This window comes from Hemitrygon akajei, unplaced genomic scaffold (genome assembly GCF_048418815.1).
Source record: "Hemitrygon akajei unplaced genomic scaffold, sHemAka1.3 Scf000037, whole genome shotgun sequence".
NCBI lineage: Eukaryota > Metazoa > Chordata > Chondrichthyes > Myliobatiformes > Dasyatidae > Hemitrygon > Hemitrygon akajei.
Genome location: NW_027331923.1, coordinates 1,407,980 through 1,479,858, shown reverse-complemented (window position 1 = coordinate 1,479,858; position 71,879 = coordinate 1,407,980). Strand labels below are relative to the sequence as shown.

Here is a 71,879-nt window from a genome sequence, read left to right as displayed (position 1 = left end):
TACATCATGTGAAGCTATAGTAGTCCTTCTCGGAACATCTGGAAACAAATCCTTATACTTAAAAATCAATTCCTTCATCTGTTGTTTCTGCTCTAGCTGTAAATGTACTAATTTCTCATCCATATTTTCCAGAATGGTCGAATTAGGTAACCTAACAGAAACAATGTTGGATTTAGAATGAAAGTCAGATGAATCATCTATCATGTTCCCAGTTAAATCAAACTCATTCTCACTAACCACAACAGTCACAGTATCAGATTGTTTCCCAAAATATGGTTTAATCATATTTATGTGGCAAAGTTGTGTTGACCTTCTACGATCTGGAGTTTTTATTACATAATCCACATCATTGATTCTAGACACAATTTCATAAGGACCATGAAATCTAGCTTGTAAAGGATTTGTCTGCACTGGGAAAAGAACCAACACCTTATCTCCAGGCTTAAACATCCTCATCCTAGCTTCTTTATCATACCAAGTTTTCATTTTCTCCTGAGCCAACTTTAAATTTTCCTTGGCTAAACTACAAGCTTTATGTAACCTGTCCTTAAATTTCAAAACATAGACCAACAAATTAGTATGCACTTCCTTACTAATCCATTGTTCTTTCAATAAAGCTAAAGGTCCTCTAACTCTATGTTCAAACACAAGTTCAAATGGACTAAAACCTAAAGATTCCTGTACCGATTCCCTTACTGCAAATAAAAGTAAGTTTATACTCTCATCCCAGTCACTTTCATTTTCCACACAATATGTCCTAATCATATTCTTGAGGGTAGAATGAAACCTCTCCAAGGCACCTTGCGATTCTGGATGGTATGCAGCCGAAGTGACTTGCTTAGCTCCCAATTTATAAACTATCTGTTGAAACAATCCAGACATAAAATTACTGCCTTGATCAGTTTGTATTTCCTTAGGCAATCCAAAATAAGTAAAGAATTTTATAAGAGCCTTCGTCACAGTTTTAGCTTTTATATTCCTAAGAGGTACTGCCTCTGGAAACCTAGACGAAGTACACATGATAGTCAACAAATACTGATAACCAGTTTTTGTCTTTAGTAATGGACCAACACAATCTACAATAACTTTAGAAAACGGTTCACCGAATGCTGGAATAAGTTGTAATGGAGCTACTGGTGTAACCTGATTTGATTTCCCCACAATTTGACAAGTATGGCACGTCTTACAAAACATCGCCACATCTTTTCTCAGACCAGGCCAGTAAAAATGTTTTAAAATCTTGTCCACAGTTTTCCTTACCCCTTGATGTCCACCTAAAGGCACACTATGAGCTAAAGTCAAAATCTCATTCCGATAAACTTTAGGAACAACTACCTGATAAACAACATTCCATTCCTCACTTGCAGGAATTGTAGGCGACCTCCACTTCCTCATCAACACTCCTTTTTCCAAGTAATATCCTACTGACACCTTCTCAATTTCACTACCTAGTAAAACTTGTTCCCTTAATTTTATAATCTCAGGATCTCTATTCTGCTCTGCTATCATCTCCTTCCGAGACAGAGATAAATCTTCATAGTCAGACTTACTCCCTGAACCTTGTTCAAACAACGAAGGTAAGAAAGTCTCTGACACATCCTCAAACCTCGAATCCTGGGTTGAACAGTCATGAGTAACAACCTCATTCTGCACATCAATCTTTTTAACCATGGCTCTAGTCACAACACAGGAAGAATCTGTGTTAGAATGTATCTCTGGTTCCTCTGACTCCATTGTCAAATGCACTTCAGGAAAAACTTGTCCACCTGCCAAGTCATTACCTAACAATAAAGAAATACCCTTCACAGGTAAGCTATGCTGTAATCCTACTTTAACAAATCCTGTAACTAACCCTGATTTTAAATTTACTTTATGTAAATGTACAGGCATAAAATCACTTCCAACACCTCTTATGTAATTTACCTCACCAGTATCACTCTCTTCATTAAACTTCAACACACTGTCTAACATCAGCATTAAGAAGAGGGACGCCTCACGTATTAATAAGCTGGTAAGGAAGGCGGGCTCTGTCGTGGGCAAAGGACTGGAGAGTTTAACATCGGTAGCTGAGCGAAGGGCGCTGAGTAGGCTACGGTCAATTATGGATAACTCTGAACATCCTCTACATAGCACCATCCAGAGACAGAGAAGCAGTTTCAGTGACAGGTTACTATCAATGCAATGCTCCTCAGACAGGATGAAGAGGTCAATACTCCCCAATGCCATTAGGCTTTACAATTCTACCTCCAGGACTTAAGAACTTTTTAAAAGCTATTGATGCTTTTTGAGACGGTGATTTAGATGCATATCATATTTTTTACTGAGTTAAGTATTGTATGTAATTAGTTTTGCTACAGCAAGTGTATGGGACATTGGAAAAAAGTTGAATTTCCCCATGGGGATGAATAAAGTATCTATCTATCTATCTATCTATCTATCTATCTATCTATCTATCTATCTATCTATCTATCTATCTATCTATCTAACATCAGTGATTGAGAAGCTCCAGTATCCCTAAGGATTTTTATTGGCACCAGAGTAGATCCTTCTTTCAAGGATACAAACCCTTCAGTTATAAAATGATCATATCCCTTTCTAACTTGGTCAGACTCTAACAAATCCTCATTTGTGTTTACCAAACCCTGTAACTTTACAGGTGCTTCAGTATGTTGCACACAAGCATCTGGAAGTGCTTCCTTCTCTTTCTTTTTCAATTTGAAACAGTTAGCTATTACATGGCCAGGCTTCTTACAATAGTTACAAATAAGACCAAACTGTCTTACCTTCACAGGTTTTCCTTCCTCCTTACCTTTCTCATTAACCTCTGATTTAATTTCTGATTTACCTTGAGTCTCCATATTATTTTTCCTCTTAAAAATTCTACCCTGAGGAAATTTATTCTTATGGATTAAAACATACTCATCAGCTAATCTAGCACAGTCCTGCAATTTATCAGTATCCCTCTCATTTAAGTAGGTCCTTGCTTCAACAGGAATGCTTCTTTTAAATTCCTCCATTAAAATCAGCTCTTTCAATGTATCATAGTCCTCATTTACATTTTTAGAAGAAACCCATCTCTCAAAACACATAGCTTTATCATAGGCAAGTTCCACATAAGTCTTTTCCACAGACTTTTTCAAACTCCTGAATCTTTCCCTATAAGCTTCTGGGACTAATTCATACGCTTTGAGAATATTCATTTTCACAATATCATAATCTAAAGCTTGCGCAGCAGTTACAGCTGTGTAAACTTGCTGTGCTTTGTCTTTAATTACACTCTGTAACAACACTGACCATTTATCTTTCGGCCAGTCTGACATCCGAGCAATAGTTTCAAAATGTTGAAAATATCGTTCCACTTCTGTTTCACTAAATGGAGGGACCAATTTAATTTCTTGGCTAGCAACAAACGGATTTTTAGAATCAGAAGACTGATACCCAGACCTTAAATTCGCCATTGCATATTCAAAATCTCTCTGCTTCTGTTCAGCTTCCAATTTATAACGCTCCAATTCTGCTTTACTTTGATCCAACTTCATTTGTTCAATTTGCAACTGTATCTCCATATTACTTATTGGAAACGATTCTAAAATCGATTCATCACAATCACCCGAAGCCACAAAGTGTGATGCGATTTTTCACTGTATTACAGCCTTTGATGTAGTCTTCAAAATACCTTTATGTTGCAATCTATTAGCAATCTCAGATACATCAGTTTTTTTCGCCTTCGCTAACAAATCCGCGCCTGGCGAATCCAGAAACTCATCAATATTCATCGTTGCCGAATACCACTCACAAGCCAATCAAACAAAAAGAATCGAGCAATCCCCGTTACCAAAACACCGACTCAAAAGTTAACAAGCATTTAAACTCAAACGATCCAATTCCGGACGTTGCCCCCATAATTATGTTACGTATTCAGGCAACAATAAATATATGTGAGTTAGGCAAGGGTTTTCATAACAATTAACACATTTATTAAACACTGAAAACAAACCCCCCCAAAAGTAAACAAACATTAGCTTAACCGGAATTCAGCTGCTGTGCGGCAGATTCACAGTTCTTAATAGCGTTGCAGTTCAAACAGTTCTTAAAGCGTATTGAAAAAAAAACAGTTCTTTAAAGCGGTATGCCGAAAGTTCAAAAGCTCACAGTCCGTTTAAAGGAGAGACTTTTTAAAACGATTTAAATTCTCTTCCACGTCGTTGTCCTTCGATCCCCGGCGTCGAACTTTCCCACGTCGAATTTTTATGAAACGTAATGGTTTAATGGCACTAACCTCTTCTTCCACACTCTATCCTCAATTTCCCGCTATCCCAGCGGAGATTAACACGAGAACAGTCAACGAAATCCTTCCGAATGAGGATCACACAAGGTCGAAACCAATCCACCGTCGAAAATCGATTCTCCTCGATTTTTATCTTCCAAATTCTTATCTTCACTCTCCACCAGCAAAGAAACCGCTGGCAATGACCTTTTAAACTTTAGGCATTATATAAAACTTCGTTTTTCAACTAAACTGCGTCATCACATTAAATCACGCAGTGACATGAAGTCAGCTTGGCAAATCTAGCCACGAACTGCCCCATCTGACAGGGTGGGTCTTCCTTTTATAACCTGTAAAAAAAAACTGTCACATGACCTCTACTGGCGGGTAAATGACATCACCCCACCTCAAGTCCAGTATAACGTTAACCCCAGTCACGTGACAAGGGTACCACTGTCACGTGTCACGAGTACGTAACAATCCTGACTGGCTGAATCACTGCCTGGTATGGGAACTGTACTTCCCTTAATCGCAGGATTCTGCAGAGAGTGGTGCAGACAGACTAGCGCATCTGTAGATGTGAACGTCCCATAATTCAGGAAACTTACAAAGACAGCTGTGTAAAAAGGGTCCGCAGGATCATTGGGCATCTGAGACACCCCAACCACAACCTATTCCAGCTGCTCCCATCCGGGCAACGCTACCGCAGCATAAAAGCCAGGACCAACAGGCTCCGGGACAGCTTCTTCCACTAGGCCATCAGACTGCTTAACTCACGCTGATTTGAGTGTAATTCTCTGTTACATTGACTGCTCTGTTTATTATAAATTACTATGATTGCACACTGCACCTTTAGACAGAGGCATAACGTAAACATTTTGTGAAGGATGTGATGAATATAGTCATTTAAATACATCTTTCTGCGACAGATCATAGTCTGTCTCTGCGATATTTCTTTATACATTATTATTGCTCATTGATACAGTATTATTGTGTATAAAATTTATTTTTAGTGAAGACTTCACACTGCTAAGTGTGATTTTAAATATTGCTGCTGTAACGAAAGAATTTCCCACGAGATCAATAAAGTATTTATTATTATTGTCTAGCCCTATATCTCTTTCACCAATCAGCTTCACAGCTCTTGACTTTACTCCTCCTCCTCTCCCGTTTTCACCTATCTGCTCGTCTCCCCCCACATTCAGAATCCCTCTCTTCCTTTCCAGTCCTGAAGAAGGGTCTCGGTCTGAAACGCCGACTGTTCACTCCTCTCCATAGTCGCCGCCTGCCCCCCTGAGTTCCACCAGCATTTTGTTTGTGTTGCTTTGGGTTTCTGTATCTGCAGATTCTCGCCTGTTAAACCAATGCGCAAACACGAGGAAATCTGCAGATGCTGGAAATTCAAACAACAACACACACAAAATGCTGGTAGAACACAGCAGGCCAGGCAGCATCTATAGGGAGAAGCGCTGTCGACGTTTCGGGCCTAGACCCTTCGTCGGGACTAACCGAAAGGAAAGATAGTAAGAGATTTGAAAGTAGTGGGGGGAGGGGGAAATGCGAAATGATAGGAGAAGACCGAAGGGGGTGGGATGAAGCTAAGAGCTGAAAAGGTGATTGGCGAAAGTGATACAGAGCTGGACGGGAGGCCTCAGGAGAAAGAAAGTGGGGGGGAGCACCAGGGGGAAATGGAGAACAGGCAAACAACTAAATATGTCAGGGATGGGGTGAGAAGGGGAGGAGGGGCATTAACGGAAGTTAGAGAAGTCAATGTTCATGCCATCAGGTGCATGCATGCGTGGTTGGTGCGGCCGATTCCCGAATTTCGCGAATGCGCTGAGTAGATGAGAGACGATGGGACGCAGGTAAGAGCAAACTCCGGGTGAACTTAATCACTGGCGTCTGAAACGCGACGGAAGGACAATTACTGTGATTTCCAGCAACACTGGTGCTGCACCCCACGACAGTCCTGGTCCTCTCCATCTGTCTGAGCCCCATGATCTGCACCCGGCCCCAGAGAGTTTTCGACTCGTGTACGACGCCGCCGCCAGTTTTGCGGCGCATGCGCATTCCTGGAACTTTCGATGGCGGACAGGGAGGTTTCTCTACGTGAGGGCTTCTGGGTAAAGAGGCAGCCATGGCCGTTAGTACCAGCGTTGCCCTGTACAGTCGAAGGAAGTGCGAGCGGATGTATCTCCCAAGCACTATCGAGCTCGAACTAAGTCAATCCGAGGATTATGAACTCTGAACAAAAATATAGTTACCAGTTTATCTCAGTTGAAGAGTTTATCTTCCATTTAGATTCAGATTCAGTTTGTTGTCATTTAAAAACCACCAATGCAATGCAGTTAAAAAATGAGACACCGTTTTGTGAGATATCACAAAAGCACATGACAAAACAGACTACACCAGAAAATCCACTTAACGTTTGGCAATCCCCAATCCAGAGTCCGGAGAGGCTGCTGCTTATTAATATCGCACTACGATTTTAACGAGTACCCCAGAAAGGAGCCCCAAAGCCACCAGACAAAACAAGACCAAAAACTAAAGCTTCAAGACCTGCAGAAAACCATATAATTACAACATATTACAACAGAGCAAACATTAGCATAATTGATTAAAAAAAAAGACCATGGGCACAGCAAAAATAGTCCAAAGATGTTAAAAAACGATAAGATCGAAAAGAAACCACCACACAGTTTCCACAAGCCCTCAGGGTCCCGATAGACTTGTCATCCCAGGCAGGCGGCAGATGGACGTCCACGGCACCGCCGGACCCAGCCTCGCAGTCACAGCACACAATGAAAGCGCCCCGACCGCTGCGGACTCCGAGTCCGTCGAACTAGTGAAAATGTCAATTCGTGCTGTATGGAATTAAAACCTTCCGTCAGATTTAGTTCTCTCTGGGTCAATAACGATATGAAACACCTTTGCCTCGATGACGTGACTTCTGGCTTTCAGATCACAAAGGTGCCGCACTCCAATGAGAATAACCACTGCCCTCCATTATATATTCATTGGCATTGCCATCGATGGGTTCATCACTGTCAATCAGCAGATGGGGGGGGGGGCGATCCAAGTAATTAGTAAATCTCCAGGATCGTACATGCAGTAACAAGTGATCTTTGTAGTATTGTGGAACATGACCAGAACTTGAAATAATGTCAAAGGACAGAGACAAATTGAGCCAAGTCATAGATTGATTGAAGTCAGAAACAGCCCATTCACACACAGACAGGAATACAGTCAGAGGATTTGATGGTCAGTCAGAGTGTCTGTTCCGTGCCTTGTTAGAAGATGAGTGCATATAGAAGCATAGAAATCTGCAATATATTATAGGCCCTTCGGCCCACAGTGTTGGGTCGTCCATGTAACCTGTTCTAGAAACTGCCTCGGATTTCCCAACCACATTACACTCAGTTTTTCTAAGCTCCATGTACATATCGAAGAGACTCTATGGTATCTGCCTCTACCATCATCACTGGCAGTGCATTCCATGCACCTACTACCCTCCGTGTGAAAAACATACCTTTGACATTCCTATTGACTCTACTTCCAAGCACCTTAAAACTATGCCTCTCATGTAAACATGTAAAATTTTGAAAGGATTAGATAAGATAAAGGCAGGAAAGTTGTTTCCAATGGTAGATGAGACTAGAACTAGAGGACGTTGCCTCAAGATTCGGGGGATGTGGGATGGAGATGAGTAGTAACTGTTTTTCCCAGAGGGTGCTGAATCTGTGGATCTGTCCACTCCCAATGAAGGAGTGGAGGTTACCTCAGTAAATATATTTCAGACAAGGTTGGGTTGATTTTGGTATAGTAGGGGAATTAAGGGTTATGGGGAAAAGGCAGGGAAGAGGAGATGAGTCCATTGCCAGATCAGCCATGATCTTATTAAATGGCGGAGCAGGCTCGATGGACCAGATAGCCTACTCCTGCTCCTAATTCTTATGTTCTCACCACAGACTAAAATCTCTCCTGAAATATTGTCCTTCACCCATTGATGTATTTTGCAAATATTTTTACAGGTTTGAAATGACAGAACACTTGTGCACGGGAATCTCAAACACAACAACACATCAGTTTTGCTGACTCTGTCTGGATATTTAAGGAGTGACCAAATATTTTCTTTGCAACACCAACACATCTGTTGTCATTCCATGGAGATGAAGAATTATCTCATACCATCTGGTAATGTGTTCTGTCTCTGAAATCAAGTTTTCTGTTTTAACTCTGTGAAATTCACTGGAACCGGGGTGCTGAGAACACATCAGCATTTGTTCACTGGAGATCAGTTTTCAACTGCATTCAAAACTTCAAAACTACAAGGGATTCAAAACGTCTGACTCTCTGAATTGCAGAGAATTGATCGCAGTGAGATATCATTCTCCTTCTCTCAGTGTGGGAAGGGATTCCCCTACCCACAGACACACCAGTGAGTTCACCGTGGGGAGATATCATTCTCCTTCTCTCAGTGTGGGAAGGGATTCACTCACAGCCTACCCACAGACAGGCCAGTGAGTTCACCGTGGGGAGAGGCCATTCACCTGCTCTGTGTGTGGAAGGGGAACTACTCAGTCATCCAGCATGAAGATACATTAGCAAGTTCACACCACAGTGAGATGCTCCACCTGTTCTGCAAGCGGTAAGCAATTCTGTTGTTGATGCTAAAAGTATATCAGCAAATTCACCAGTGAGAGGACATTGACCTGCTCGGTAAGTGGGAAGGCATTCATACACTCAACCTCACCACAGTGACACCAGAGAATTCACACTGCGGAGAAGCCATTCACCTGCTCTGAATGTGGGAAAGGATCCACTCAATCATCTCAACTGAATGAACACCAGTGAGTTCACACTGGGGAGAGGCCATTCACCTGCTCAGACTGTGGGAAGAGATTCACTCACTCGTCCACACTACATAGACACCAGCGAGTTCACACTGGGGAGAGGCCATTCTCCTGCTCACACTGTGCGAAGGGATTCATTCAGTCAAATCACCTGCTACAACATCAGCGAGTTCACACTGGGGCGAAGCCGTTCACCTGCTCAGACTGTGGGAAGGGATTCACTCACTCGTCCAACCTCCAGAGACACCAGCGAGTTCACACAGGGGAGAAACCATTCACAAGCTCAGACTGTAGGAAAGGATTCACCCAGTCATCTCAACTGAAGGAGCATCAGCGAGTCCACACTGGGAAGAAACCATTTACATGCTCTGAATGTCAACCTGCACAAGGACTTTCAAGTTCTTTGGCACCTCTGCATTTTGAATTCTCTCCCAATCTAAATAATCGTACGCCCGTTTATTTCTTTAAAAAATAAATGCATGACCATACACCTTCCAACATTGTATTTCATTAACTACTTCATTGCCCCTTCCCCAAAACTATCTAAACCGCTCTGCCGACTCTCTGTTTCCTCAGCACTACCCGCTCCTGCACCTATCTTTGTATTGTCAGCAAATTTAGTCACAAATCCATTAATTCAATATTCCAAGTCATTGACATACATCGGTAAAAGCAGTTGTCTAAACACCGACCACTGTGGAACTCCAGGGGTAACCGGCAGCCAGAATAGGATCCCTGTAATCCCACTCTGTTTTCTGTTGATCAGCCAATGCTCCACCCTTGCTAGTAACTTCCCTGTAATTCCATGGCGTTCATCTTGCTAAGCAGCCTATGCAGCACCTTCCAAAGGCCCACTGAAAATCCAAGTATACCACATCTACTGCATCTCCTTTGTCTACCCAGTTGTAATCTCCTCAAACAATTGCAGTAGGTTAGTCAGGCAGGATTTTCCTTTCAGGAAACCACACAGGCTTTGGCATATCTTGTCACGTGCCTCCTGGTACTCAGTAATCTCATCCATAACAATCGATTCCAGCAACTTCCCAACCACTGAAGTAAGGCTTTCAGGTCAATAGTTTTTTTTTTCCTGCTGCCTCCCACCCTTCTTAAATAGTGAAGAAACATTTGCAATTTCCAGTCATCTGGTACAATGCCGGAATCTATCGATTCTTGAAAGATCATTAGTAATGCCTCTGCAATCTCTCCAGCTATTTCCTTCAGAACCCGAAGCTGCATTCCATCAGGTCCGGGAGATTTATCCACCCTCAGATTTCCTGAGCACCTCCTCAGTTGTAGTTTTCACTGCACGTACTTCAATTCCCTGACACTCTTGAATGTCCGATATACTGCAGATTTCTTCCACCATAAAGAAAGATGGAAAATACACATTCAGTTCCTCTGCCATCTCTGTGTCTCCTATTACAATATCTCCCGCGTCATTTTCTATTGGTCCTATATCTATCCTTAACTCTCTTTTATCCTTTCTATATTTATGTAACTGTCACTTTGTCTCATGGCTTAATATAGGGGATGACCGTCTCTGGCCTGGCCAAAGTTCAGGAATCTCGTTTTGCAAACACACTCTCTTGTGGTCCAGTACTGGCCTGTTTTTCCAAATCCACTTTCCTGTTAAAATCAGCAGCGATTATCATGACATTGCCCTTCTGATAGGCCTTTTCTACCTCCTGCGGTAATTTGTAATCCACATCCCGACTGCTGTTTGGAGGCCTGTATACAACTGGAATTGGGTCCTTTCACCCTTGCCATTTCACACCTCCAACCATAGAGACGACACCTTCCGATCCTGTGTCATCCCTTTCTAATGATTTAAAGTTATTTCTTATCAGCAAGTTCACAGCACACCCTCTGCCTACTAACCTATCTTTCCAATACGCCGTATGCCCTTGATGTTCAGCTCCCAATGGCAGCCATCTGTCATGGCCCCTTCTGGCACCTGGCTGTCGTACTCAGGAATTGGGCCTTTAACACCTCGCTCAGTTCCCAGTCTATTCCCAGGTTCCAATAATTACCAACACCTGCATTCCATCAACCAGCGTAGTATAAGGGTCCTGTAACCACTACTAAAAGGTGCCGGTTCGTTGGTCGACTCGTGTACGAGTAACCTCACTCCATGGTGTTTAGGACTACCAGTTCTAAGTCTAGCCTTATTCCTGAAGTATCTACCAAGACCAAAACTCCAGGTAAACTCCCCCTTGGAACCCTTCCCACACTCACTACGACGGCAGTGTCTCCCTACTCGGCCTCCACGCCCATGTTCAGCACTGGGGTTCGTTCCACCGTGGCGGTGAGGAACACCATCCTTTTGCCAAGTTTCAGAGATGGCCACAATGTCATACTTGCGAATCTGTAGCTGAATTTCAAGATCATCCATTTTAATTCTTATGCTGCGTGCATTCAAATATATCACTTTCAGTTCAGTATTGAATGAACATCAGCAAGGGAACACTGGGGAGAAGGTGTTCATCTGTTCAGACTGGGAATGAATTGTCACTTTCATCTCACCTACCAACACACCAGACTGATTTCAGCAGTGAGAGGACGTTGACTGTGGGAAGGCATTCACACACTGATCCACACTGCAGAGACAGTGGTGGGTGTGGGTTCACACTGTGGGGAGGGTGGTCACCTGCTCAGACTGTGGGAAGGCATTCACACACTGATCCACACTGCAGAGACAGTGGTGGGTTCACACTGTGGGGAGGGTGGTCACCGGCTCTGACTGTGGGAAGGCATTCACACACTGATCCACACTGCAGAGACAGTGGTGGGTTCACACTGTGGGGAGGGTGGTCACCGGCTCTGACTGTGGGAAGGCATTCACACACTGATCCACACTGCAGAGACAGTGGTGGGTTCACACTGTGGGGAGGGTGGTCACCTGCTCAGACTGTGGGAAGGCATTCACACACTGATCCACACTGCAGAGACAGTGGTGGGTTCACACTGTGGGGAGGGTGGTCACCTGCTCAGACTGTGGGAAGGCATTCACACACTGATCCACACTGCCGAGACAGTGGTGGGTTCACACTGTGGTGAGGGTGGTCACCTGCTCAGACTGTGGGAAGGCATTCACACACTGATCCACACTGCAGAGACAGGGGAGGGTTCACACTGTGGTGAGGGTGGTCACCGGCTCAGACTGTGGGAAGGCATTCACACACTGATCCACACTGCAGAGACAGTGGTGGGTTCACACTGTGGGGAGGGTGGTCACCTGCTCAGACTGTGGGAAGGGATTCACACACTGATCCACACTGCAGAGACAGTGGTGGGTTCACACTGTGGGGAGGGTGGTCACCTGCTCTGACTGTGGGAAGGCATTCACACACTGATCCACACTGCAGAGACAGTGGTGGGTTCACACTGTGGGGAGAGTGGTCACCTGCTCAGACTGTGGGAAGGCATTCACACACTGATCCACACTGCAGAGACGGTGGTGGGTTCACACTGTGGTGAGGGTGGTCACCTGCTCAGACTGTGGGAAGGGATTCACACACTGATCCACACTGCAGAGACAGTGGTGGGTTCACACTGTGGGGAGGGTGGTCACCTGCTCAGTCTGTGGGAAGGGATTCACACACTGATCCACACTGCAGAGACAGTAGTGGGTTCACACTGTGGTGAGGGTGGTCACCTGCTCAGACTGTGGGAAGGGATTCACACACTGATCCACACTGCACAGACAGTGGTGGGTTCACACTGTGGGGAGGGTGGTCACCTGCTCAGACTGTGGGAAGGCATTCACACACTGATCCACACTGCAGAGATAGTGGTGGGTTCACACTGTGGGGAGCGTGGTCACCTGCTCAGACTGTGGGAGGGCATTCACACACTGATCCACACTGCAGAGACAGTGGTGGGTTCACACTGTGGGGAGGGTGGTCACCTGCTCAGACTGTGGGAAGGCATTCACACACTGATCCACACTGCAGAGACAGTGGTGGGTTCACACTGTGAGGAGGGTGGTCACCGGCTCAGACTGTGGGAAGGCATTCACACACTGATCCACACTGCAGAGACAGTGGTGGGTTCACACTGTGGGGAGGGTGGTCACCGGCTCAGACTGTGGGAAGGCATTCACACACTGATCCACACTGCAGAGACAGTGGTGGGTTCACACTGTGGGGAGGGTGGTCACCTGCTCAGACTGTGGGAAGGCATTCACACACTGATCCACACTGCAGAGACAGTGGTGGGTTCACACTGTGGGGAGGGTGGTCACCTGCTCAGACTGTGGGAAGGCATTCACACACTGATCCACACTGCAGAGACAGTGGTGGGTTCACACTGTGGGGAGGGTGGTCACCTGCTCAGACTGTGGGAAGGCATTCACACACTGATCCACACTGCAGAGACAGTGGTGGGTTCACACTGTGGGGAGGGTGGTCACCGGCTCAGACTGTGGGAAGGCATTCACACACTGATCCACACTGCAGAGACAGTGGTGGGTTCACACTGTGGGGAGGGTGGTCACCTGCTCAGACTGTGGGAAGGCATTCACACACTGATCCACACTGCAGAGACAGTGTTGGGTTCACACTGTGGGGAGGGTGGTCACCTGCTCAGACTGTGGGAAGGCATTCACACACTGATCCACACTGCAGAGACAGTGGTGGGTTCACACTGTGGGGAGGGTGGTCACCGGCTCAGACTGTGGGAAGGCATTCACACACTGATCCACACTGCAGAGACAGTGGTGGGTTCACACTGTGGGGAGGGTGGTCACCGGCTCAGACTGTGGGAAGGCATTCACACACTGATCCACACTGCAGAGACAGTGGTGGGTTCACACTGTGGGGAGGGTGGTCACCTGCTCAGACTGTGGGAAGGCATTCACACACTGATCCACACTGCAGAGACAGTGGTGGGTTCACACTGTGGGGAGCGTGGTCACCGGCTCAGACAGTGGGAAGGCATTCACACACTGATCCACACTGCAGAGACAGTGGTGGGTTCACACTGTGGGGAGGGTGGTCACCTGCTCAGACTGTGGGAAGGCATTCACACACTGATCCACACTGCAGAGACAGTGGTGGGTTCACACTGTGGGGAGGGTGGTCACCTGCTCTGACTGTGGGAATGCATTCACACACTGATCCACACTGCAGAGACGGTGGTGGGTTCAGACTGTGGTGAGGGTGGGCACCTGCTCAGACTGAGGGAAGGTATTCACACACTGATCCACGCTGCAGAGACAGTGGTGGGTTCACACTGTGGGGAGGGTGGTCACCTGCTCAGACTGTGGGATGGGTTTCAGTCAGTCATTCATCCTTGTGTCGCCCTACGGAGCTTTGACTCGTTGTTAATCAGAGAGATGAGAAGTTTGAGAGGACGTAATTCACTCAGGTTCACCAATCGAGTATTAAAGGCAATGGTTCAGGGCAGGTTATCTCTGAGCTTTCAGCAGTGGCCTATCAGCATTCAGGATTGATGATCTTTAAGTTGGTCAGGAGCAAGTGGAGCGGCCAGTGTCAGAGTGGGCAAAGTCAGAGCGGAGACTTTGAGGCTTTACCTCTTTGAGGTTTCAGTGAGGAGAGCATTCAGTTAGAGAAGGCAAAATCTTCATGGAGCTAGAACATTTTGAGAATTTTTTCTTCTTCACAACTGCAGTTAGAACAATGGAGATGTCAGGCAGGATAGTGGAAAGCTGCTTTGTGGGATGTGGGAAGGCAGGGGACCCTCCTGTGTCCCTGATAACTACACCTGTGAGAAGGGCTTCCAGCTTCAGCTCCGAACAATCCACATTACGGAGTTGGAGCTGGAACTGGATGAACTCCAGATCATTCGGGAGGCTGAAGGGGTGATAGGTAGGACATTTGAGAGGTAGTTGCAACCAAGTAGGACGGCACAGGAAACTGGGTGACAGTCAAGAAGGGGAAAAGGGGGAAACAGCGTGTGCAGTTTACCCCTGTGTCCATTCCCCTGAACAACACATACATCACTTTAGACACAGTTAGAGACGGTGGGATGACCGGGCAAAGGAAGGTTACAGAAATAGGGTCTCTGGCGCATAGTCTGGCTTGGAGATTCAAAACAGAAGCGTAGGGAAGAGCTGAGCTGTTGTCACAGGTGATTCGTTAGCTAAGGAAACTGACTGGATGTTCTGTGGGTGAGAATGAGATTCCAGGATGATATGTTGCCTCCTGTGTGCTCGGGTCTGAGACATCTCCGGTCGAGTGCTCAGCATTCCTCAGGAGGGTGGACAGTGAAGGTCGTGGTCCATGTGGGTACCAATGAGATGGGCCGGTAGAGTAAAGGGCAGCTCGTTCAGGGCTGTGATCTCAGGGCTGTCATCTGTGCCACGGGTCGGAATTGGAAGATAATACAGTTTCACAGGTGGTTAAGGAGTTGCTGCAGAAGGGAGGGCATAAAACTTTTGGATCATTTGAGCTCACAAGGATTGCTGTTTGCGAAGGAGTGTGAGTGCATTCGGGGAGGGGGGACATCGTTGATGGAGAGTGAAGTGGGCAGACAGGTCTCTCTTTCACACACACAGAAACACGTACACTGGAGTGTGAGAGAGGTGAGTGAGAAGGGAAAAGGGGAATGAGGAGGATGGAGTTAGGACTCCTTCACAAAGTCCCAGACTCACCCAACCTTCCCCATCTGAAATTGGTCCCATTCACTACTCCAGGCTGGGCGTGAGCAATGAGTTGCCTTGCCAAGAAGAAAATTAATTGTACAATAGCATCTGGTTAACACACTTTGATAATGAATTTACATTGAAGTTGCATTGTTTATAAAACATGTATTGATGAGAAGTCTCAGTGAAGGTCCGAGAGTGGAAATCGAACTGGTGTTCAGCCCCACTGCTCCGTGCCGGACAGGAACCCCTATCAGAGTCTGTCCCATCTGTCTGAGCTTGACACGTCTCACTCTAATATTTCCTCTTTCTGTCCTGTCCCAGTGTCTTTTATTTTCCTTCTCAACCCCATTCCCTGCCTTCTCCCCATGACCTTTGACGCCTTTACTAATCAAGCACCGATCAACCTCTGCTTTAAATAATGACTTGGCATCTGTGCCATCAGTGGCAATAAATTCCACAGGTCCCTCATGTCTCTAAATGCATGCTGTCTGGTATTAGCTATTATGACCCATAGATTTAAAATGGCAGCTATCTACTTTATCTAGGTCTCTGTTAATCTGATCAATCTCTCTCAGGTCACCCCGAGTCTCCTCCACTGCAGAGAAAACAGCCCAAGTTTGTCCGAACTCTCCTTACACAGTAGCTCAGACAACATCCCAGTGAACCTCTTCGTTGCTGCCCTGAACACCAGCGGCATAACGGGCTTTGAGTAGTACATGGTGGGTTGTTGATTAATAAAGGTGTCAAAGAGCACGGGGTGAAGGCAGCAGAATGGGGTTTAGAGGGATAATTCAATAGCCATGATCGAATGATGGAGAAGATTCAATGGACGGAATGAGTATTTCAGTTCATATGACTTGTGGTATAGTGGTGAGATGGCGAAGTGGTGGGGAGTAAGGTGCGGGCGCAGGTATCAGGTAGGAGTGGAGTCAAGCACCTTTTCACTGTCTTCTAACAAACGACAATTAACTCAGAGTGGATCGTTTATTTTTACTTGCAGCAAGGGAAGACTAGCACCGCCCAAGAGCTGGTAATAGCTTTGTCCAAAAAAAAACAGGCCGGTACAGTCACTCCTTCAGATAGAAGGTCAAGGACAGGGTGCATTCTGTTGTCTGCTTGATCAGCGTATTTGGTATTCCTCCAGTAACACAGCTGCGGGTCTGCAGTCAAGTGCTCAGGTACCATCAGCGTCATGTCGCATGAACATCATTGGCAAAGCTCTCTGATACAATACCGGTTCCATCTTGTTACAGCAGAAGTGCCATTTTGGTGCGACAAGTGAAGTACATTTCCCCAGTGGTGGAGAACCATTCCTGCACCCCTCGCCCCCTGTGAAAGCTCTTCCAACCCCTACACCACTTCCCATTTCTGTTCACACCTCCAGTCTAACCCTGCTCCCATCACCATTTTGTGAACCCGCATGGCCCCTACACAACTCGCCATTCCTGCAAAACCCTCCACAATCCACGTTGAGACATTCAGGTGACAGCTGACCCCAGAAAGACACCGACCATGGCAGGTGGCGGGGCTCACAAAACACATTCACAATTGCTGACATTTTTAAATGAACTGACCTTGACTAAGCCGCTTCCTAACTTCCCCTCCCCCACCCCCAGCTTTTTGCTTACCATAAGGACTCCATTCGTCCCTCCCCACCAATCTCCCTCCTGGAACATACCCTTGCAAGCGTCTCCTTTACTTCCTCCCTCAGCTCCATTCTGGACCACAAATGGCCCTTCCAGGTGGGGCAACACTTCACCTGCGAGTCTGTCAGGTTGATCTACTCTACCTGATGCTCCCAGTGCGGCCTTCTCTAATCAGTAGATCGGGAGTCCACTTTGTCAAGTACATTCGCTCTGTCTGCAACTAACGGAACTTAGTCCGCAACTGTCGAAAACAAGCGAAATCTGCAGATGCTGGAAATCCAAGCAACATACACAAAATCTTTCTTCAATGATTTCAAGTTCCCTGAGCCCGATCTTCTTATTTTCACTGTGGATACCCCGTCCATGTACGCCTCCAATTCCAACCAGGAGCGTTACAAAGATCGTGCCTAGATTGGAGAGCATGCCTAATGAGAATAGATTGAGTGAACTTGGCCTTTTCTTCTTGGAGTGACGGAGGACGAGAGGTGACCTGATAGAGGTGTATAAGATTATGAGGGGTTTTATCGTGTGGATAGCCAGAGGCTTTTCCCCAGCGTTGAAATGGCTAACACGAGGGGGCATTGTTTTAAGGTGCTTGGAAATAGGTACAAGGGGAGATGTCAGAGGTAAGTTTTTCACACAGAAGGGAGCATGGAACGCATTGCCAGTGAAGGTGGTAGAGGCGGATACAATATGGTCTGTTAAGAGACTCTTAGGTAGGTACATGGAGCTTAAAAATAGAGGGTTATACGGTAGGGAAGTTCTGGAGTAGGTTACATGGTCGACACAACTTTGTGGGCCGAAGGGCCTGTAATGTGCTGTAGATTTCTATGGTCACTCTCCGCTGCTATCAGATTCTTTCTTCTCCAGCCCTTGACCTTTCCCACCCACCTGGCTTCAATTATCACATTCTAGCCCCTCCGATTATACCCCACAGCTTTTAATACTCAAGTCACGTCGCTTTTTGTTGTCATTTGGAGCATAACTGCTGGCACAGTTCACAGAGAAAACGAGACAACGTTTTTCAGGACCATGGTGCTACATGAACAATACAAAAACTACACTGAACTCCGTAAACCAACACAAAAACTACACTAGACTACAGACCTAACCAGAACTGCACAGAACAGTGCAGGCATTACAATAAATAATAAACAACACAATAGGCACAGCAGAGGGCAGTGGGTTGGTAGTCCGATGGCTCGGGGGAAAACTGTTACCTAATATAAACAGCTGAATGGCGGCGTCCGGGTTTCCGTCCGTTTCTGTACTCCAACCGAGTATTTCGTTGCCATAGATGTAGTCCAATTTATTGTCCATTGGAGAGCTGAATAGACGGGACAGCCGGCCGGCTAGGGCTTGCTTTCTTCCTGGGACGGACACCTGCCCGCTCGCCTCGCACACCGCTTATGCTGTACTCACCTCCGTCCACCGACATCAGGCGACTCCGAGGGCTGCAGGCCCGATTCCCGCAGCAGGCAGACATTGGAGAGACACTGGCATTTCCCCCGTCCTTCCCAGTGCTGAAGAAGGGACTCGGCCCGAACCGCCGGCAGTTTATTCTTTCACATAGATGCTGTCTGATCTGCTGATTTCCTTCCGTGTTTTGAGTGAGTTGCTGTAGTTGGATTTCCAATATTCGCAGACTTTCTCGTGTTCCGTCCAGGATTCGCCGTGACCAGGAGATCACATACGCAAGTGCAAGGGTCGAAACTTTCCCGAAAATCACGCCTGCGCTCGGTAAACGAAAGACTAATTGACATGATAGTATGTGGGAGTGGCAGTACGGGCGGAGATTTCATTGCACTGTCGTCCGAACCGCGACCGAGGGACAATTACTGTGAGATGCCGACACACCATGGTTCCGCATCCCGGGACAGTCCGGGTCCTTCCCCTCTCTCTCGGCCCCGCGATCCGGATGAATGAATTCACTTTATTTCTAGCATCCTTCTCATACATGAGGAGTAAAATTATTTTCGTTAGGTCTCCATCTGAATCTGCAATCTACCTGATGCCGAGTCTCCGAGACCCGCAGTTTGACCAACTGCGGGACTGGCTCTGACCTTCACGCATGCGCATTTGATCGCCCGGTCACCAACGGCGATTTCCAGAACGAACACGAGGAGGTCTCCCGATGCTGGAAATCCAAAGCAACTCACACAAAACGCTGGAGGAGCTCGGCAGCTCAGGCAACGGCTATGGAAAAGAATAAACTGTCGGCGTTTTGGCCCGAGACCCATCTGCAGGGCTGAGAAGCAACGGGGAATCCGAATCGGAATCAGGTTTATTATCACCGGCATGAAATTTGTTAACTTAGCAGCAGCAGTTCAATGCAATATATAATATAGAAAATAATAATAAATGAAATAAAAATAATGGTATGAATATATAAACCAATTAGAGTATACGTATATTGAATAGATTTTAAACACGTGCAAAAAACAGAAATACATTATATTAAAAAAAGCGAGGTCGTGTCCAAGGGTACAATATCCATTCAGGAATCGGATGGCAAAAGGGACGAAGCTGTTCCTGAATTGCCTAGTGTGTGCCTTCAGGCTTCTGTACCACCTACCTGATAGTAACAGTAAGAAACGGACATGCCCTGGGTGCTGGATGTACCCAGAAAAAGCCAGAATAAAAAATGGGGAGGGGAAGGAGGCGAGCTGGAAGGTGACAGGAGGTCGGGAAAGGTCAAGTGTTGGGAGAAGAAATAATCTGATAGGGGAGGAGAGTGGATCAGAGGAGGAGGAGGGGACCCGGGTGAATTAATAGACAGATGACGTAAAAGGTCAGAGTGCGGAATAGAGGAAGGCGGGGGTGGGGCTCTGGATGGTCTATCGGAAGGTGAGGTCAATATTCATGCCATCACGGGGGTCTCATCGCAGCACAAGAGGAGGCCGTGGATCGACACATCATACGGGAATGCAAATCAGTATTGAAATGTTTGGCACTGGGAGGTTCTGCTTGGGACGGATGGTGCGAAGCTGCTCCACGAATTGTTCCCCTAATTGATGAGCTGATGCTCAGGAGGGAGGAGCAACTCCTTATATTCCTGGTTCCCTCCAACCTGATGAGCTGAACCACAGCACCAGTCTTGTCTGTTGAATCCAGAGCCCCAAGGGAAGCTGTCTCTCCATCTGAATGATGGTCTTTTTGACCTCCTGAAGACCTGTTTTTGAGTAACAGTAATGTTCCGCTGCTCTCCTATGCCCACTTCCCCAGCTGGTCTCCATCCCACTGTAACCTTAGACAACCCCCACTTCCCCCACACACCAGTTCTGGTGTCATCCACAATCTCACTAATTATTCGATCTGCATTCCCCTCCAAATCATTCACACACGTGACCAGCACCAGTTCACTGCAAGGTGACAGAAAGAAGTGACAGTAGAGCTCAGCTCAAACAAAGACAAGCGAAACAAAGAGCAGGAGGGTGGTGGTGGAGGGGAACTCGTTGGGTCTGGTGTCCAGAAGGAAACGGAGAGCTCTGTGACTTTCCTGGTGGGAGGGGGAGGTGTACATGAACGGGGTATCCACAGTGACAGTAAGATGATCGTGGCCAGGGAACATGAAATCGTTGAAAAAATTTCTCCTGTGTTGCTTGGATTTCCAGCATCTGCAGATTTTCGCCTGTTTGTGATCGGGAAATTCCGTTTGTTGTGGACAGAGCAAAGGTACTTGACAAAGTGGACTCCCGATCTACATTGGGCCTCACTGACGTAGCGGAGGCTGAACCAGCAGCATCGGGTAGAGTAGATCAACCTGACAGACTCACAGGTGAAGTGTTGCCTCACCTGGAAGGACGAATGGAGCTGAGGGGGAAAGAAAATGGGAGCGTGTAGAACTTCCCTCGCTTGCAAGGATATGTTCCAGGAGGGGGATTAGTGGGAAGAGACGAATGGAATCCTTGTGGAAAGCAGAAAGTGGAGGGGGAAAGTAAAGATGGGAAGGTAGGAAGAGGTTTAGTGAAGATCACCATGCAAATCGATAGGTTTACTAAATCAGCCAGTGTGAATGTGTTTTGTGAGCCCCGCCACCCGCCACAGTCGGTGTCTTTCTCGGGTCAGCTGTCACCTGAATGCGCCAGGGCGGATGGCGGAGGGTTTTACAGAAATGGCGAGTGGTGTAGGGTTCAGGTGGTTTCACAGAATGGTGATGAGTGTACGGTTAGAAAGGTTTTCACAGATGGTGAGGGCTGCAAGGATCGGAGGTGTTAACAGAAATGGGGAGTGGTGTCTGGGTTGGAATAGTTTTCACAGGGGGCAAGGGGTGTAGGAATGCTACTCCACCTCTGTGGAAAAGTACTTCAGTACCAAAATGGTATTTTTGTCTGTAACGAGCTGGAACCTGTATTGGATCAGATTGCTTTGCTAATAATCTTCGTGCAACATTTTGCAGATGTTTAATGCCAAACACACTAATTCCACAAACAACAGAGTGCACCCTGTCCTTGAACTTGTGTATGAAGGAATGACCGTACTGTCTGTGTACCTTTTGGTCAAAGCTACTACCAGTTGTTTTGCACTGCTAATCGTCCCTTCTGCAAGGGAAAATAACAACACTTATTATTGATCCACTCTGAGTTAATTGTTGTTGGTTGGAAGACGTAGTGAAAAGCTGCTTAACACCATCTCCTACCTGGACACTCACACTTACCTGCACCCGCAGCTTCCTCCGCATCGCTTCGCCATCTCACCACTACACCGCTCGTCGTAGGAACTGAAATACTCATTCCGTCCATTCACTTCTTCACCATTCGAATTTCCCTCTAAACTCCATACTGCTGCTTTCTCCACGTCAGCTTCGACACCCTTATTAATCAACAACCCACCATTTATTGACTTAAGAGTTCGGACAACCTTGGGCTGTTTTCTCTGGAGTGGAGGAGGATCAGGGTGACCGGAAAGAGTTTGATTAGATTACGAGAGGTATAGACAGAGTAGATAGCTGCCATTTTTAACCTTCTGCGTCACAATGTCTAATCCCGGACAGCATGCATTTGGAGAGATGAGGGAGCTGTGGAATTCATTGCCACGGATGGCTCAGAGGCCAAGTCATCGGGTTTATTTAAAACAGAGGCTGATCAGTGCTTCATCAGTAAAGGTGTCAAAGGTCATGGGGAGAAGGCAGGGAACGGGGTTGAGAAGGAAGATAAAAGACACTGGGACAGGGACAGAAAGAGGAAACTTTAGAGTGAGACGTGTCAAGCTCAGACAGATGGGACAGACTCCGATAGGGGTTCTTGTCTGGCATGGAGCAGTGGGGCCGAACACCGGTTCGTTTTCCACTCTCGGACCTTCACTGAGACCATTTCTCATCAGTACATGTTTTACAAACAATACAACTTCAACGTAAATTTATTAACGAAGTGTGTTAACCAGATGCTATCGAACAATTCTTTGTCTCTTGACAAGGCAACTCAACGCTCACCCCCAGCCTGGGGGAGGGAATGGGACCCATTCCAGAGGGGGAGGGTTGGGTGAGTCTGGGACTTTGTGAAGGAGCCCTAACTCCATCCTCCTCATTCCCGTTCCCCTTCTCACTCCCGTCCCTCCCATTCCACTGCATGTGTTTGTGTGTGTGAGAGAGATAGAAACCTGCGTGCCCAGTCACACTCCAACAACGCTCTCTCCCCCAACACACTCACACTCCTCTGTACGCAGCAATCCTCACCAGCTCAAATGATCCAAAAATCTTATCCCCTCCCTCCTGCACCAACTCCTTCGCCACGTGTTAAACTGTATAATCTTCCTAATACTGGCAATTGGCACAGATGACAGTCCTGAGATCGCAGCCCTGGATGAGCTGCCCTTTAAATTAGCACCTCACTCCCTGAACTCCCTTTACAGAACCTCGTTACTCTACCAGCCCATATCATTGTTACCCACATGGACCACGACCTTCACTGTCCACCCTCCTGAGGAATGCTGAGCACTCGACCTGAGATGACCCAGATGCCAGCATGCAGGAGGGAACACACCATCCTGGAATTTCATTCTCACCTACAGAACATCCTGTCAGTTCCCTGAGCTAACAAGCCACGTATCACCACAGCTCACCTCGTCTCCTCCCTTCCCTTCTCAGTCTCAGAGCCAGACTAAGTGCCAGAGACCCTGTTGCTGAATCACCTCTGACCACAGCTCACCTCGTCTCCTCCCTTCCCTTCTCAGTCTCAGAGCCAGACTAAGTGCCAGAGACCCTACTGCTGTGACTTTCCTTTGCCAGGTCATCCCACCATCCCGGACAGGGTCATCAGGGGAGCGTTGGGTTTGGACCCAAAAGCAAGACACAGACACTGAACTACCAGGAACAGAACTAGGCATGAGAAGGAAGCAAGGAAAACGGGGAAGAAAGGACACTGGACATGACATGGCCCTGGACGAGACAAGGATTCTGGGCCTGGGCTCGGACTTGACCAGGACATGGAACTGGGAACTAGAAGCCTGGGCTTGGACTCCGAGCCAGAGACTGGACAAGGACCCAGAACCTGGGTCTTGACTCGGGCTCGGACTCCAGAACCAGGCGAGGACAAGTCGAGGCTACAGGATGAGGAGAGGCACAGGATGGAACGAGAGACTCCTGGACGGGACAAGGAAACCTCAGCACAGGACGAGGGAATCCCAGCACCGGGCTGGACAAGGTATTCCTGTGCTGGGCGAGGCACAGGGACATGACGAGAACCCAGAGCCTTAGTCGTCGAGGGAGAGCCAACAGGACTGGACGTGAGACTCCTGAACGAGGGAACCCCAGCACAGGACGAGGGAATCCCAGCACCGGGCCGGACAAGGTACTCATGTACTGGGCAAGGCACATGGACATAACGAGAACCCAGAGCCTAAGTTGGGGAACGACAGAACGCAGAACACAGGGCCGGGACCCCTCATTGGGTACAGAATGTAGGGCCGGGACTCATAACACAGAACGCTGAACACGACGAGACAGCTCAGGCGAGGCACAGCTTCAGGCAGAGGCGAGGCAAGATTTCAGGCAGAGGTGAGTCGAGGCACTAGGCAGAGGCGAGGCAAGGCCCTAGGCAGAGACGAGGCGAGGCACTAGGCAGAGGTGAGGCAAGGCAAAGCTAGGCTAGGCTAGGTTCCAGGAGGAAGGTGAAGGGAAGGGATACAGACGGGGGTTTGGACAGGAACAATCCAGCAGCCAGAGGCTGAATCCTGAAGCTATTTATGAGACCAGCCAAACAAGAATCAGCTGCCTCAATAGAAACTGGGGAAACCCGGAAAACCTGGAATAAGGAGCATGGACCAGACTGTGATCCGGAATGCGGACTTAACGGACCAGACCATGACAGACAGTATCTGAAGTGATATATGTGTTGCTCAGGGAGATGAACACAGGGATAAACTGCACTCTCTATTTCCACCTTTCTCCTTCCTCACTGTCACCCAGTTTCCTGTGCCGTGCCCCTTGGGTGCAACGACCTCTCAAATGTCCTACCTATCACCCCTTCAGCCTCCCGAATGATCTGGAGTTCATCCAGTTCCAGCTCCAACTCCGTAATGTGGATTGTTCGGAGCTGAAGCTGGATGCCCTTCTCACAGGTGTAGTTATCAGGGCCACAGGAGGGTCCCCTGCCTTCCCACATCCCGCAAAGGAGCTTTCCACTATCCCGCCTGGCATTTCCACTGTTCCAACTGAGAAAATGTAAAGAAGGGGCAAAAAAAATTCTACCTCCATCAGGATTTGCCTTCTCTGACTGACTGCTCTCCCCACTGAAACCTCAAAGTCTCCGCTCCAACTCTGTCCACTCCAACAACGACCGCTCCACTTGTTCCTGCTAATGAAGGTTTTCTTGATAATCCATCCTGACTGTGGAGTGGCCACTGCTGAAAGCTCAAAAATAACCTGCCCTGAACCACTGCCTTTAATATTCCATTGGCGAACCTGAGTGAATTACGTCCTCTCAAGCTTCTGATCTCTCTGATTCACGATGGGTCAAAGCTCGGTAGGGGGACACAAGGATGAAGGACTGATTGAAACCCATCCCACATTCAGAGCAGGAGACTACCTTCCCCACAGTGTGAACCCACCACTGTCTCTGCAGTGTGGATCAGTGTGTGAATGACTTCCCACAGTCTGAGCAGCTGACCACCCTCACCACAGTGTGAACCCACCACTGTCTCTGCAGTGTGGATCAGTGTGTGAATGCCTTCCCACAGTCTGAGCAGGTCAACGTCCTCTCACTGCTGAAAACAGTCTGGTCTTTTGTTAGCCGAGATGAATGTATGCATTAATTCCCACAGTCAGAGCAGATGAACAGCTTCTATACAGTGTGAACTCGCTGATGTTCGCTCAGTAATGTCTGAGTGAATTCGTTCCCGTTTGAGCAGTTGATGTTCAGTCAGTTGAGATGTCTGAGTGAATTCATTCCCACAATCAGAACAGGTGACTGGCATCGCCCAGTGTGAACTCGCTGATGAACTTTCAAGCCTGATGACCGAGTGAATCCCTTTCCACAATCTGAGCAGGTGAACGGTTTCTCTCCAGTGTGAATTCGGCTGAGCCTCACCAGGTTGGATGACTGAGTGAATCCCTTCCCACATTCAGAGCATGTGAATGGCTTCTCCCCAGTGTGAATTCGGCTGTGCTTCACCAGGTTGGATGACGCAGTGAATCCCTTCCCACATTCAGAGCACGTGAATGGCTTCTCCCCAGTGTGAATTCGGCTGTGCTTCACAAGGTGGGATGAGTCAGTGAATCCCTTCCCACATTCAGAGCATGTGAATGGCTTCTCCCCAGTGTGAATTCGGCTGTGCTTCACAAGGGAGTATGAATCAGCGAATCCCTTCCCACATTCAGAGCAGCTGAACGGTTTCTCCCCAGTGTGAATTCGCTGATGTACATTCAGATGAGATGACTGAGTGAATCCCTTCCCACATTCACAGCATGTGAATGGCTTCTCCCCAGTGTGAATTCGGCTGTGCTTCACGAGGTGGGATGAGTCAGTGAATCCCTTCCCACATTCACAGCATGTGAATGGCTTCTCCCCAGTGTGAATTCGGCTGTGCTTCACAAGGGAGTATGAATCAGCGAATCCCTTCCCACATTCAGAGCAGCTGAACGGTTTCTCCCCAGTGTGAATTCGCTGATGTACATTCAGATGAGATGACTGAGTGAATCCCTTCCCACATTCACAGCATGTGAATGGCTTCTCCCCAGTGTGAATTCGGCTGTGCTTCACGAGGTGGGATGAGTCAGTGAATCCCTTCCCACATTCACAGCATGTGAATGGCTTCTTCCCAGTGTGAATTCGGCTGTGCTTCACAAGGGAGTATGAATCAGCGAATCCCTTCCCACATTCAGAGCAGCTGAACGGTTTCTCCCCAGTGTGAATTCGCTGATGTACTTTCAGATGAGATGACTGAGTGAACCCCTTGCCACATTGAAAGCAGCTGAACGGTTTCTCCCCACTGTGAACTCGCCGATGTTCAGTCAGTTGAGATGACCGAGCAAATCCTTTCCCACATTCAGAGCAAGTGAACGGCCTCTCCCCAGTGTGAACTCGGTAGTGCCTCACAAGTTTGGATGAGTCAGTGTATCCCTTCCCACATTCAGAGCAAGTGAATGGCCTCTCCCCAGTGTGGACTCGCTGGTGTCTCTGTAGTGTGGATGAACGAGTGAATCCCTTCCCACAGACTAAGCAGGTGAACGGCATCTTTTCAGTGTGAACTCACTGGTGTTCATTCAGTTGAGATGATTGAGTGAATCCTTTCCCACACAGAGCAGGTGATTGGCCTCTCCCCGGTGTGAACTTGCTGGTGTCACTGTGGCATGGTTAAGTGTGTGAATGCCTTCCCACCATGTAAACAGGTTACTGTCTTCTCACTGGGGAATTTTCAGATGTGTATTTAGCACCGACGACAGAATGAATTACTTCCCGCTGTCAGAACAGGTGGAACATCTCACTGTGGTGTGAACTTGCTGATGTATCTTCAGACTGGATGACTGAGTGGTTCCCCTCCCTCACACAGAGCAGGTGAATGGCCTCTCCCCACTGTGAACGCACTGGTGTGTCTGTGGGTAGCCTGTGAGTGAATCCCTTCCCACACTGAGAGAAGGAGAATGATATCTCACTGCAATCAATCATCTGGCAATTCAGAAAGTCAGATGTTTGAATCCCTTGTACAATCAATGCAGTTGAAGAATTGATCTCCAGTGAACAAATGCTGGTGTGTTCTCAGCACCCTGCTTCGAGTGGATAACACTGAGTTACAACAGAAAACTTCATTTCAGACACAAAACACATTTCCAGCTGGGATGAGATAAGTCTTCATCTCCAAGGATTGACAACAGATGCGTCGGTGTTGCAAAGAAAATATTTGGCCACTCCTTATATATCCGGAAAGAGACAGCCCATGCACAAGTGTTCTGGCATTTCAAACCTGTACAAATATTTGAAAGGACATCAATAGGTGAAGGACAGTTTTTCAGGTGAGATTTTAGTCTGTGATGAGAACATAAAAAAGAGGAGTAAGAGAACATCACCTGGCCCGTCTCCACCAACCTGCCTTTTCCCCATCGCCCTTCATTCCCCTACTTTGCAAACATCTATCCAACCTCGTCTCAAATGCATTTACTGAGGTAGCCTCCACTGCTTCATTGGGCAGAGAAATCTACAGATTCCCAACTCTCGGGGTAAAGCAGTTCTTCATCTCCATCCCAAATGCCCCGAATGTTAAAGTGATGTCCTCTACTTCTACTCTCACTTTCCTGCCTCTATCTTATCTATCTGAATCATAATTTTGCATGTTTCTATAAGATCTTCTGGCATCAGGCATCAGAATATCACCCAGTTCATCTCAAGTTGAGATATACCACAGGTGACTGTGGGAAGCAGATGGAGATCAACCTGGTGGTTCATTTCGGTAGGTCCAATTTGAAGACAGAGTACAATATTAATGATAGGACTCTTGGCAGTTTGGAGGATCAGTGAGATCTTGGGATCTGTGTCAATAGTTCATGCAGAGCTGCTACGCAGCTGGACAATGTTTTTAAGAAGGCCTTCATCAGCCATGGGACTGAGTTCAAAAGCGGTGAGGTACTATTACAGATATAAAAGGCCTTCGTTAGACCCTACTTTTAGCACTTGTTCAATTCTGATCAACTCACTACAGGAAAAAAATACTCTAAATAGGGTGCAGAGGAGATTGACAAGGATGTTGCTTGGATTGGACAGCATGCCTTACAAGAGTAGGTTGAGTAAACTTTGGAGCGATGGAAGATGAGAGGTGACCTGAGAGAGCTGTATAAGATGATGAGAGGCATTGATCATGTGGATAGGCAGAGGTTTTTTCCCAGGGCTGAACTAGCCAACATGAGGGGGCATAGTTTTAAGGTGCTTGGAAGTAGGTACAAGGGGGCTACCAGAGGTATGTTTTTCACACAGAGAGTGGCAGGTACTGCCAGCGATGGTGGTAGAGGTGGATACAATAAGGGTCTTTTCAGACACTGTTAGGTACGTACGTGGAGCTGGGAATAATAGAGGGCTATTTGGTAGTGAAACTCTAGGCAGATTCTAGAGTAGGTTATATGGTCGGCATGATGTTGTCCGAAGGGCCTGTAATGAATTGCAGACTTATGTTTCTGTGATTATATGTGAACTCCCCATCTTCTAACAAGGCACGGATCAGTCATCCTGACTGACCAACAAAATCTCTGACTGTATTCCTGTCTGTATGAGAATGGGCTATTTCGGCCTTCAATCAACCTGTGACTTGGCTCAATCTGTCTCTGTCCTTTGGTATATTTCAAGTTCAGGTCATGTTCCACAACACGACAAAGTGAACTTGTTACTACATGTCTGATCCTTGAGATTTTCTAATTACTGGGATTCCCTCCCCCCTCCCCCCCAGCTGATTGAGTGATGAACCCATCGATGGCAATGCCAATGACTATGAAGGGGTAGGCAGTAGTTATTCTCATTGGAGTGTGGCACTTTTGTGATGTGAAAGCTACAAGTCACCTGTCATCGAGGACAAAGGTGTTTCATATCGTTATTTACCCAGAAAACTAAAGCTGACCGGCAGATTTTTTTATGCTATACAGTACTAATTGACATTTTCACTGACTGGGAGGTAGACTTCATCCAAGAGTAACTGGACACTACATTTTTGTTCCGACGTACTGATCCTCGGATTTACATGGCTGGAGGTCGCTGCGTTAGGGACATTCTCTATGGGGACAACGCTGGCGCGTCAACCATGGCTGCCTCCTTACCCAGAAGACACCACGGAGGAGAAACCTATCTATCCGCCATCAAAGGAAACAGCGATGCGTATGCGCCGGAGAAATGGCGGCGCCGCAAACTCCCCGTGGCTCGGGTAAATCGTGGGGCTGAGAGAGACGGAAAGGACTGGGACTGTCCTGAGGTGCGGGAGCAGTGTGGACGGAGCTCATAGTAATTTTCCTTTAATCGCGGTTCAGACGCCGGTGATTAAGGTCCCACCCGCGGCCCCGCTCCTACCTGCGTCCGATCCCCGAGAGCCTCTCGTCTGCTGAGCGCATGCGCAATGTTCACGAGTGGCTGTGCCGCCCACGCATGCGCATTGGATAAAACAGGATAAAAAAATCTGCAGTCGCGGAAATCCAAAGCAACACCCACAAAATGCTGGAGGAACTCAGGGGGGCAGAAAGCAACAATGGAGAGGAGAGAACAGTCGGCGTTTCAGACCCACACCCTTCTTCAGGACTGGAAAGGAAGGGAGGGAGTAAGAATGTGGGGGGAGATGAGGTGATAGGGTAAACCGGGAGACGGGGAGAGTTAAGAGCTGAGAAGTTAATAAGTGAGAAAGATAAACGGCTGGAGAATAATAATATTTTATTGATCCTGAGTGGGAAATTCATTCCGTTACAGCAGCAACATTTAAAAACACACTTAGCAGTGTGCAGACTTTACTAAAAAGAAAGTAGACAATAATAATATATACAGTAATACTGTACCAATGTGGAATAATATTGAATAAAATAATAACGCAGGGATTATTGAACTAAGATGTGTGTTCACCTATCGCAGAAAGATTAACTCTTGCATTTGGTAAGAAACAATCTGTATAACTATGCTTGAGACGGCGGGGATGTTGGAAAGAGGGATGGGGACTCTGCTGCCTGTCGGTTAGGTCATGGAGAGGATATGACAGATTGTCCATAATCACTAACAGTTTGTTCAGTGACCCCCTCCCCACCACTAACTCGAAAGAGTCCGGTTCTGTCCAAGGATGGATCCATGTTTTCTGATGAGTTTATTTTGTCTTTTTGCACCGATGCTGCTCCCCCAACAGAAAGCAGCAAAGAAGACCGCACTCGCTACAACAGACTGGTAAACAATCTGCACCAACCCGCCTCACACATTCAAGCATCTCGGCTTCATAGAAGATAGAGTCTACTCATCCCCTTCTTGAAAACAACCTTTCTGTTGCTTTTCCAGTCATATCTATTGCCGAGGTGAACACCCAACTAATTGTACTCCTCCACCACAGTGATCTCTTCTCCCAGAATGTATACAGGACTCGTCAATGTCCTCTTCCTCCTAAAATCAATCACCATTTCCCTGGTTTCGGCCACATTCAGGAGCAAGTGATTACTCCCTCACTATTCCACAACCCTGCCCACCAGTCCTCTGTACCCCGACTCCTGCCCATCTCTGCAGAGTCATCAGAGAACTTCTGCAAGTGGCCAGACTCAGAGTTGTACTGAAAGTCTGAGATGTACAGTGTGAACAGAAACGGAGACAGGACAGTCCCTGGTGGGGCTCCAGTGACATTCACCTCCACCTCAGGCAGAGAACCACCCAGCGGTACAAACTGGGCTCTATCAGCCAGGAAGGCAGTGACCCAGGAGATAGTGGATTTGTCTACACCCATTCTTTGCAATTTCTTGCTCAGAAGACGCGGATGGATTGCACTGAAGGCACTAGAGCGATCTAAAATTATGATTCTCACAATGCCACCAGCATCATTCCGGTGGGAGTGAGCTCACTGCAACAGGTGGATGATAGAACACAGAAGCAAAGAAAATCTGCCATACAACACAGGCCCTCCGGCCCACAAAGCTGAGCCCCACATGTCCTTATCGTAGAACTGCCTCGGCTTGCCCACAGCTCCATGTACCTGTCCAGGAGTCTCTGAAAAGACCCTACCGTTCCCCGCTCCACCACGGTCGCCGGCAGCCCGTTCCACGCACTCACCACTCTCTGCGTAAAAAACACAGGCCCCTGACATCTCCTCTGTATCTACTTCCAAGCACCTGCAAAATATCTCCACTCGTGCTCGCCAGTTCAGCCCTGGGGAAAAGCCTCTGACTACCCACATGATCAATGCCTCTCATTATCTTGTACACCTCCATCAGGTCACCTCCCATCCTCCTCTGACTACCCACATGATCAATGCCTCTCATTATCTTGTACACCTCCATCAGGTCACCTCCCATCCTCCATCGTGAAAAGCCGTGTTCACTCAACCGATTCTCAGAAGGCATGCTCCCCCAATCCAGGCAGCATCCTTGTAAATCTCCTCTGCACCCTTTCTATGGTTTCCGCGTCCTTCCTGTAGTGAGGCGACCAGAAATGAGCAGAGTAATCAGAGTGTGGTCTGACCAGGGTCATATATAGCTGCAACATTACCTCTCAGCTCTTAAACTCATGCACCGCGGGCCTTCTGAACCACAAATTCAACCTGCGTAGCAGCTTTGAGTTTCCTATGGACAAAGACCCTAAGATCCCTCTGATCCTCCACACTGCCTAGAGTCTCACCATTAAAACTACGTTCTGCTATCATATTTGACCTACCAGATGAACTACCTCACACTTATCTGGGTTGAACTCCATCTGCCTCTTCTCAGCCCAGTTTTGCATCCGATCAATGTCCCGCTGTAACCTGTGACATTCCTGAGCTATTTCTACTCTCTTTCTTGAAAAAGGGAACAGAATCTGCATCCCTCCAATCCTCTGGAACCTCTCCCGTCCTCATTAATGATGCAAAGATCATCGCCAGAGGCTCAGCAATCTCCTCCCTCACTTCCCACAGAGTCCTGGGGTACATCCCATTGGGTGCCGGTGACTTATCCAACAGATGCTTTCAAAAAGCTCCAGCACATGGGATTGTCCACTCCTGACACACAGTGATACAGAATGACACACAGAACACAGAAAAAAACGGCAAAACGTAGGAGCTGCAGCAACAAGCTGTCACAAGCGCAGCGCCATCTTAGAGTGTGAGTAGCTGGGAGTGTCCCGTCTGACAGTGACCGCAGGTCAGGGCAGGAGACAGCCGGAGAGACTACATCTGCTGACCCGTCTGACAGTGACTGCAGGTCAGGGTAGGAGACAGCCGGAGAGACTACATCTGCTGTCCCGTCTGACAGTGACTGCAGGTCAGGGTAGGAGACAGCCGGAGAGACTACATCTGCTGACCCGTCTGACAGTGACTGCAGGTCAGGGTGGGAGACAGCCGGAGAGACTACATCTGCTGACCCGTCTGACAGTGACTGCAGGTCAGCGTAGGAGACAGCCGGAGAGACTACATCTGCTGACCGGTCTGACAGTGACTGGTCAGGGTAGGAGACAGCCGGAGAGACTACATCTGCTGACCCGTCTGACAGTGACTGCAGGTCAGCGTAGGAGACAGCCGGAGAGACTACATCTGCTGACCCGTCTGACAGTGACTGCAGGTCAGCGTAGGAGACAGCCGGAGAGACTACATCTGCTGACCCGTCTGACAGTGACTGGTCAGGGTAGGTGACAGCCGGAGAGACTACATCTGCCGACCCGTCTGACAGTGACTGGTCAGGGTAGGAGACAGCCGGAGAGACTACATCTGCCGACCCGTCTGACAGTGACTGGTCAGGGTAGGAGACAGCCGGAGAGACTACATCTGCTGACCCGTCTGACAGTGACTGCAGGTCAGCGTAGGAGACAGCCGGAGAGACTACATCTGCCGACCCGTCTGACAGTGACTGGTCAGGGTAGGAAACAGCCGGAGAGACTACATCTGCTGTCCCGTCTGGCAGTGACTGGTCAGGGTAGGAGACAGCCGGAGAGACTACATCTGCTGACCCGTCTGACAGTGACTGCAGGTCAGCGTAGGAGACAGCCGGAGAGACTACATCTGCCGACCCGTCTGACAGTGACTGGTCAGGGTAGGAGACAGCCGGAGAGACTACATCTGCTGTCCCGTCTGACAGTGACTGCAGGTCAGGGTAGGAGACAGCCGGAGAGACTACATCTGCTGACCCGTCTGACAGTGACTGGTCAGGATAGGAGACAGCCGGAGAGACTACATCTGCTGTCCCGTCTGACAGTGACTGCAGGTCAGGGTAGGAGACAGCCGGAGAGACTACATCTGCTGACCCGTCTGACAGTGACTGGTCAGGATAGGAGACAGCCGGAGAGACTACATCTGCTGACCCGTCTGACAGTGACTGGTCAGGGTAGGAGACAGCCGGAGAGACTACATCTGCTGACCCGTCTGACAGTGACTGGTCAGGATAGGAGACAGCCGGAGAGACTACATCTACTGACCCGTCTGACAGTGACTGGTCAGGGTAGGAGACAGCCAGAGAGACTACATCTGCTGACCCGTCTGACAGTGACTGCAGGTCAGGGTAGGAGACAGCCGGAGAGACTACATCCGCTGACCCGTCTGACAGTGACTGGTCAGGGAAGGAGACAGCCGGAGAGACTACATCTGCCGACCCGTCTGACAGTGACTGGTCAGGGTAGGAGACAGCCGGAGAGACTACATCTGCTGTCCCGTCTGGCAGTGACTGGTCAGGGTAGGAGACAGCCGGAGAGACTACATCTGCTGACCCGTCTGACAGTGACTGCGGGTCAGGGTAGGAGACAGCCGGAGAGACTACATCTGCTGACCCGTCTGACAGTGACTGGTCAGGGTAGGAGACAGCCGGAGAGACTACATCTGCTGACCCGTCTGACAGTGACTGGTCAGGGTAGGAGACAGCCGGAGAGACTACATCTGCTGACCCATCTGACAGTGACTGGTCAGGGTAGGAGACAGCCGGAGAGACTACATCTGCTGACCCGTCTGACAGTGACTGGTCAGGGTAGGAGACAGCCGGAGAGACTACATCTGCTGTCCCGTCTGACAGTGACTGGTCAGGGTAGGGGACAGCCGGAGAGACTACATCTGCTGACCCGTCTGACAGTGACTGGTCAGGGTAGGAGACAGCCGGAGAGACTACATCTGCTGACCCGTCTGACAGTGACTGGTCAGGGTAGGAGACAGCCGGAGAGACTACATCTGCTGACCCGTCTGACAGTAACTGGTCAGGGTAGGAGACAGCCGGAGAGACTACATCTGCTGACCGGTCTGACAGTGACTGGTCAGGGTAGGATACAGCCGGAGAGACTACACCTGCTGTCCCGTCTGACAGTGACTGGTCAGGGTAGGAGACAGCCGGAGAGACTACATCTGCTGACCCGTCTGACAGTGATTGGTCAGGGTAGGAGACAGCCGGAGAGACTACATCTGCTGACCCGTCTGACAGTGACTGCAGGTCAGGGTAGGAGACAGCCGGAGAGACTACATCTGCTGACCCGTCTGACAGTGACTGCAGGTCAGGGTAGGAGACAGCCGGAGAGACTACATCTGCTGACCCGTCTGACAGTGACTGGTCAGGGTAGGAGACAGCCGGAGAGACTACATCGGCTGACCCGTCTGACAGTGACCGCAGGTCAGGGTAGGAGACAGCCGGAGAGACTACATCTGCTGACCCGTCTGACAGTGACTGCAGGTCGTGGTAGGAGACAGCCGGAGAGACTACATCTGCTGACCCGTCTGACAGTGACTGCAGGACAGGGTAGGAGACAGCCGGAGAGACTACATCTGCTGACCCGTCTGACAGTGACTGCAGGTCAGGGTAGGAGACAGCCGGAGAGACTACATCTGCTGACCCGTCTGACAGTGACTGGTCAGGATAGGAGACAGCCGGAGAGACTACATCTGCTGTCCCGTCTGACAGTGACTGGTCAGGGTAGGTGACAGCCGGAGAGACTACATCTGCTGTCCTGTCTGACAGTGACTGGTCAGGATAGGAGACAGCCGGAGAGACTACATCTGCTGACCCGTTCTGACAGTGACTGGTCAGGATAGGAGACAGCCGGAGAGATTACATCTGCTGACCCGTCTGACAGTGACTGGTCAGGGTAGGAGACAGCCGGAGAGACTACATCTGCTGACCCGTCTGACAGTGACTGGTCAGGGTAGGAGACAGCCGGAGAGACTACATCTGCTGACCCGTCTGACAGTGACCGCAGGTCAGGGTAGCAGACAGCCGGACAGATTACATCTGCTGACCCGTCTGACAGTGACTGGTCAGGGTAGGAGACAGCCGGAGAGACTACATCTGCTGACCCGTCTGACAGTGACTGGTCAGGGTAGGAGACAGCCGGAGAGACTACATCTGCTGACCCGTCTGACAGTGACTGGTCAGGGTAGGAGACAGCCGGAGAGACTACATCTGCTGACCCGTCTGACAGTGACTGGTCAGGGTAGGAGACAGCCGGAGAGACTACATCTGCTGACCCGTCTGACAGTGACTGCAGGTCAGGGTAGGAGACAGCCGGAGAGACTACATCTGCTGACCCGTCTGACAGTGACTGCAGGTCAGGGTAGGAGACAGCCGGAGAGACTACATCTGCTGACCCGTCTGACAGTGACTGGTCAGGGTAGGAGACAGCCGGAGAGACTACATCTGCTGACCCGTCTGACAGTGACTGGTCAGGGTAGCAGACAGCCGGAGAGACTACATCTGCTGTCCCGTCTGACAGTGACTGGTCAGGGTAGGAGACAGCCGGAGAGACTACATCTGCTGTCCCGTCTGACAGTGACTGGTCAGGGTAGGAGACAGCCGGAGAGACTACATCTGCTGTCCCGTCTGACAGTTACTGGTCAGGGTAGGAGACAGCCGGAGAGACTACATCTGCTGACCCGTCTGACAGTGAGTGCAGGTCAGGGTAGGACACAGCCGGAGAGACTACATCTGCTGACCCGTCTGACAGTGACTGGTCAGGGTATGAGACAGCCGGAGAGACTACATCTGCTGACCCGTCTGACAGTGACTGGTCAGGGTAGGAGACAGCTGGAGAGACTACATCTGCTGACCCGTCTGACAGTGACTGGTCAGGGTATGAGACAGCCGGAGAGACTACATCTGCTGACCCGTCTGACAGTGACTGGTCAGGGTAGGAGACAGCTGGAGAGACTACATCTGCTGACCCGTCTGACAGTGACTGGTCAGGGTAGGAGACAGCCGGACAGACTACATCTGCTGACCCTGTCGGTATCAGCCCCAGGACACAGGAGAACACACATCGTAGTTCAATAGTCTCTGCGTTATTATTTAATATATAATTATTGTGTACATTGTTAATCTATTTTTAGTAAAGTCTGCACAGTGCTAAGTATGTTTTTAAATGTTGCTGCTGTAACGAAAGAATTCCCCACTCGGGATTAATAGTATTTAATAATAATAATTCTCCACCCCTTTATCACTCTCACCAATCAACTTCTCAGCTCTTCACTCCTCCCCGTCTCCGTTTACCCTATCACCTCACCTTCCCCCAGATTCTTACTCCCTCCCTTCCTATCCAGTCCTGAAGAAGGGTCTCGGTCTTAAACGCCGACTGTTCTCTCCTCTCCATAGTTGCTGCCGGCCCCTCTGATTTTCCTCCAGCATTTCCCGTGTGTTGCTTTGGATTTCCGCATCAGCAGATTTTCTCCTGTTTGCTCACATGCGCATGCGCAGAGGTCCGAGGCGGTCCGAACTACCGCGCATGCGCTCCGTAGACGAGAGGCTCACAAGGACCGGCTGCAGGTAGGAGGGGTCTCCGGGAGAGAATTAATCTCCGGTGTCTGAAACGCGATTGAAGGGTTATTACTCTGAGCTCCTGCCGCACTGGTCCTGCACCCCAGGACAGTCCCGGTCGGTTCCCTCTTCCTCAGCCCCACGATCCGTACCCGGGCCCCGGGGAGCTTTCAGCTGACGAGCGCTGGAGCCGCCGCCATTTCTGCGGCGCATGCGTATCGCTAGATCGTTCGGTGGCTGACAGACAGATTTCTCGCTCGTGCGGCCTTTTGGGTAAAGAGGCAGCCATGCGTGACGCTGCCAGCGTTGTCCTGGTACAGTCAGAGGAAATGTGAGCGAATGTCTCTCTCAAACACTGCCGAGGTCCAGCTGTATACATGCAAGGATTAGTAATTCGGAACAAAAATGTATTTCCTAGTTAATCTTGGATGAAAAGTCTACCTTCCAATCAATTAAATTGTCAATTAGTGCTGTATGGCAAAAAAAAAATCCTTCCGTCAGATTTAGTTCCCGCTGGGTAAGTAACCCCTTTGTCCTCGAGGACAAGTGACTTGTGGCTTTCACATCACAAAACTGCCACACTCCAATGAGAATAACTGCTGCCCTCCCATTCAAGATTGCTGGCATTGACATTAATGGATTCATCACTGTGAATCAGCTGGGGTGGGGATCCGAATAATTAGAAAATCTCTGGGATTCTACATGTTGTGGCAATTGCTCTTTGTAGTGTTGTGGAGCATGGCCAGAACTTGAAATAATCCCAAAGGACAGAGACAAATTGAGCCAAGTCACAGGTTGATTGAATGCAGAAACATCCTCATCCAGACAGGAATACAGTCAGAGAATTTGATGGTCAGCCAGGATGACTGATCCGTGCCTTGTTAGAAGATGAGGAGTTCATATAGAGACGGAAATCCACAGTGTAATTACAATTTCCCTACCACATAGCCCTCTATTTTTCTAAGCTCCATGTACCTATCTAAAAGTCTCTTAAAAGGTCCTATTGTACCCACCCTTTGTGTGAAAAACATACCTCTGACATCACCCTTGTACCTACTTCCAAGCACCATAAAACTATGCCCACCCTCCCTCCCCCCCCCCCCCCATGTTAGCCATTTCAATCTTGGGAAAAAGCCTCTTGCTATCCACACGATCAATGCCCCTCATCATCTTATTCGCCTCTATCAGGTCACCTCTCATCTTCCGTCGCTCTGACGTTCACTCAACCTATTCACATGAGGCATGCTCTCCAATCCATACAACATCTTTGTAAACCTCCTCTGCCCTCTGTCTATAGTATCCACGTCCTTCCTGTATTGAGGGACCAGAACTGAACACAGTACCAAAAGTGAGGTCTAACTAAGCCCTTATATCTGTAAATCTCCTCTGCCCTCTGTCTATAGTATCCACGTCCTTCCTGTATTGAGGGACCAGAACTGAACACAGTACCAAAAGTGAGGTCTAACTAAGGCCTTATATCTGTAAATCTCCTCTGCCCTCTGTCGATAGTATCCATGTCCTTCCTGTATTGAGGGACCAGAACTGAACACAGTACCAAAAGTGAGGTCTAACTAAGGCCTTATATCTGTAAATCTCCTCTGCCCTCTGTCGATAGTATCCATGTCCTTCCTGTATTGTGGGACCAGAACTGAACACAGTACCAAAAGTGAGGTCTAACTAAGGCCTTATATCTGTAAAGTTAACTCAGGGCATTTGAACTAGGTCCCATTGTTGATGAAGGCCTTCTTAACAATACTGTCAACCTGCCCAGCAGCTTTGTGTGCACGATTGACACGGACCCCAAGATCTCGCTGATCCTCCACCCTGCCAAGACTCCTGACATTAATATTGTATTCTGTCTTCAAATGTGACCGACTGAAAGGAACCACTGGGTTGAACTCCATCTGTCACTTCTCAGCCCAGTTCTGCATCCTATTGATGTCCGGCTGTAACCTCCAGACTATCCACAACAACCCCAACATTTGTGTCATCGACAAACTTACAAACCCACCCTTCTAGAAACATAGGAAACCTACAGCACGATACAGGCTCTTTGGCCCACTTAGCCCTCTATTTTACTAAGCTCCATGTACCTATCCAAAAGTCTCTTCAAAGACACTATCATATCTGCCTCCACCACCGTTGCCAGCAGCCCATTCCACACACTCACCACTCTCTGAGTAAAAGACTTACCCCTGACATCTCCTCTGTACCTACGCCCCAGCACATGAAACCTGTGTCCTCTTGTGGCAACCATTTCCGACCTGGGAAAAAGCCTCTGACTATCCACATGATCATGCCTCTCATCATCTTAAACACTACTTCCTCATCAAGGTCATTTGTAAAAGTTACAAAGAGGAGGGGTCCCAGCAAAGATCCCTGCTGAACTGCACTGGTCACCGTCCTTCATACAGCATCTACATGCACCCTTTGGCTTCTGTGGGCAAGCCAATTCTGGATCCACAAAGCAAGGTCACCTTGGATCCTTGCCTCATTAATTTCTCAATGAGCTTTGCTTGAGGAACCTTATCAAAAGTCTTACTGAAAGCCACGTACACTACATCCAATGCTCTACCTTCATCACTGTGCTTGGTGGCATCTTCAAAGAATTCAATCTGGTTCGTAAGGCATGACCTGCCCTTAACAAAGCCATGCTGACTATCCCTGATCAGATTATGTCTCTCCAATTGTCTGAAGTCCTGCCTCCCAGGATCTTCTCCAACCACTTGCCCACCACTGAAGCAAGACTCCATAACATACAGGAGCAGAAGTAGGCCATTTGGCCCATCGAGACTGCACCGCCATTTAATCACGGGCTGATCCAATTATTCCAGTCATCCGCATTCCCCTGCTTTCACCCAATACCCTTCGATGCCCTGGCTAATCAAGAAACTATCTATCTCTGCCTTAAATACACCCAATGACTTGGCCTCCACAGCCACTCGTGGCAACAAATTCCACAAATTTACCACCCTCTGACTAAAGTAATTTCTCCGCATCTCAGTTCCGAAAGGTCGTCCTTCAATCGTGAAGTTGTGCCCTCTTGTCCTAGACTCCCCTACCATGGGAAATAACTTTTCCATATCTAATCAGTTCAGGCCTTTTAATGTTCAGAGTGTTTCTGTGAGAACTCCCTCATTCTCCTGAACTTCAGGGAATACAGCTCAAGAGCTGCTGGACGTTCCTCATGCGGTAACTGTTAAGAACACAAAAGTCTCAGCAGCAATGGAACGCCTGGAGTCTGGTTTTGCTGTTAACTAAACAGTGTTTTATTAGTAACTACGTCATTTAGTAACTCAAACCAGGTAAATCAATAGTTAATGCTGTTATGCATATACAGGTGTAAATATATAAATCCCCGAACTTCTTCAAGCTTAGATGGTAAATGATACAGTCTTACGATGGTGTGGTAAGGAAATTCAATTCGGTCCACGGGATTGAAGTGAGAGAGAGAGAGAGAGAGATGTGTAATCCAAGTAAACAGATGTTGTCAATCCTCCTCCATGTCCTCCAAATCTTCTAAGTTAGCCAAACATGACCAGCTTAAGAGCGCCATCTCCAAGTGATAATCTACCAACCCAAGCAGGGGTTAGACACACCGGTAGATGCCACAGGGTTGCCCTCAAACGCACTAATAGTCATGGGTCGATTCCTCTTAATCGATCCTCAGCCCCACCCTTGTGGGCACTTAAAAGTTCAGTGGCAATTCCGCCACCAGCCTTTGTGCATCTGCGTGTCCCACGAAAGAGACAGTGACGCTTGTTTAAATGCCGGTGTGCTGAACAGCAGCTGTCCATCATGTAGCGTTCTTGTTCTCTCTCTCTCTCTCTCCCTCCCCCCTCCCTCCCCCCCTCTCTCCTCCCTCTCCCTCTACTTGCGCTGTACATCTCTCTCTCTCTCTCTCTTACAGGCATGATTCTTAAAGGCACAGTCCATAATGAATAAAACTTAAGATTTCATCGCAGTAACCATTTCATACCTGGAATCATTCTCGTGAATCTTCTCTGAGCCATCACCAATGTCAATATATCCTTTCCAAAATGAGGAGCCCAATCCTGTACACAATACTCCGTGTGGTCTCCCGAGTGCCTTATAAAGCCACAACATCACATCACTGCTCTTATATTCTATACCTCTAGAATTTTGCCTTATTCACAACCGGCTCAACCTGGAGGTTCACCTTTAGTGTATCTAGCACAAGGACTCCCAAGTCTCTTGGATTCTCTGCATTTTGAATTCTCTCCCCATCTAAATCATAGTCTGCCCATTTATTTCTTCTACCAAAGTGCATGACCACACACTTTCCAACATTGTATTTCATTTACCCCTTCTTTGCTATTCCCCTAAACTATCTAAGTCTCTTTGCAGGCTCTCTGTTTCCTCAACACTGCCCGCTCCTCCACCTGTCTTTTTATCATCGGCAAATTTAGCCATAAATCCTTTAATACCATAGTCAAAATCATTAACATGTATCATAAAAAGCAGCGGTCCCGACTCTGACCCCTGTGGAACTCCACTGGTAACAGGAAGCCAGCCAGAATAGGATCCTTTATTCCCACTCTCTGTTTTCTGCCGACCAGCCAATGCTCCACCCACTTTAATAACTTCCCTGTCATACCATGGGCTTTTATCTTGCTAAGCAGCCTCATGTGCAGCACATTGTCAAAGGCCTTCTGAACATCCAAGTACACCACGTCTACTGCGTCTCCTTTGTCTACCCTGCTAGTAATTTCCTCAAAGAATTGCAGTAGGTTTGTCAGGCAGGATTTTCCTTTCAGGAAACCATGCTGGCTTTGGCCTATCTTGTCATGCGGCTCCAGGTACTCCATAATCTCATCCCTAACAATCGATTCCATCAACTGCCAGCCATTGATGTCATGCTAATGGGTCTATAGTTCCCTTTCTGTTGCCTCTGTCCCTTCTTAAATAGCGGAGTAACATTTGCTATTTTCCAGTCATCTAGTACAATGCCAGAATTTATCGATTCTTGAAAGATCATTGTTAATGCCTCCACTATCTCTTCAGCTATTTTCTTCAGAACCCGAGGGTGCATTGCATCAGGTCCTGGAGATTTATCCACCCTCAGACCATTAAACATCCAGAGCACCTTCTGAGTCGTAATTGTCACTGCACAAACTTCACTTCCCTGATACTCTTGAATGTCTGGTACACATTCAGTTCCTCTTACTTCTCAGCAACTCTCATTACAGTAACTCCAGCGATATTTTGTATTGGTCCTATAATCTACCCTCGACTCTTTTTACCCTTTACATATATTTTAAAAAGCTTTCAGTTTCTACTTTGAGATTAGTCACCAGCTTTCTCTCATAATTCATCTTTTCCTTCCGAATGACCTTCTGAGTTTTCTTCTGCAAGTTTTTAAAAGCTTCCCAATCCTCTATCTTCCCACTAGCTCGAACTTCCTCGTATGCCCTCTCTTTTGCTTTTACTTTGGCTCTGACTTCACTTGTCAGCCACAGTAGTGTCCTTCTTCCCTTTGAAAGTTTCTTCTTATTCGGAATATATCTGTCTTGCATTTCCCTCATTATTTGCAGAAAATCCACCCATTTCTGCTGTGCTGTCCTTCCTGCAAATGTCCCTTTTCAGTCAACTTCAGCCAGTTCCCCTCTCGTCCATTGCAATTTCCTTTATTCCACTGAAATACTGACACATTGGTTTTATTTTTTCTCCTCTCAAATTTCAACGTGAATTTGATCATATTGGGATCACCCAGTCCAGCATAGCCGATCCCCGAGTGGGCTCAACAACCAGCTGTTCTAAAAAGCCATCCCTCAGACATTTTACAAATTCTTTCTCTCGAGGTCCTCCCAATTCACGTTCATGTTAAACTCGCCAATGATTATCATGACATTGCCTTTCTGACAGGCCTTTTCTATCTCCTGTAATCCACATCCCGACTGCTGTTTGGAGATCTGTATACAACTGCCATTAGGGTCCTTTTACCCTTGCCATTTCTTAACTCAACCCGTAGAGACTCATGACCCTATCATGTGGATAGGGTGGTGAAGAAAGCTTTTGGTATGCCGGCCTTTATCAATCAGAGCATTCAGTATAGGGGTTGGGATGTAATGTTAAAACTGTACAAGGCATTGGTAAGGCCGAATTTGGAGTATTGTGTACAGTTCTGGTCACCAAATTATAGGAAAGATATCAACAAAATAGAGAGAGTACAGAGAAGATTTACTAGAATGTAGATAGATAGATACTTTATTCATCCCCATGGGGAAATTACCTGTGTTTCAGCACCTAAGTTACAGGGAAAGGCTGAACAAGTTAGGTCTTTATTCTTTGGAGCGTAGAAGGTTGAGGGGGACTTGATAGAGGTATTTAAAATAATGAGGGGGATAGATAGAGTTGACGTGGATAGGCTTTTTCCATTGTGAATAGGGGAGGTTCAAACAAGAGGAGGTGATTTGAGAGTTAGGGGGCAAAAGTTTAAGGGTAACACGAGAGGGAATTTCTTTACTCAGAGAGTGGTAGCTGTGTGAAATGAGCTTCCAGTAGAAGTGGTAGAGGCAGGTTTGGTATTGTCATTTAAAGTAAAATTGGATAGGTATATGGACAGGCAAGGAATGGAGGGTTATGGGCTGAGTGCGGGTCGGTGGGACTAGGTGAGTGTAAGCGTCGGCACGGATTAGAAGGGCCGAGATGGCCTGTTTCGGTGCTGTAATTGTTATATGGTTAGACGGTTACACCTTACAATCCTATGTCATCTCTTTCCAATGATTTAATATTATTTTTATCCATAGAGCCACACCACCCTCTCTGCCCAGTAACCTATCATTCTGATACACCGTGTATTCTTGGACGTTCAACTCCCAACGGCAGCCACCTTTTATCCAAGTTTCAGAGATTGTCCAATTTGCCAATCTGCAGCTGAATTTCAAGATTGTCCATTTTAATCCTCATGCTCTGTACATTCAAATAACACTCTCAGCCCAGGATTTGTTGCTTTCTGTTTTAACTGCCCCACATCTCTATTGCCCTGTTCCTCATGCCACTGGCTTTGATTAAGCCTCATCTCCTGACCATTCTTTCTACAATCTCTGTTGCACACTATCTTCGATTTATTTCTGTTTCCCTTTTCCTCAGCCCCATCACTCCGATTCCCATCCCCAAGCCAAATCAGTTTAAACCCTACCTAACAGCTCTATTAAATGTGCCGGCTAGAATATTGGACCCCTTCGGGTTCAGGTGTACCCCGTCCTCTTTGTACAGGTCGTACCTCCCCCAGAAGAGGCCCCAGTGATCCAGGAATCTGAAGCCCTGCCCCCTACACCAGTCTCTCAGCCACACATTAATACACCTGATCATGCTATTCTTGCTCTCGCTAGCACGTGGCACAGGCAGCAATCCCGAGGTTACTACCCTAGAGGTCCTGCCTTTCAGCTTCCTACCGAACTCCCTGAATTCTCTCCTCACGCCCTCCTCCCTTTGTCTACCTGTGTCATTTATACCAACGTGTACCGAGACTTCTGGCTGGTCACCCTCTCCCTTCAGAATACTCTGCACCCGATCTGAGAGATCCCGTACCCTGGCACCTGGGAGGCAACACACCACGCGTGTATCTCTGTCAGGCTTGCAGAACCTCCTGTCCGTTCCCCTCACTATTGAATCCTGTGACTACCGCATTCCTCATCTTCCTCTTTCCCTTCTACACCACGGAACCAGTCTCAGTGCCAGAGACCCGATCGTCATGGTCGTCCTCTGTCAGGTCATCCCCCCTCAACCGCATCCAAAGCGAGGTAACGATTACTGAGGGAGATGGCCACTGGGGCACTCTCCACTCACTGGTCTATAATTTCTGGGTTCCCTCTACTCCATTCCCTTAACAAGGGAACAATGTCTTCCAATCCTCTGGTACATCTCCCTTCCTGAGTGGTAATACAAAGGTCATCGCCAGAGGCTCAGCAATCTCCTACCTCGCTTCCCACAGTAGCCCGGGGTATATCTCAGGTTGAGTTGCTCCAGCTTGAGTTGATCTGGGTAAAATTGTGATGCCACAGCTCACATTGACAGGAGATCTTACAGAAACATGTAAAATTATGAAAGGGGTAGATAAGCCAGAGGCAGGGAAGGTGCTTCCACTGGTAGGTGAGGCTGGTACGAGAGGACATTGCCTCAAGATAGGGGGATGTGGGATGGAGATGAGGAGGAACTGGTTTTCCCTGAGGGTGGTGAGTCTGTGGATTTCTCTGCCTAATGAAGCAGTGGAGGCAACCTCAGTAAATGCATTTGAGACAATGTTTTATAGATTTTTGCATAGTAGGGGAATTAAGGGTTATGGCGAAACGGCAGGTCGATGGAGATGAGTCCATGGCCAGATCTGCCATGATTAATTAAATGGCGGAGCAGGCTGGACCGGCTGTGTTTTCACCACAGACTAAAATCCCACCTGAAATATTCTCCTTCACCCATTGATGTATTTTGCGTTGTTGTTGATCCTTGGAGATAAAGATGTACCTCATTCCAGTTGGAATTGTATCTGTGTCTGAAATGAAGTTTTCTATTGTAACTCAGTGTTATCCACAGGAACCGGGGTGCTGAGAACACACCAGCATTTGTTCACTGGAGATCAGTTCTTCAACTGCATTGATTGTACAAGGGATTCAAACGTCTGACTGTCTGAATTGCCAGATGATTGATCGCAGTGAGATATCATTCTCCTTCTCTCAGTGTGGGAAGGGATTCACTCACAGCATACCCACAGACACGTCGATGAGTTCACTGTGGGGAGAGGCCATTCACCTGCTCTGTGTGAGGGAGGGGATCTACTCAGTCATCCAGTCTGAAGATACATCAGCAAGTTCACACCACAGTGAGATGCTCCGCCTGTTCTGACTGCGGGAAGCAATTCATTCTGTCATCGATGCTGAAGATATATCCAAAAATTCACCAGTGAGGAGACGTTTCTCAGAGTGTGGGAAGGCACTGACACAATCAACCACACTACAGAGACACCAGCAAGTTCACACGGTGCCATGGCCTTTCCCCACCTCTGAATGGCAAAACAGAATCATTTAGTCATCTCAACTGAACAAACGTCACCAGTTCACACTGAGAAGATGCCGTTCACCTGCTCAGACTGTGGGAAGGAGTTCACTTCGTCATCTCAACTGAAGGTACACGGGCGAGTTCACACTGGGGAGAGGCCGTTCACCTGCTCAGACTGTGGGAAGCGATTCACTCGGTCATCTCACCTACTGAGACACCAGCTGGTTCACACTGGGGAGAAACCGTTCATCTGCTCAGAATGTGGGAAGGCATTCACTCGGTCATCTCAACTACAGGAACATCAGCAAACTCACACTGGGGAGAAACCGTTCAGCTGCTCAGAATGTGGGAAGGGATTCACCCGGTCATCTGACCTGAAGGTACATCAGCAAGTTCATACTGGGGTGAGTCCGTTCACCTGCTCTGAATGTGGGAAAGGATTCACGCACTCATCCAAACTACAGAGACACTTGCTGGTTCACACTGGGGAGAGGCCATTCACCTGCACTGAATGTGGGAAGGGATTCACTCAGTCATCCAAACTACAGACACACTGGCTGGTTCACACCGGGGAGAAACCGTTTGCCTGCTCCGTATGTGAGAAAGGATTCACACGGTCATCTCAACTGAAGGAACATCAGCGAATTCACACTGGGGAGAAACCATTCACTTGCTCAGACTGTGGGAAGGAGTTCGCTCGTGCAGCTCAGCTGAGCGTACATCAACGATTTCACACCGGGGAGAAACCGTTCAGCTGCTCTGAATGTGGGAAGAGATTCACTCTGTCATCTGACATGAAAATACATCAGCGAGTTCACACTGGGGAGAGGCCGTTCACCTGCTCGGACTGTGGGAAGCGATTCATTCGGTCATCTGAACTGAACACACATCAGTGCTTTCACACTGGGCAGAAACCGTTCATTTGCTCAGACTGTGGGAAAAGATTCACTCTGTCATTTCGTCTACTGAGGCACCAGTTAGTTCACACTGGGGAGAAACCGTTCATCTGCTCAGACTGTGGAAAGGTGTTCGCTCGATCATCTGGCTTGAAAGTTCATCAGCGAGTTCACACTGGGGAGAGGCCTTTCACCTGCTCAGACTGTGGGAAGGAGTTTGCTGGGTCATCGGACTTGAAAATACATCTGCGAGTTCACATTGGGGAGAGGCCGTTCACCTGCTCTGTGTGTGTGAAGGGATTCACTCACTCATCCACCCTACAGAGACACCAGCTGGTTCACACTGGGGAGAGGCCATTCACCTGCTCTGAATGTGGGAAGGGATTCACTCAGTCATCCAACCTTTTGTCACACCAGCGAATCCACACTGGGGAAAGGCCGTTCACCTGCTCAGATTGTGGGAAGGCATTCGCTCACTCATCCACCCTTTTGTCACATCAGCGAATCCACACTGGGGAGAGGCCATTCACCTGCCCTGAATGTGGGAAGGGATTCACTCGGTCATCCAAGCTACAGAGACACCAGTTAGTTCATACTGGGGAGAAACCATTCACTTTCTCAGATTGTGGGAAGGGATTCACTTAGTCATCTGACTTGAAGCTGCATCAGCGAGTTCACACTGGGGACAGACCGTCAGACTATAAGATATAAGACCAGAATGAGGCTGTTTACCCCATCGAGTCTGTTCTATCATTTTATCGTGGCTGATCCAAATTTCCCCTCTGCTCCAATCACCTGTCTTGTCCCCGTATCCCTTCATGCCCGGATCAATCAAGATTCTATCCACCTCTGCCCTAAATGTACATAAAGAATTGGCCTCCACAGCTGCCTGTGGCACGGAATTCCGCAGATTCACCACTCTCTGTCCGTTCTCTGTCATCTCCGTTCTGAAAGGACACCCCTCTATTCTGATGCTCTGTTCCCTGGTCGTAGACTCTTCCACCACAGGAAACATCCTTTCCACATCCACTCTATCAAGCCCTTCCACAGTTTGAGAAGTTTCAATGAGATCAGTCCTAATTCCTCTGCTGATACAGGCTCAGGCCCATTAAACACTCTTCATATGACAATCCATTCAATCCTGGAATCTGTTTTTGTGAACATACTTTGAACCTTCTCCAGCTTCAGCACATCCTTTCCAAGATAAGGGGCCCAAACCTGTACTCCAAGTGAGGCCTCACCAGTGACTACCGACTTCCCAAATTACATCCTTGCTTATATATTGTCGATCTCTGGAAATGAATGCTAACGTTGTATTTGCCTTCCACACCACAGACTCAACCTGCAAATAGATAGATAGATACTTTATTCATCCCCATGGGGAAATTCAACATTTTTTCCAATGTCCCATACACTTGTTGTAGCAAAGACTAATTACATACAATACTTAACACAGTAATAATATGATATGCATCTAAATCACTAACTCAGAAAGCATTAATAATAGCTTTTAAAAAAAAGTTCTTAAGTCCTGGCAGTTGAATTGTAAAGCCTAATGGCATTGGGGAGTATTGACCTCTTCATCCTGTCTGAGGAGCATTGCATCGACAGTAACCTGTCACTGAAACTGCTTCTCTGTCTCTGGATGGTGCTATGTAGAGGATGTTCAGGGTTTTCCATAATTGACCGTAGCCTACTCAGCGCCCTTCGCTCAGCTACCGATGTTAAACTCTCCAGTACTTTGCCCACGACAGAGCCCGCCCTCCTTACCAGCTTATTAAGACGTGAAGCGTCCTTCTTCTTAATGCTTCCTCCCCAACACGCCACCACAAAGAAGAGGGCGCTCTCAACAACTGACCTATAGAACATCTTCAGCATCTCACTGCAGACATTGAATGACGCCAACCTTCTAAGGAAGTACAGTCGACTCTGTGCCTTCCTGCACAAGGCATCTGTGTTGGCAGTCCAGTCTAGCTTCTCATCTAACTGTACTCCCAGATACTTGTAGCTGTTAGGGAATCCTGAACATGGACTCCCCGTGTCCCTTTGCACCTCAGTTGTTTGGTATTTTCTGCCCATTTCGAAGAAGTTAACACCTTCATTTCTTCTACCAAAATGCATGAACATACACTTCCCAGGACTGTATTCCATCTGCTGTTTTTTTCCCCATTCTCTAAATCTATCTCAGTCCTTCTGTACCCTCTCTACCGAAAACTACCTGCCCCTCCTCATGTCTTCATATCGTCTGCAAACCTTGTAACAAAGCCAGCAATTCTGTCTTCCAAACTATTGGAATATAACACAAATCAGAGAGCCCTGAGGAACACCACTAGTAACTGGCAGCCTACCAGAGATGGCTCCCTTTATTCCCAGTCTTTGCCTCCTACCATTCAGCTTGTCATGGTCCGGTCCGTGACGTCTGCGTTCCGGTTCACGGTCCGGTCCATGGACTCTGGACTCCGGGTCTTCTGGCTGTCCATTGTTTCAGTTGGGCTCAATCACAGGCACCTGATTCTCAAATTGGGGCTGGAATATAAGTGGCCCTGGGTTCAAGTGTGGTTGCTGGTTCATCTTGTCAGTATCCTGTTCTCTCCTCTCTGGGGTTCGTCTTGACAGTATGCTCTCCTTGCCTCCGTTGGGTAAGACAGGCCTGAGGCTGGACTGTTCCCTTCCCTTCCCCTTCTATCAGCAACCCACGCCTGAAGCCTTGCCTGCAACCTCGCCTGCGTCCTCCCCTGTTATCACTGTCAAGTTTAACCGCTGGAGTGAGACTGGAGCCTTGCCCCTCCAACAGAAGAAACCATCTATCTAGGAGCTTGGAACTGTCTCTTTGTGTCCCCGTGTTTAGTGTCCGTGTATGAGTCCCGGCCCTACGTCCTGTCCCCAAGGAGGGGTCCTGACTCTATGTAAAGCCCCAGCCCTACGTCCTGTCCCCAAGGAGGGGTCCTGACTCTGTATAAAGCCCAGGCCCTATGTCCTGTCTCCAAGGAGGGGTCCTGACTCTATGTAAAGCCCCGGCCCTACGTCCTGTCCCCAAGGAGGGGTCATGACTCTATGTAAAGCCCCGGCCCTACGTCCTGTTTCCAAGATAGATAGATAGATAGATAGATACTTTATTCATCCCCATGGGGAAATTCAACCTTTTTTCCAATGTCCCATACACTTGTTGTAGCAAAGACTAATTACATACAATACTTAACACAGTAATAATATGATATGCATCTAAATCACTAACTCAGAAAGCATTAATAATAGCTTTTAAAAAAAAGTTCTTAAGTCCTGGCAGTTGAATTGTAAAGCCTAATGGCATTGGGGAGTATTGACCTCTTCATCCTGTCTGAGGAGCATTGCATCGATAGTAACCTGTCGCTGAAACTGCTTCTCTGTCTCTGGATGGTGCTATGTAGAGGATGTTCAGGGTTTTCCATAATTGACCGTAGCCTACTCAGCGCCCTTCGCTCAGCTACCGATGTTAAACTCTCCAGTACTTTGCCCACGACAGAGCCCGCCTTCCTTACCAGCTTATTAAGACGTGAGGCGTCCCTCTTCTTAATGCTTCCTCCCCAACACGCCACCACAAAGAAGAGGGCTCTCTCAACAACTGACCTATAGAACATCTTCAGCATCTCACTGCAGACATTGAATGATGCCAACCTTCTAAGGAAGTACAGTCGACTCTGTGCCTTCCTGCACAAGGCATCTGTGTTGGCAGTCCAGTCTAGCTTCTCGTCTAACTGTACTCCCAGATACTTGTAGGTCTTAACCTGCTCCACACATTCTCCATTAATGATCACTGGCTCCATATGAGGCCTAGATCTCCTAAAGTCCACCACCATCTCCTTGGTCTTGGTGATATTGAGACGCAGGTAGTTTGAGTTGCACCATATCAGTTGTATCAGTTTCCTATACTCCTCCTCCTGTCCATTCCTGACACACCCCACTATGGCCGTGTCATCAGCGAACTTCTGCACATGGCAGGACTCCGTGTTATATTGGAAGTCTGATGTGTACAGGGTGAACAGGACCGGAGAGAGTACGGTTCCCTGCGGCGCTCCTGTGCTGCTGACCACCGTGTCAGACGTACAGTCTCCCAACCGCACATACTGAGGTCTATCTGTCAAGTAGTCCACTATCCAATCCACCATGTGAGAGTCTAGCTAGATAGATAGATACTTTATTCATCCCCATGGGGAAATTCAACATTTTTTCCAATGTCCCATACACTTGTTGTAGCAAAAACTAATTACATACAGTACTTAACTCAGTAATAATATGATATGCATCTAAATCACTAACTCAAAAGCATTAATAATAGCTTTAAAAAAAAAGTTCTTAAGTCCTGGCAGTTGAATTGTAAAGCCTAATGGCATTGGGGAGTATTGACCTCTTCATCCTGTCTGAGGAGCATTGCATCGATAGTAACCTGTCGCTGAAACTGCTTCTCTGTCTCTGGATGGTGCTATGTAGAGGATGTTCAGGGTTTTCCATAATTGACCGTAGCCTACTCAGCGCCCTTCGCTCAGCTACCGATGTTAAACTCTCCAGTACTTTGCCCACGACAGAGCCCGCCTTCCTTACCAGCTTATTAAGACGTGAGGCGTCCTTCTTCCTAATGCTTCCTCCCCAACACACCACCACAAAGAAGAGGGCGCTTTCAACAACTGACCTATAGAACATCTTCAGCATCTGTGCCTTCCTGCACAAGGCATCTGTGTTGGCAGTCCAGTCTAGCTTTTCGTCTAACTGTACTCCCAGATACTTGTAGGTCTTAACCTGCTCAACACATTCTCCATTAATGATCACTGGCTCCATATGAGGCCTAGATCTCCTAAAGTCCACCACCATCTCCTTGGTCTTGGTGATATTGAGACTCCCATCTCCGTTAGTTTGTGCTTTAAGATCTTGGGCTAGATGGTGTTAAAGGCACTAGAGAAGTCAAGGAATGTGATCCTCACAGCACAATTGACCCCATCTAGGTGAGAGAGTGATTTGTGCAGCAAATACGTGATAGCATCCTCCACTCCCACCTTCTCCTTATACGCAAACTGAAGCGGATCCCGGGCGTGCCTGGTTTGTGGCCTCAGATTCTGTATTATCAGCCGCTCCATGGTCTTCATCACGTGCGACGTCAAGGCAACAGGTCTGAAGTCATTCAACTTCTTTGGTTGTGGTTTCTTCGGTACCAGGACAATACAGGATGTTTTCCACTGTCTGGGTACTCTTCTCTGATCTAGGCTCATGTTGAAGATGCGCTGTAGTGGTTCTCCCAGCTCAGTCGCACAGGCCCTCAGTAATCGTGGGGAAACTCCATCCGGTCCAGCCGCCTTGCTGGTACGGATCTTCCTCAGTTGACCTTCCACCTGTGCAGCCGTAATCCTGGGCGTGGGCAAGGTCTCCTGTGAGGGAAGTAAGCCTGGTGTGGAGTTCTGCGGTGAGGATGAGATTGTGCTGTCGAACCTATTGAAGAAGCTTTCTCCACATCTCCACTTATGTTTTCCCCTCGCTTTGCACCGCATCCGGTGATGATCTTCATCCCATCCCACACCTCCTTCATGCTTTTTTTCTGCAGCTTTTGTTCTAGCTTCCTCCTATACTGCTCCTTTGCCCCCCTTATCTGTACTCTGAGTTCCTTCTGAACTCTTTTAAGCTCCAACCGATCACCATCTTTAAAGGCCCTCTTCTTCTGGTTTAGGAGGCCTTTGATGTGACTAGTGATCCAGGGCTTATTTTTGGGATAGCAGCGAACAGTTCTCACAGGAACAACAGCATCCACACAAAAATTAATATAGTCCGTTGTGCATTCAGTGACCTCCTCAACGCCCCCACAGAGCCCCCCTTGCAGTACATCCCAGTTAGTAGTCCTGAGGGGTCCTGACTCTGTGTAAAGCCCCGGCCCTATATCCTGTCCCCAAGGAGGGGTCCTGACTCTGCGTAAAGCCCCGGCCCTACGTCCTGTCTCCAAGGAGGGGTCCTGACTCTATGTAAAGCCCCGTCTCTACGTCTGGTCCCCAAGGAGGGGTCCTGACTCTATGTAAAGCTCCGGCCCTACGTCCTGTCCCCAAGGAGGGGTCCTGGCTCTGTGTAAAGCCCCAGCCCTACGTCCTGTCCCCAAGGAGGGGTCCTGGCTCTGTGTTCTGTGTTCCTGTGCTCGAGTCCAAGGCTCAGTAGGAAGACTGTTTGCCGCTACTCGAGTGGACTGTCGTTGTTTGTCGTTCCGTGTCAAGTCCAGTCCGGGTCAAAGTCTCTGAGGAGGTTTCCAGTCCATGTTCAAGGCTCCGAGGAGGTTCCCAGTCCTGTTAACTTGCCACGTTCAGTCCTCGTCTGGATCCGGAGTCCGAGCCCGAGTCAAGACCCAGGTTCCGGGTCCCCGTCCAGTCTCTGGCTCGGAATCCTTGTCCAGGTTCCTAGTTCCCAGTTCTTAGTTCCTCATCTAGGTCTCACCTTCCTACTCTAGTCCTAGCCCATGCCCTGTCACCTAGTCTTGTCCAGGGCCTGTGTCATGTCCAGTGTCGTTTCTTCCCCACTTCTTTCCTGATACACCTAGTCCTCTCCCTAGTACTTCAGTGTCTGTGTCTTGCATTTGGGTCCGTTCCCAACGCCCACCTTACGGCACAGCCACTGTTTAATCCATGCTAGAGTCTCCACTGTAACACCGTGGGTTTATTCAGCAGCCTAGTGTGTTGCACCTTGTCAAAGGCCTTCTGAAAACCCAAGTATACAACATCTATTTCTTCATTCGGGTTGCTTTTCCAGCAGGAGTTTCACTTGAGGAAACCAATTCTCCTTTGTCGATCCTGCTTGTTGCTTCTTCCAAGAATGCCCACAGATTTGTCAGACAAGATTTCCCCTTGAGGAAACTTTGCTGACGCTAGAGAAATAGAAGGCTCGAAGACAAATAGAGGGCTATGGGTAATCCTAGGTAATTTCTGAGGTAAGGGCATGTTCGGCACAGCCTGTATTGTGCTGTGGGTTTTCTATGTTTCTATGGCATATGGTGTTCAGTCGAAGATTAAAGGCAGAGCCTTGCAGCAGTTTTTTTTCGTTGGACCTTTGAGCAGCGGCCAGTCAGCATTTGGGTTTGCTCAGCAAGAACTGAAAGTTGTGCAGGAGCGAGTGGAGCGGTCAGTGTCAGAGTGAATGGAGTCCGAGTGGAGCGGTCAGTGTCAGAGTGAATGGAGTCCGAGTGGAGCGGTCAGTGTCAGAGTGAATGGAGTCCGAGTGGAGCGGTCAGTGTCAGAGTGAATGGAGTCCGAGTGGAGCGGTCAGTGTCAGAGTGAATGGAGTACGAGTGGAGATTCTGAGGCTTTAGCTGTCAGTGATGGGAGCCTTCAGTCAGAGAAGGTGTAATTAAGCTGAAGGTAGAGATTTTTTGCCCCCTTCTTTTCAGTTGCTCAGTGAGAACAGTAGAGATTACAGACGGGGTAGTGGAAAGCTCCTCTTGTGGGATGCGGGAAACCAGGGACACCTCCAGTGCCCCGATCAGTACACCTTCGAGAAGTGGATCCGGCTGCAGCTTCTAACAACCTGCATTAAGAGGCTGGAACCAGATGAGCACCAGATCATTCTAGAGGCTTCAGGGGTGATAGATGGGATGTTTAGAGAGGTGGTTACACCCAAAGTGCAGGACACAGGCAACTGGGTGACAGCCAGGGAAAGGAAAGGGGTGAAACAGCCATACAGAGTACCCCTGTGGTCATCCCCTCAACAACTGGGGTATCGTTCTGGATACTGTTGCGGGGTGTGGCGGTGATCCAGCCAGGGAAAGGAAAGGGGTGAAACAGCCATACAGAGTACCCATGTGGTCATCCCCTCAACAACTGGGGTATCGTTCTGGATACTGTTGCGGGGTGTGGGGGTGATCCAGCCAGGGAAAGGAAAGGGGTGAAACAGCCATACAGAGTACCCCTGTGGTCATCCCCTCAACAACTGGGGTATCGTTCTGGATACGGTTGCGGGGTGTGGGGGTGATCCAGCCAGGGAAAGTCACAGCCACTGGGTCTCTGTCTCTGTGACTCAGAAGGGAAGAGGGGAGAAGAGTCGAGCTGTGTGATAGGTGATGCATCCATTAAGGAAACGGACTGGATTCTGTGGGGGAGAACGAGATTTCAGGATGGTCCTGTGTGCCGTGGGACCGGGACATCTCTGGTCGAGTGTTCAGCATTCTTAAGGAAAGGGAATAGTGAACGTCGTGGTTCACGAGGGTACCAATGATATGGGCAGGTGGAGTATTGACGTTCAACAAAAGGGGTTCAGGGAGTGTGGTGCTAAGTTCAAGGGTTGTAATCTTGGGATTGCCACTGTGCCACGTGCCAGAAACAGGAAGGCGAAGGAATCGGTGCAGGAGGGAAGGTATAAGATTTTCAGATTATTTGAGCCAGCGAGGATTGCGGTGTTGCGTTGGGGGAGAGGGTGGCATCATTGATGGAGGGTGGAGCAGGCAGGTCTCTCTCTCTCACAAACATATGCAGTGTGGGTATGGAGCGTAAGGAAGAGCGGGTTGAGTGGGAGAAGAGTGAGAAGGGGAATGAGGAGGATGAGGTTAGGGCTCCTTCTCAAAGACCCAGACTCACCCACCCCTCCTCCTCTGGAATTGGTCCCATTCCCTACCCCAGGCTGGGGGTGAGCATTGAGTTGCCTTGTCAACCAGAAAATGAATGGTTCAACAACATCTGGTTAACACACTTTGATAATAGATTTACGTTGAACTTGATTATTGAAATGTATTGTTTGTAAAACATGAACTGATGAGAAATGGTCTCAGTGAAGGTCCGAGAGTGGAAAATGAATCGGTGTTCAGCTCCACTGCTCCGTGCCGGACAAGAACCCCTATCGGAGTCTGTCCCATCTGTCTGTGCTTGAGATATCTCCCTCTAATGTTTCCTCTTTCTGTACCTGTCCCAGTGTCTTTTATTTCCCTTTCTCCTGTCTTCTCCCCATAACCTTTGATATCCTTAATAATCAAGCACTGATTAACTTATGTTTTAAATAAAACCTGTGAAGAGCAAACCAAGCTGAAATAGGGTCGAGAGTTGACCCCCCTGTGAACTATGCTGCTAATGAGAGAGAGAGAGCGAAAAGAGGGGGGGGGGGGTGGAGGCGCCCGGCACAGATGAGAGGTAGAGAGACATGATTTAATATTATGGCTCCTTGGCTGATTGTTTACCTTTGCTCCAAGGACACTTTTGCCTGCTTGTAAGATTCTTGCACAGTCAGCAAGGCGGAGCCGGTTTGATGGACAGCCGGTGTCCAGCAAGTGATGATAAAAAGCAGCTCTGCTGAGACACAGGCAGAGACACCACGGGACACTGAAAGAGCGTTGTGCACCCATGTGAATGTGGGGGTTTGGAGGATCGATCAGGGGCTCACAGTGTGTGAAAGGTGCGACCGGTGGGGGCTTGTTTGTGTGTCCACCCTTGCCTGGGTGACAGGCCCACCACTGAAGAACGGTCGTACATGGTCATAGTCGATGAGCACAACAGGCAGGAAGCCAACGGACAGTTCGATGGTAACGTCTCTCCCCCTCTCTCTCTCTCCCTCCCTCTCTCTCTCTCTCCCTCCATCCCTCCCTCCACCTAAACTGAACTGAACTCTTCACCATCGTAAGACTATCCATTTACCCCTAGACTTTGAAAGAGCTTGGTTTTGATTCCTATTTCCACACTTCTGTACATATCAGTGCTAACCTGTTTCACATATTTGCATTTTTATAGGACTGTATTGCTTAGTTTACTAATAAACACTATTAGCTACAGTAATACCAGACTCCAAAGTGTGTTTCATTTCTGCTGGTTCGGTAACCCGGTCACGGGTTACGTGACAAACCGATGGCTTGGCCTCCGAGCCGGCCATGACAATGAATTTCACAGGATCACTATCTGCAAATCATTGTGGGCAGGTGTTTTCAGGGAAATGCACGGCAGAAATGTCGCAAATGTTCAGGGAACACTGGCATGGCGTTCTGCACAGGTATGTTTCATTGAGGCAGGGAGCACACGGTGGGGTAGAAAAACCATAGTGTACAAAGGATGTAGAAAATCTAGTTAAGAAGAACAGAAAAGCTTATGGAAGCTCCAATAAACTGAGTACAGATGGATTTCTAGAGAATTACAAGGTTCCATGGAAGGAGTGTAAGTGTGAATTAGGAGAGTCAGAAGGGGCCATGAGAAGCCCTTGGTGAGCAGGATTAAAGAAAACACCAAGGCATTCTCCAAGTATGTGAAGAGCAAGAGGATGAGCAATGTGATCGTAGGACCAATAGAGTGCAATACCTGAGTTAGATCAGGTAGCGTTGGTACTTAATGAATAGTTTGCTTCAGTATTCACCAGGGAAGGGGACCTTCACAATTGTGGGGATGACTTACAGCGGATTGAAATGCTTGAGCATATAGACATTGAGAAGGAGGACGTGCTGGAGCACTGGAAAGATATTAAGTTAGACAAGTCGCTGGGGCCAGGTGAGATCTACCCCAGGCTACTGTGGGAAGAGAGGGAGAAAATTGCAGAGCCTCTGGCGATGATCTTTGCATTATCAACCAGGACGGGAGAAGTACCAGAGGACTGCAAGTTAGCAAATTCTGTCTTCAAATTTGACCAACCAAATATCGATGGTGTAACTCTTGGCAGTGTCGAGGATCTGTGTCCGATAGGAGCTCAAAGCTGCTCCGCAGGTTGTCCGTGTTGTTAGAAAGGTGAACGGTGTGTTGGACTTCATCAACTGTGGGGTTGAATTCAAGAGCCATGAGGCAATGTTACAGGGATATAAACCCTTAGTTCCACACCACTTGGAGCACTCTGTTCATTTCTGGTCGCCTCACTACAGGAAGGATGTGGATACTACAGAGAGAGTGCAGAGCAGCGTTACAAAGATCTTCCTGGATTGGAGAGCATGTCTTATGAGAATAGATTGAGTGAACTTGGCCTTTCCTTCTTGGAGTGACGGAGGACGAGAGGTTACTTGACAGAGGTGTATAAGATGACGAGGGGTTTGATAGTGTGGATAGCCAGAGGCTTTATCCCAGTGTTGAAATGGGTAACACGAGGGGGCATCGTTTTAAGGTGCTTGGAAATAGGTACAAGGGGAGATGTCAGAGGTACGTTTTACACACAGAAGGGAGCATGGGACGCATTTCCAGTGAAGGTGGTAGAGGCGGATACAACAGGGTCTGTTAAGAGACTCTTATATAGGTACCGTACACGGAGCTTAAAAATAGAGGGCTATACGGCAGGGAAATTCTGAATTAGGATCCATGGTCGACACAACATTGTGGGCAGGAGCGCCTGTAATGTGCTGTGGATTACTATGTTCTATGGTCACTCTCCGCTGCTATCAGATTTTCCTTCTCCAGCCCTTGACCTTTCTCACCCGCCTGGCTTCAACGATCACATTCTAGCTAATCCCTTTCCCCTCTGATTATACTGCACACCTTTTGATTCTGGCGTTTCCCCCGTCCTTCTCAGTGCTGAAGAAGGGACTCGTCCCGAACCGCCGGCAGTTTATTCTTTTGCACAGAAGCTGCCTGAGCTGCTGAGTTCCTTCAGCGTTTTGAGTGAGTGGCTTTGGATTTCCAACATTCACAGACTCTCCCGTGTTCGCTCCGGGATTCGCCGTGACCAGGAGATCACATAGGCAAGCGTAAGGGTCGAAACCTTCCCGAAAATCACGCCTGCGCTCGGTAAACGAAAGGCTCATTGACACGGCAGCATGTCGGAGCGGCGCCACGGGCGGAGATTTCCCGCGACTGAGGGACAATTACTGTGAGATGCCGACACACCATGGATCCGCATCCCGGGACAGTCCGGGTCCTTTCCCTCTCTCTCGGCCCCGCGATCCGGATGAATGAATTCACTTTATTTCTGACATCCTTCTCATACATGAGGAGTAACATTCTTTTTGTTAAAGTAATAACAATAAATGAAATAAAAATAATAGTAATGAATAAATAAACCATGCTTATATTGAATAGATTTTAAAAACGTGCAAAAACAGAAATACATTATATTAAAAAAGTGAGGTAGTGTCCAAGGGTACAATGTCCATTCAAGAATCGGATGGCAGAGGGGAAGAAGCTGTTCCTGAATTGCCTAGTGTGTGTCTTCAGGCTCCTGGAACTCCTACCTGATATTAACAGTAAGAAAAGTACATGCCCTGGGTGCTCGATGTACCCAGAAGAAGCCAGAATAAAAATATGGGGAGGGGAAAGAGGCTAGCTGGAAGGTGGCAGGCGGGTGGGAAAGGTCAAGGGTTGGAGAAGAAATAATCTGGTCGGAGAGGAGAGTGCACCAGAGGGGAGAGAGGAGGAGGAGGGGACCCGGCGGATGTAATAGGCACGTGAGAAGTAAGAGTGTAGAATATAGGAAGACGGGGTTGGGGGTGGGTTTGGTCTATCAGAAGGCGAGATCAATATTCACGCATCAGGTTGGAGTACTCAGACCGAATATAAAATGTTGCACCTCCACCCTGACGGGGGATTTCATCCCGGCACAAGAGGAGGCCATCGATCGACATGTCAGAACAGGGATGGGAATCAGTATGGAAATGTTTGGCACTGGGAGGTTCTGCTTGGGACGGACGGACGGACGGAACTGAACCATAGTGCACCAGTCTTGTCTGGTGAATCCAGAGCCCCAAGGGAAGCTGTCTCTCCATCTGAATGATGGTCTTTTTGACCTCCTGAAGACCTGTTTTTGAGTAACAGTAATGTTCCGCTGCTCTCCTGTGCCCACTTCCCCAGCTGGTCTCCATCCCACTGTAACCTCAGACAACCCCCACTTCCCCAGCTGGTCTCCACCCCACTGTAACCTCAGACAACCCTCACTTCCCCAGCTGGTCTCCATCCCACTGTAACCTCAGACAACCCTCACTTCCCCAGCTGGTCTCCATCCCACTGTAACCTCAGACAACCCTCACTTCCCCAGCTGGTCTCCACCCCACTGTAACCTCAGACAACCCTCACTTCCCCAGCTGGTCTCCATCCCACTGTAACCTCAGACAACCCCCACTTCCCCAGCTGGTCTCCATCCCACTGTAACCTCAGACAACCCTCACTTCCCCAGCTGGTCTCCATCCCACTGTAACCTCAGACAACCCTCACTTCCCCAGCTGGTCTCCATTCCACTGTAACCTCAGACAACCATCACTTCCCCAGCTGGTCTCCACCCCACTGTAACCTCAGACAACCCTCACTTCCCCAGCTGGTCTCCATCCCACTGTAACCTCAGACAACCTCCACTTCCCCCACACACCAGTTCTGGCGACATCCACAATCTCACTAATTGTTCGATCTGCATTCCTCTCCAAATCATTCACACACGTGACCAGCACCAGTTCACTGCAAGGTGACAGAAAGAAGTGACAGTAGAGCTCAGCTCAAACAAAGAAGACAAGCGAAACAAAGAGCGGGAGAGTGATGGTGGAGGGGAACTCGTTGGGTCTGGTGTCCAGAAGGAAACGGGGAGCTCTGTGACTTTCCTGGTGGGAGGGGGAGGTGTACATGAACGGGGTATCCACAGTGACAGTAAGATGAACGTGGCCAGGGAACATGAAATCGTTGAAAAAATTTCTCCTGTGTTGCTTGGATTTCCAGCATCTGCAGATTTTCGCCTGTTTGTGACCGGGAAATTCCGTTTGTTGTGGACAGAGCAAAGGTACTTGACAAAGTGGACTCCCGATCTACATTGGGCCTCACTGACGTAGCGGAGGCTGAACCAGCAGCATCAGGTAGAGTAGATCAACCTGACAGACTCACAGGTGAAGTGTTGACTCACCTGGAAGGACGAATGGAGCTGAGAGGGAAAGAAAATGGGAGCGTGTAGAACTTCCCTCGCCTGCAAGGATACGTTCCAGGAGGGAGATTAGTGGGAAGAGACGAATGGAATCCTTGTGGAAAGCAAAAAGTGGAGGGGGAAAGTAAAGTTGGGAAGGTAGGAAGAGGTTTAGTGAAGATCACCATGCAAATCGATAGGTTTACTAAATCAGCCAGTGCGAATGTGTTTTGTGATCCCCTGCCACCTGCCACGGTCGATGTCTTTCTTGGGTCAGCTGGCACCTGAATGAGCCGGGGTGGACAGTGCAGGGTTTTACAGAGATGGCGAGTGGCGTAGAGGTGAGGTGGGTTTACAGAATGGTGATGGGTGTACTGTTAGAAGGGTTTTCACAGATGGTGGGGGCTGCAATGATCAGAGGTGTTAACAGAAATGGGGAGTGGTGTCTGGGTTGGAATCGTTTTCACAGGGGGCAAGGGGTGTAGGAATGCTACTCCACCTCTGTGGAAATGTACTTCAGTACCAAAATGGTATTTTTGTCTGTAACGAGCTGGAACCTGTATTGTATCAGATTGCTTTGCTAATAATCTTCGTGCAACATTTTGCAGATGTTTAATGCCAAACACACTAATTCCACAAACAACAGAGTGCACCCTGTCCTTGAACTTGTGTATGAAGGAATGACCGTACTGTCTGTGTACCTTTTGGTCAAAGCTATTACCAGTTGTTTTGCACTGCTAATCGTCCCTTCTGCAAGGGAAAATAACAACACATGATTGATCCACTCTGAGTTAATTGTTGTTGGTTGGAAGACGTAGTGAAAAGCTGCTTAACACCATCTCGTACCTGGACACTCACACTTACCTGCACCCGCAGCTTCCTCCGCATCGCTTCGCCATCTCACCACTACACCGCTCGTCGTAGGATCTGAAATACTCATTCCGTCCATTCACTTCTTCACCATTCGAATTTCCCTCTAAACTCCAGACTGCTGCTTTCTACACGTCAGCTTCGACACCTTTATTAATCAACAACCCACCATTTATTGACAGAGTTCGGACAAACTTGGGCTATTTTCTCTGGAGTGGAGGAGGATCAGGGTGACCGGAAAGAGTTTGATTAGATTACGAGAGGTATAGACAGAGTAGATAGCTGCCATTTTTAACCTTCTGCGTCACAATGTCTAATCCCGGACAGCATGCATTTGGAGAGATGAGGGAGCTGTGGAATTCATTGCCACGGACGGCTCAGAGGCCAAGTCATCGGGTTTATTTAAAACAGAGGCTGATCAGTGCTTGATCAGTAAAGGTGTCAAAGGTCATGGGGAGAAGGCAGGGAACGGGGTTGAGAAGGAAGATAAAAGACACTGGGACAGGGACAGAAAGAGGAAACTTTAGAGTGAGACGTGTCAAGCTCAGACAGATGAGACAGACACCAATAGGGTTCTTGTCCGGCACGGAGCAGTGGGGCCGAACACCGGTTCGTTTTCCACTCTCGGACCTTCACTGAGACCATTTCTCATCAGTACATGTTTTACAAACAATACAACTTCAAAGTAAATTTATTATCGAAGTGTGTTAACCAGATGCTATTGAACAATTCTTTGTCTTCTTGACAAGGCAACTCAATGCTCACCCCCAGCCTGGGGTAGGGAATGGGACCCATTCCAGAGGGGGAGGGTTGGGTGAGTCTGGGACTTTATGAAGGAGCCCTAACTCCATCCTCCTCATTCCCGTCCCCCTTCTCACTCCCCTCCCTCTCATTCCACTGCATGTGTTTGTGTGTGTGAGAGACAGAGACCTGCGTGCCCAGTCACACTCCAACAACGCTCTCTCCCCCAACACACTCACACTCCTCTGTACGCAGCAATCCTCACCAGCTCAAATGATCCAAAAATCTTATCCCCTCCCTCCTGCACCAACTCCTTCGCCACGTGTTAAACTGTATAATCTTCCTAATACTGGCAATTGGCACAGATGACAGTCCTGAGATCACAGGCCTGGAGGAGCTGCCCTTTAAATTAGCACCTCACTCCCTGAACTCCCTTTACAGAACCTCGTTACTCTACCGGCCCATCTCATTGTTACCCACATGGACCACAACCTTCACTGTCCACCCTCCTGAGGAATGCTGAGCACTCGACCGGAGATGTCACAGATGCTAGCATACAAGAGGCAACATACCATCCTGAAATTTCATTCTCACCCACAGAACATCCAGTCAGTTCCCTGAGCTGCTGAATCACCTCTGACCACAGCTCACCTCGTCTCCTCCCTTCCCTTCTCAGTCTCAGAGCCAGACGAAGTGCCAGAGACCCTATTGCTGTGTCTTTCCTTTGCCAGGTCATCCTACCATCCCAGACAGGGTCATAAGGGGAGCATTGGGTTTGGACCCAAAAGCAAGACACAGACACTGAATTACCAGGAATAGAACTAGGCATGAGAAGGAAGCAAGGAAAATGAGGAAGAAAGGATACTGACCCTGGACAAGACAAGTATTCTGGGCCTGGGCTAGGAATTGACCAGGACAGCGGAACCAGGACATGGAACTGGGAACTAGAAGCCTGGACTTGGACTCCGAGCCAGAAACTGGACAAGGACCCAGAACCTGGGTCTTGACTCGGGCTCGGACTCCAGATCCAGGCGAGGACAAGACGAGGCTACAGGACGAGGAAAGGCACAGGAAGGAACGAGAGACTCCTGGACGGGACAAGGGAACCTCAGCACAGGACGAGGGAATCCTAGCACCGGGCTGGGCAAGGTACTCCTGTGCTGGGCGAGGCACATGGACATGACGACAACCCAGAGCCTTAGTCGAGGGAGAGCCAACAGGACTGGACGTGAGTCTCCTGGACGAGGGAACCCCAGCACAGGACGAGAGAATCACAGCACCGGGCCGGACAAGGTACTCCTGTACTGGGCAAGGCACAAGAACATGACGAGAACCCAGAGCCTAGGATGAGGAAGGACAGGAACGCAGAACACAGACCCGGGACCCCTCCTTGGATACAGGATGTAGGGCCGGGACTCATAACACAGAACGCTGAACACGATGAAACAGTTCGCAACGCCGGGTAGCGGCAAAATGGTCAGAACTACATGGCGAAGGCATGGACACAGACAGACAGTTCCAAACAGGGCAAGGCTCCAGACAGAGGCAAGGCGAGGCGAGGCTCCAGGCAGACGCAAGGCTAGGCACAGCTTCAGGTAGAGGCGAGGTGAGGCAAGACTCCAGGCAGAGGCGAGGCAATGCGACGCACTAGACAGAGGCGAGGCAAGGCCCCAGGCAGAGATGGGGCGAGGCAAGGCTCCAGTCAGAGGCGAGGCAAGGCAAAGCTAGGCTATGCTAGGTTCCAGGAGGAAGGTGAAGGGAAGGGATACAGACGGGGGTTTGGACAGGAACAATCAGCAGCCAGAGGCTGAATCCTGACGCTATTTATGAGACCAGCCAAACAAGAATCAGCTGCCTCAATAGAAACTGGGGAAACCCGATAAACCTGGAATAAGTAGCATGGACCAGACAGTGATCCGAAATGCAGACTTCATGGACTAGAACATGACAGACAGTATCTGAAATGAAATATATGTTGCTCAGGGAGATGAACACAGGGGTAAACTGCACTCTGTATTTCCACCTTTCTCTTTCCTCACTGTCACCCAGTTCCCTGAGCCGGGCACCTTGGGTGCAACGACCTCTCAAATGTCCTACCTATCACCCCTTCAGCCTCCCGAATGATCTGGAGTTCATCCAGTTCCAGCTCCAACTCCGTAATGTGGATTGTTCAGAGCTGAAGCTGGATGCCCTTCTCACAGGTGTAGTTATCAGGGACACAGGAGGGCCCCCTGCCTTCCCACATCCCGCAAAGGAGCTTTCCACTATCCTGCCTGGCATCTCCACTGTTTTAACTGAGAAAATGTAAAGAAGGGGCAAAAAACATTCTACCTCCATCATGATTTTGCCTTCTCTGACTGACTGCTCTCCCCACTGAAACCTCAAAGAATTAAAGCCTCAAAGTCTCCGCTCCAACTCTGTCCAGTCCAACAATGACCGCTCCACTTGCTCCTGCTAATGAAGGTTTTCTTGATAATCCATCCTGACTGTGGAGTGGCCACTGCTGAAAGCTCAAAAATAACCTGCCCTGAACCACTGCCTTTAATACTCCATTGGCGAACCTGAGTGAATTACATCCTCTCAAGCTACTGATCTCTCCAATTCACGATGGGTCAAAGCTCGGTAGGGGGACACAAGGATGAAGGACTGATTGAAACTCATCCCACAGTCTGAGCAGGTGACCACCCTCCCCACAGTGTGAACCCACCACTGTCTCTGCAGTGTGGATCAGTGTGTGAATGCCTTCCCACAGTCTGAGCAGGTGACCACCCTCCCCACAGTGTGAACCCACCACCGTCTCTGCAGTGTGGATCAGTGTGTGAATGCCTTCCCACAGTCTGAGCAGGTGACCACCCTCCCCACAGTGTGAACCCACCACTGTCTCTGCAGTGTGGATCAGTGTGTGAATGCCTTCCCACAGTCTGAGCAGGTGACCACCCTCCCCACAGTGTGAACCCACCACTGTCTCTGCAGTGTGGATCAGTGTGTGAATGCCTTCCCACAGTCTGAGCAGGTGACCACCCTCACCACAGTGTGAACCCACCACTGTCTCTGCAGTGTGGATCAGTGTGTGAATGCCTTCCCACAGTCTGAGCAGGTGACCACCCTCCCCACAGTGTGAACCCACACTGTCTCTGCAGTGTGGATCAGTGTGTGAATGCCTTCCCACAGTCTGAGCAGGTGACCACCCTCCCCACAGTGTGAACCCACCACTGTCTCTGCAGTGTGGATCAGTGTGTGAATGCCTTCCCACAGTCTGAGCAGGTGACCACCCTCCCCACAGTGTGAACCCACCACTGTCTCTGCAGTGTGGATCAGTGTGTGAATGCCTTCCCACAGTCTGAGCAGGTGACCACCCTCCCCACAGTGTGAACCCACCACTGTCTCTGCAGTGTGGATCAGTGTGTGAATGCCTTCCCACAGTCTGAGCAGGTGACCACCCTCCCCACAGTGTGAACCCACCACTGTCTCTGCAGTGTGGATCAGTGTGTGAATGCCTTCCCACAGTCTGAGCAGGTGACCACCCTCCCCACAGTGTGAACCCACCACTGTCTCTGCAGTGTGGATCAGTGTGTGAATGACTTCCCACAGTCTGAGCAGGTGACCACCCTCCCCACAGTGTGAACCCACCACTGTCTCTGCAGTGTGGATCAGTGTGTGAATCCCTTCCCACAGTCTGAGCAGGTGACCACCCTCCCCACAATGTGAACCCACCACTGTCTCTGCAGTGTGGATCAGTGTGTGAATGACTTCCCACAGTCTGAGCAGGTGACCACCCTCCCCACAGTGTGAACCCACCACTGTCTCTGCAGTGTGGATCAGTGTGTGAATGCCTTCCCACAGTCTGAGCAGGTGACCACCCTCCCCACAGTGTGAACCCACCACTGTCTCTGCAGTGTGGATCAGTGTGTGAATGCCTTCCCACATTCAGAGCAGGTGACCACCCTCCCCACAGTGTGAACCCACCACTGTCTCTGCAGTGTGGATCAGTGTGTGAATGACTTCCCACAGTCTGAGCAGGTGACCACCCTCCCCACAATGTGAACCCACCACTGTCTCTGCAGTGTGGATCAGTGTGTGAATGCCTTCCCACATTCAGAGCAGGTGACCACCCTCCCCACAGTGTGAACCCACCACTGTCTCTGCAGTGTGGATCAGTGTGTGAATGACTTCCCACAGTCTGAGCAGGTGACCACCCTCCCCACAATGTGAACCCACCACTGTCTCTGCAGTGTGGATCAGTGTGTGAATGCCTTCCCACATTCAGAGCAGGTGACCACCCTCCCCACAGTGTGAACCCACCACTGTCTCTGCAGTGTGGATCAGTGTGTGAATCCCTTCCCACAGACTGAGCAGGTGACCACCCTCCCCACAGTGTGAACCCACCACTGTCTCTGCAGTGTGGATCAGTGTGTGAATGCCTTCCCACAGTCTGAGCAGGTGACCACCCTCCCCACAGTGTGAACCCACCACTGTCTCTGCAGTGTGGATCAGTTTGTGAATGCTATCCCACAGTCTGAGCAGGTGACCACCCTCCCCACAGTGTGAACCCACCACTGTCTCTGCAGTGTGGATCAGTGTGTGAATGCCATCCCACAGTCTGAGCAGGTGACCACCCTCCCCACAGTGTGAACCCACCACTGTCTCTGCAGTGTGGTTCAGTGTGTGAATGCCTTCCCACAGTCTGAGCAGGTGACCACCCTCCCCACAGTGTGAACCCACCACTGTCTCTGCGGTGTGGATCAGTGTGTGAATGCCTTCCCACAGTCTGAGCAGGTGACCACCGTCCCCACAGTGTGAACCCACCACTGTCTCTGCAGTGTGGATCAGTGTGTGAATGCCTTCCCACAGTCTGAGCAGGTGACCACCCTCACCACAGTGTGAACCCAACACTGTCTCTGCAGTGTGGTTCAGTGTGTGAATGACTTCCCACAGTCTGAGCAGGTGACCACCCTCCCCACAGTGTGAACCCACCACCGTCTCTGCGGTGTGGATCAGTGTGTGAATGCCTTCCCACAGTCTGAGCAGGTGACCACCCTCACCACAGTGTGAACCCAACACTGTCTCTGCAGTGTGGATCAGTGTGTGAATGCCTTCCCACAGTCTGAGCAGGTGACCACCCTCCCCACAATGTGAACCCACAACTGTCTCTGCAGTGTGGATCAGTGTGTGAATGCCTTCCCACAGTCTGATCAGGTCTATGTCCTCTCACTGCTGAAAATAGTCTGGTGTGTCGTTAGCCGAGATGAATGTATGCATTAATTCCCACAGTCAGAGCAGATGAACAGCTTCTATACAGTGTGAACTCACTGATGTTCGCTCAGTGATGTCTGAGTGAATTCCTTCCCGTAATCAGAACAGGTGACTGGCATCGCCCAGTGTGAACTCACTGATGTTCGCTCAGTGATGTCTGAGTGAATTCGTTCCCGTCTGAGCAGTTGATGTTCAGTCAGTTGAGATGTCTGAGTGAATTCATTCCCACAATCAGAACAGGTGACTGGCATCGCCCAGTGTGAACTCGCTGATGAACTTTCAAGCCTGATGAACGAGTGAATCCCTTTCCACAATCTGAGCAGGTGAACGGTTTCTCCCCAGTGTGAATTCGGCAGTGCCTCACCAGGTTGGACGACGCAGTGAATCCCTTCCCACATTCAGAGCATGTGAATGGCTTCTCCCCAGTGTGAATTCGGCTGTGCTTCACAAGGTGTGATGAGTCAGTGAATCCCTTCCCACATTCACAGCATGTAAATGGCTTCTCCCCAGTGTGAATTCGGCTGTGCTTCACAAGGGAGTATGAATCAGCGAATCCCTTCCCACATTCAGAGCAGCTGAACGGTTTCTCCCCAGTGTGAATTTGTTGGTGTACATTCAGATGAGATGACTGAGTGAATCCCTTCCCACATTCAGAGCATGTGAATGGCTTCTCCCCAGTGTGAATTCGGCAGTGCTTCACAAGGTGGGATGAGTCAGTGAATCCCTTCCCACATTCAGAGCATGTGAATGGCTTCTCCCCGGTGTGAATTCGGCTGTGCTTCACAAGGGAGTATGAATCAGCGAATCCCTTCCCACATTCAGAGCAGCTGAACGGTTTCTCCCCAGTGTGAATTCGCTGATGTACTTTCAGATGAGATGACTGAGTGAACCCCTTGCCACATTGAAAGCAGCTGAACGGTTTCTCCCCAGTGTGAACTCGCTGATGTTCAGTCAGTTGAGATGACCGAGCAAATCCTTTCCCACATTCAGAGCAAGTGAACGGCCTCTCCCCAGTGTGAACTCGGTAGTGCCTCACAAGTTTGGATGAGTCAGTGAATCCCTTCCCACATTCAGAGCAAGTGAATGGCCTCTCCCCAGTGTGGACTCGCTGGTGTCTCTGTAGTGTGGATGAACGAGTGAATCCCTTCCCACAGTCTAAGCAGGTGAACGGCATCTTTTCAGTGTGAACTCACTGGTGTTCATTCAGTTGAGATGATTGAGTGAATCCTTTCCCATACGGAGCAGGTGATTGGCCTCTCCCCGGTGCGAACTCGTTGGTGTCACTGTGGCATGGTTGAGTGTGTGAATGCCTTCCCACCATGTAAACAGGTTACCATCCTCTCACTGGGGAATTTTCAGATGTATATTTAGCACCGACGGAAGAATGAATTACTTCCTGCTGTCAGAACGGGTGGAGCATCTCACTGTGGTGTGAACTTGCTGATGTATCTTCAGACTGGATGACTGAGTAGTTCCCCTCCCTCACATAGAGCAGGTGAATGGCCTCTCCCCACTGTGAACTCACTGGCGTGTCTGTGGGTAGGCTGTGAGGGAATCTCTTCCCACACTGAGAGAAGGAGAATGATATCTCACTGCGATCAATCATCTGGCAATTCAGAAAGTCAGACGTTAGAATCCCTTGTACAATCAATGCAGTTGAAGAACTGATCTCCAGTGAACAAATGCTTGTGTGTTCTCAGCTCCCCGGTTCCAGTGGATTTCACTGAGTTACAACAGAAAACTTCATTTCAGACACAAAACACATTTCCAGCTGGGATGAGATAATTCTTCATCTCCAAGGATTGACAACAGATGTGTCGGTCTTGCAAAGGAAATATTTGGCCAATCCTTGTATATCCGGAAAGAGACAGCCCATGCACAAGTGTTCTGCCGTTTCAAACCTGTACAAATATTTGAAAGGACATCAATAGGTGAAGGACAGTTTTTCAGGTGAGATTTTAGTCTGTGGTGCGAACATAATAAAAAGGAGTAGGAGAACATCATCTGGCCTGTCTCCACCAACCTGCCTTTTCCCCATCGCCCTTCATTCCCCTACTTTGCAAACATCTATCCAACCTCATCTCAAATGCATTTACTGAGGTAGCCTCCACTGCGTCATTGGGCAGAGAAATCTATAGATTCCCAACTCTCGGGGGAAAACAGTTCTTCATCTCCATCCCAAATGCCCCGAATGTTAAAGTGATGTCCTCTAGTTCTACTCTCACCTACCAGTGGAAACAACTTTCCTGCCTCTATCTTAATTCTATCTGAATCATAACTTTACATGTTTCTGTAAGATCTTCTCTCAATGTGAGCTCTGGCATCAGAATATCACCCAGTTCGTCTCAAGTTGAGATATACCACAGGTGACTGTGGGAAGCAGATGGAGATCAACCTGGTGGTTCATTTCGGTAGGTCCAATTTGAAGACAGAATACAATATTAATGATAGGACTCTTGGCAGTTTGGAGGATCAGTGATATCTTGGGATCTGTGTCAATAGTTCATGCAGAGCTGCTACGCAGCTGGACAATGTTTTTAAGAAGGCCTTCAAAGCGGTGAGGTACTACTACAGATATAAAAGGCCTTCGTTAGGCCCTACTTTTAGCACTGTGTTCAATTCTGATCACCTCACTACAGGAAAAAATACTCTAAATAGGGTGCAGAGGAGATTGACAAGGATGTTGCTTGGATTGGACAGCATGCCTTACAAGAGTAGGTTGAGTAAACTTTGGAGTGATGGAAGATGAGAGGTGACCTGAGAGAGTTGTATAAGATGATGAGAGGCATTGATCAAGTGGATAGCCAGAGGTTTCTTCCCAGGGCTGAACGAGCCAACATGAGGGGGCATAGCTTTAAGGTGCTTGGAAGTAGGTACAAGGGGTCTACCAGAGGTATGTTTTTCACACAGAGAGTGGCAAGTACTGCCAGCGACGGTGGTAGAGGTGGATACAATAAGGGTCTTTTCAGACACTGTTAGGTACGTACGTGGAGCTGGGAATAATAGAGGGCTATTTGGTAGTGAAACTCTAGGCAGATTCTAGAGTAGGTTATATGGTCGGCATGATGTTGTCCGAAGGGCCTGTAATGAATTGCAGACTTATGTTTCTGTGATTATATGTGAACTCCCCATCTTCTAACAAGGCACGGATCAGGCATCCTGACTGACCAACAAAATCTCTGACTGTATTCCTGTCTGTATGAGAATGGGCTATTTCGGCCTTCAATCAACCTGTGACTTGGCTCAATCTGTCTCTGTCCTTTGGTATATTTCAAGTTCAGGTCATGTTCCACAACACGACAAAATGAACTTGTTACTACATGTCTGATCCTTGAGATTTTCTAATTACTGGGATTCCCTCCCCCCCCCCCCCCAGCTGATTGAGTGATGAACCCATCGATGGCAATGCCAATGACTACGAAGGGTTAAGCAGTAGTTATTCTCATTGGAGTGTGGCACTTTTGTGATGTGAAAGCTACAGGTCACCTGTCATCGAGGACAAAGGTGTTTCATATCGTTATTTACCCAGAAAACTAAAGCTGACCGGCAGATTTTTTTATGCTATACAGTACTAATTGACATTTTCACTGACTGGGAGGTAGACTTCATCCGAGAGTAACTGGACACTACATTTTTGTTCCGACGTACTGATCCTCGGATTTACATGGCTGGAGGTCGCTGCGTTAGGGACATTCTCTATGGGGACAACGCTGGCGCGTCAACCATGGCTGCCTCCTTACCCAGAAGACACCACGGAGGAGAAACCTGTCTATCCGCCATCCAAAAAAAACAGCGATGCGCATGCGCCGGAGAAATGGCGGCGCCGCAAACTCCCCGTGGCTCGGGTAAATCGTGGGGCTGAGAGAGACGGAAAGGACTGGGACTGTCCTGAGGTGCGGGAGCAGTGTGGACGGAGCTCATAGTAATTTTCCTTTAATCGCGGTTCAGACGCCGGTGATTAAGGTCCAACCCGCGGCCCCGCTCCTACCTGCGTCCGATCCCCGAGAGCCTCTCGTCTGCTGAGCGCATGCGCAATGTTCACGATTGGCTGTGCCGCCCACGCATGCGTATTGGATAAAACAAGATAAAAAAATCTGCAGTCGCGGAAATCCAAAGCAACACCCACAAAATGCTGG

The 71,879-nt window shown here is 48.6% G+C and overlaps 3 protein-coding genes across 3 annotated transcripts; 1 reads left to right on the top strand and 2 right to left on the bottom strand.

Moving 5' to 3' along the window:
- Positions 1 to 18,682: 18,682 nt before the first annotated feature.
- LOC140720147 (uncharacterized) lies at positions 18,683 to 27,370 on the bottom strand. Its single transcript, XM_073035032.1, has 4 exons — positions 25,899 to 27,370; positions 22,071 to 22,185; positions 19,382 to 19,510; positions 18,683 to 19,104 (listed from the first exon to the last, which is right to left on the bottom strand). Exons 1-4 carry the CDS (start codon positions 27,042 to 27,044, stop codon positions 18,683 to 18,685), a joined length of 1,812 nt encoding a protein of 603 aa, XP_072891133.1. The 5' UTR covers positions 27,045 to 27,370.
- Positions 27,371 to 45,580: 18,210 nt separating this feature from the next.
- LOC140720125 (uncharacterized) lies at positions 45,581 to 48,470 on the top strand. The gene is made up of 2 exons (XM_073035014.1): positions 45,581 to 47,071; positions 47,237 to 48,470. The coding sequence occupies exons 1-2, from the start codon at positions 46,231 to 46,233 to the stop codon at positions 47,761 to 47,763; spliced, it is 1,368 nt and encodes a 455-aa protein (XP_072891115.1). The 5' UTR covers positions 45,581 to 46,230; the 3' UTR covers positions 47,764 to 48,470.
- Positions 48,471 to 67,701: 19,231 nt separating this feature from the next.
- On the bottom strand, positions 67,702 to 71,758 carry LOC140720167 (uncharacterized). Its single transcript, XM_073035050.1, has 2 exons — positions 71,732 to 71,758; positions 67,702 to 69,644 (listed from the first exon to the last, which is right to left on the bottom strand). The coding sequence occupies exon 2, from the start codon at positions 68,915 to 68,917 to the stop codon at positions 67,940 to 67,942; it is 978 nt and encodes a 325-aa protein (XP_072891151.1). The 5' UTR covers positions 68,918 to 69,644; positions 71,732 to 71,758; the 3' UTR covers positions 67,702 to 67,939.
- Positions 71,759 to 71,879: the final 121 nt, after the last annotated feature.

What these genes read in the sequence shown, in the direction of transcription:
- LOC140720147 (XM_073035032.1), bottom strand. Translation starts at nt 27,044, where the DNA reads ATGCCGTTCACCTGCTTAGTCTGTGGGAAGGGATTCACTCGTTCATCC. An exon ending in CTACGACGAGCGGTGTAGTG is followed by an intron (nt 19,511 to 22,070) that starts GTGAGATGGCGA and finishes TTGGATTTCCAG; the next exon opens with CATCGGGAGACCTCCTCGTG. An exon ending in TCTCGGAGACTCGGCATCAG is followed by an intron (nt 19,105 to 19,381) that starts GTAGATTGCAGA and finishes TACCGAGCGCAG; the next exon opens with GCGTGATTTTCGGGAAAGTT.
- LOC140720125 (XM_073035014.1), top strand. Translation starts at nt 46,231, where the DNA reads ATGGCAAAACAGAATCATTTAGTCATCTCAACTGAACAAACGTCACCA. An exon ending in GCCGTTCACCTGCTCGGACT is followed by an intron (nt 47,072 to 47,236) that starts GTGGGAAGCGAT and finishes TCATCTGCTCAG; the next exon opens with ACTGTGGAAAGGTGTTCGCT.
- LOC140720167 (XM_073035050.1), bottom strand. Translation starts at nt 68,917, where the DNA reads ATGCCGTTCACCTGCTTAGACTGTGGGAAGGGATTCACTCGTTCATCC.